The following is a 72089-nucleotide window of genomic DNA, read 5'->3' on the forward strand; positions in this document are numbered from 1 at the left end:
AACCCTACCGGAGCCGCTTCACCGACACCTTCCTCAACCCTACCGGAGCCGCTTCGCCGACACCATCGTCAACCCTACCGGAGTAGCTTCGCCTATACCATTCTCAACACTACCGGGGCCGCTTTGCCAACTCACAAGTTCACAGCCTCAGATCCGCTTCCTCGCACCCTCATCCAACCTACCGGAGCAGCTTCTGACGCCCCGTCCATGGCCGCAGATCCGCATCGTCGACACCACCCTTAACCCAACCACCAGAGCAGCTTCTGACGCCCTGTCCATGGCTGCAGATCCGCATCGTCGACACCATCCTTAACCCAACCACCGGAGCAATTTCTGACGCCCCGTCCACGGCCGCAGATCCGCGTCGTCGACACCATCCTTAACCCAACCACCGGAGCAGCTTCACCTACGCCCTCGTCCATGGCCACAGATCCGCTTCGCCCACACCATAGTCCACCCTACCGGAGCCGCTCCACAAACACCCTACTCGACGGTTCTAGATCTCCTTACCGGACCCTGATAGCCAGCGCAACATCATCACCCTCGACGTTTCTAACCTGATTCCCACCGTCTGGAGAGATGCCAAGCACCCACCACGGCCTAGGTACTTGTCACCTTTAAACCCGTCCAACATCACCTGCCCGATGTACTTCAAATATACTAACCGATCGCTGTTACCTGTTATGCAGCTGGCAAAAACTACAAGGATGATGTTTCTTCTGGATCTAACAGCTTGGCGAACCAAGATCCTGGACTGAGGCATTGCTATGATCTTGTAAGCACATCTCTCTCTCTTGTATTGTTCTGTGCCTGCCAGCGTGCTTTGCTAGGATTTTCGACCAGTAATCCCTATGTGCAGACAATGATTTCTACTACTGGTTACTAAATTAGATATGTAGATGTCATACATGATACTATCTCGTACCTCCGTTCCTAAATATAAGTCTTTCTAGAGATTCCACTATAGGCTACATACAAAGCAAAATGAGTGAATCTACACTCGAAAATGCATCTATATACATCTGTATGTGGTCCATACTGGAATCTCTACAAAGACATATATTTAGGAACAGGGGCAGTACATTACACAAAATTGTAGGTGGCATGTAGGAATTCCAGTGCACTACATTGGGCTCCCTTAGAGTGCCTGCTAGTCCAGCATACAGAGTCATGGCTAGTTTATGGTACACACACAATCGTTAATTGGTGGTTTAAATATGCGCAAGGGATATGCAATGTATTATCATGTAGAGATGTCTGAAATTAGCCGTGTCAACTTGCAGATAGGGTTACACAATGAAAAAGTACAAGATGTATGTGGCAATTTCATGGAACATCGCAAAAAAAGGAGAGGCAGCGGTGAGCCTATACAGTGTTCTATGGTACGTCACTCCTCCATTGCAGTCATCGTGACATGTTATTTATATGCCAGTTCGATTAGCCAAGTTTCTTAGTGACAGTTATTACGACTTATTCTAAGAAAATAAGCACCTGTGAATATAAGCTCCATGTAATAAGCCAACCAATTCTTTTCATTGCGTTTTTAGCTTATCTTTGGTATGATCTGTGAAAGTCTAGATTGCATTATACCTTTTCATTTTGCTGCCCATATGGAAATTAATTTGACTTGCAAACATCACAAATTGAACCCAGTGCAGTAATTAATATGGTAGGAAAACAAACCATCACTATTTGCTCAAAATGCAAATACAAAGATACCATCTACTTGGCACAATCTACTTTGGCCAATGTTTTCCATAGAGATCCCATTTCCTAATTTAAATGAAGAACGCATGACCCACATTTAAATGAAGAACAATTATTTATTGAAATTCGATGGTCCAAGTGGCTGGTTATTATCATATAGCAGCACCACCTGAAAGCATTATATAGCAGCAACAGCTCATAGAAACTCATCATACAGCCGCAGCAGTCTGCAATTCATCATATACCAGCAGCGTCTCATAGCAATTCATCATATAGCAGCAGCAAGAGCAGCTCATAGCAATTCATCATATAGCAGCAGCAGGAGCAGCTCATAGCAATTCATCATATAGCAGCAGCAGGAGTAGCTTGTAGCAACTCATCATATAGCAGCAGCAGCTCATAGCAATTCATCATATAGCAGCAGCAGCTCATAGCAACTCATCATACAACAGCAGTATCTCATAGCAATTCATCATATAGCAGCAGCAGGAGTAGCTCACAGCAATGCATCATATAGCAGCAACAGAAGAAGCTCATAGAAATTCATCGTATAGTGGATCAGAATGAAAATTTGGCAAAAAATTAGAGGAGATCCTCACCTTGTTGGATGAGCTCATCCTTCAACAGCACCTCAAGGCCATGGCCTGGGAGGAGGGGAGGGGGAATAAGGTGCCTTCTACCGTAGTGTGGCATCGGCCGTAGTTGTGCAGCGCCCGCCGGAGTACTACGTTGGATGAACCACAGTGGAGCAGCTGCTGGAGACCATGAGAATGAGGGGCGGCGCCAGAGGGAGGAGCAGCCATGGAGATTTGCCCCTACCCGCCGGCCATGTAGCCTAGCTGGACATAGCATCATCGAGGACCAGGCCAGATGGGACCAGTGGCGACGGCTCGCTGGAGGAACCCTAGTGCTGCAGGCAGGGGATCGAGGTAGAGGGAAAGGGGAGAGGAGATGCAAGCAGGCAGGGCAATGAATGCTTGCGTGTTTGTTTTTACTTGAGGGTCAGGTGTGACACGGGCATTAGCAGTTGCATTTTGAGAGTAATATAGGCAGACAATAGAGTCATTTCACTATTCCCCTTCCCTTCAATTTTTAGTGAGGTTCTACCCGAAACACCCCCCTCCGAAGCGAAATTAGTTAAGCCCAAGCCCATAACTCAAAAATGACTTCTTTACATCTTTTATGGCTTATTTTGACAATATGCCCTGAAAAGGCGGAATCGAACTGGCCCTTAACTTGCAATTCAATTGTGCGTGCAATGATGAATCACTCCTGCCTGCTATATGTACATTTAGGCATCATCATACATGGCATAACCTAATACATGTGCATTCCATTGTAGAATCTGGAATATGCAATGTTTATGTTAGTTCATACGTTGCACATGATGTTTAAATGCCCCTTAAATCTGGTCAGTCAAGTGATGGTATTTAAGCCTCCTTATTTGCTTCTTTTCTTGATATGTAAGATTTGCTCACACATCTGTTCAATTGCTTGTTTGCATCAGCCAACCATACTAGGACTGTTTGCTTTGATTACTTGTTGTTCTTGACCTAACACTCTAACAGAGCTTGTCAACGATTTAAACACTAAGGGCTGCTGTAGTGGGGCCTTGTCTAACTCATAAGTAACATAAAGGTTTGGCTGTACACTACAGTAGGCTCTCCAAGAGTACCTGGAGATCCAGTTCGAAGGTATGCCTTGTTTTTACATAGTGCAGACATAGTAAATGCTCATTTCATTGTGTGCAAGTGCAAGAGATGCGGCATGTTTCATTATGTGGTGTTGTTTTGTTATAATCTCATTATTTTGTGTTCACAGACTGGAAAGTATGCATATTTATCTTCCAAGGAGACGAGTAACTAGTTTGTGTCACCTTGCAGAGGGGGTGCAATGAAGATAAGATTGAGGATTTCCAAGTACAAGATGTTAGGAAGGAGCCTTGCAAGAGAAGTAGGAGCTGCGCTGAGCCTCTTCAACCTGCTAAGGTAAGTCACTGTATGCAACTCAACAGTTCAATTCCTTGTTTGTTTCAGGCATAGTTAATTTTCTCTTTTCAATTGCTTTATTTGTCCTTAGTTCATGAGATGCCCAAATAATCATGCCTGATGTTCGGTACTTGTATCACTATTAGTTGACATAATTAAAGGCCTTACCATTTAATTACTTCGCCGAAGTGTGCCTGAAACTTTGAAGTCTATTAACCAACTATTATTGCATGAGGCTCACAATCTAGTTTATACTACGCTAATGATTGCATAATTTTGCCTGCTGTAGTATGTTTGTATGAAACCCTCTGCTATTCATTATGCTCCCTAAGATTTTAATTGAGGCACAGAATGGCCAACTGCTTGCTTACTTATACGCAACGTGCTGTCTAAATTTGTAACTTGTCTGTGTTTTCAATTGGGCCCCAACATCATGCTCCTCTGGTGAGCTAAGAGGGATTTCTGTATGCAGGCTGCACAGACTATCTTTTTTATAATTTTTAAAATATCACCTGCTTATGCTTCATGACGTGTAACATTTTTTTTTGAAAGTGACGTGTAACATTATTGTTAGTCCCGTTTTGCCATGTAGTACAAAATAGTGTCTTGTTCGCTTCACTGTTGTAACTATATTTTTGCCCTAGTCATGTGTACTTATAGGAACATTTCAGGATGAAGTGACATCAACACAAAGATCTGCGAGTAGTGCGTCATGGCCGTTACCGAATGTTTATGGATTGGAATTGGAATGTGCTGATGTTCTCGAGCATCAACTAGATGTGGCAAGACAACGTGTACATGATTGTCAACGTATAATCAACAAGTTGAGACTGGACATGCAGGTATTAGATGCAGGAGTCAAAAAATGAAACAAGACACTGAGGTAACCATGAAGGAATTGGAGATTTTGCAGACTGAAATTTGTGCTATTTGAATCTGGCCAATCCTATTTTCTGAAGAGATTATAGTTCAAATGGAGTTAAGTTGATGCGCGTCCATGATGTATGAGCTGTATTTGCCCAGTGTATGTAATTTGCTGTTTGTGTATGCTTTATTATTACCTGTGCCGAACCATAATGCCCAGTGGATATAATCGGCTGTAATTTCTTTATTGTATAGTGTAGGATTATTCTACCTTTCTATGCCTTGATCTCTTTGTTGTATAGTGTATGCTTTTTAGAGGTGATAGTACTGAGTAGGATAATTCTTTGAATATGCTATATCATTCAAACGGGGGCCAACTCGCCCGACCATGGCCCTTCACGGGCCGTCGGATCCATGGGCATTCTACGTCTCGTAGGATCCATGGGCCTTCTACGTCTCGTAGGATCCATGGGCCGCCGACTCATTTATGGGTCTTGTACGGGCCTTTAATGGGCCGTAGATGGGCCTTTAATGGAAATCGTACGTTTTATGGGCTGACCATAACGGGTCGTTAATAGGCCGTATTTGGTGATGCTATGAAAATGGCCCAACAGACTAACGGTCCACAAATGGGCCGACTGTAACGACGGGCTGAATTTGGCCCACAAGCAGAAAATGACAGTAACGGGCCGTAAGTAACCGAATGCTGCAAATGAGCCCAAGAATAAATGGGCCCTCAGATGGCCGAAAGTTAACTTGGGCTGGAAACGGCCCAATGGAATAACGGGCCGTTAATGGGTATAAAGTGATACACTGTTCATTACAGGCCAGTTTCACCACGGGCCATTAATGGATGTAAAGTAATATACTGTTCATTACGGGCCAGTTTCAGCACGGGCCGCTAATGGGCCAAGAGTTACAAAGGACATCATATGGGCCGAAAGATGTCATGGGCTATACATGGGCCAGAAGTGAAAACGGGCTGGAATCATATTGGATGGCCCAGATGACGCTACTGGGCCTAATTCGGATAGGGCGTAATGGGCCTTGGGTTAGCGGGCTGTAAATGGGCTATATGCGAACATGCCGTTAACAGGCTTTCCATGGGCCGGCCCATTAGCTTTTGACCAAGTCGAACGGGCCGGCCTTTTCACAGGATGTGCCACTGTTGGGCCGTGCCACGTGTGGACGTATCATAGGCGCCTTTTGTCCAGTGAGTGGATGACATTTGTCCCAACGATGAGCCGACACGTGTTTCCTCTAGCCAATGATGATTTTACACGTGGAAAATCCCCATTGGTCGGGTCTGTTAACGGGTTATCGGATCCAAAACCCGACCCGATAGCTTAACGGCGTTCCATTACGGTGGATGCCACGTGTCGGTCACCCTTGACGAAAGCACTTCTGTGACGCGCGACTTATCGTCATGGAAGTGGACACTTCTGTGATGATAATTTTGGTAATGTCATGGAACACTTCTACGACAGCACAGGTATGACTATCTTGATTCTGTCATAAATTTGTCATGGATGTACATGCATGACAAAAAATGCGACCTACTATGACAAACACGTATCATCACGGAAGTGTATTTTTTTTGTAGTGGAGGGGGCCGGCCAGCCCTCATGGTGCGCCCCCAAGGGGGGATTCCTACTCCTACTAGGAGTAGGTTTCCCCCCTTTCCTAGTCCTAATAGAAGGGGAAGGAAAGGGGAGGAGGAGAAGAAGGAAAGGGGGCCCGCCCCCCTCCCAATTCGGATTGGGCTTGGGGGGGGGGGGCGCCCCCACCTCTTGGCCGCCTCCTCTCTCTTCCATTAAAGCCCATGTAGGCTCATTAAGCCCCCATGAGGTTCTGGTAACCCCCCGGTACTCCGGTATATGCCCGAACTCATCTGAAACCATTTCGGTGTCCAAACATAACCTTCCAATATATCAATCTTCATGTCTCGACCATTTTGAGACTCCTCGTCATGCCCGTGATCACATCCGGGACTCTGAACTACCTTCGGTACATCAAAACACATAAACTCATAATACCGATCGTCATTGAACGTTAAGCGTGCAGACCTACGGGTTCGAGAACTATGTAGACATGACCGAGACACATCTCCGGTCAATAACCAATAGCGGAACTTGGATGCTCATATTGGCTCCTACATATTCTACGAAGATCTTTATCGGTCAAACCGCATAACAACATATGTTGTTCCCTATGTCATCGGTATGTTACTTTCCCGAGATTCGACCGTCGGTATCATCATACCTAGTTTAATCTCGTTACCGGCAAGTCTCTTTACTCGTTCTGTAATGCATCATCCCGTAACTAACTCTTTAGTCACATTGCTTGCAAGGCTAATAGTGATGAGCATTATCGAGAGGGCCCAGAGATACCTCTCCGACAATCGGAGTGACAAATCCTAATCTCGATCTATGCCAACTCAACAAACAAAATCGGACACACCTATAGAGCATCTTTATAATCACCCAGTTACGTTGTGAAGTTTGATAGCACACTAAGTGTTCCTTCGGTATTCAGAAGTTGCGTAAACTCATAGCCATAGGAACATGTATAAGTCATGAAGAAAGCAATAGCAACAAACTAAACGATCATAGTGCTAAGCTAACGGATGGGTCTTGTCCATCACATCATTCTCTAATGATGTGATCCCGTTCACCAAATGTCAACACATGTCCATGGCTAGGAAACTTACCCATTTTTGATTAACAAGCTAGTCAAGTAGAGGCATACTAGGGACACTTTGTTTGTCTATGTATTCACACATGTATCAAGTTTCCGGTTAATACAATTCTAGCATGAATAATAAACATTTATCATGATATAAGGAAATATAAATAACAACTTTATTATTGCCTCTAGGGCATATTTCCTTCAGTCTCCCACTTGCACTGGAGTCAATAATCTAGTTCACATCGTCATGTGATTTCACACCAATAGTTCACATATTTATGTGATTAGTTCACATCTTCATGTGACTAATACCCAAAGGGTTTACTAGAGTCAATAATCTAGTTCACATCGCTATGTGATTAACACCCAAAGAGTGATCATGTTTTTCTTGTGAGAGAAGTTTAGTCTACTAGTCTGCAACATTCAGATCCGTATGTACTTTCAAATTTCTATGTCTACAATACTCTACACGGAGCTACTGTAGCTAATTGCTCCGAATTTCAGTATGTATCTAGATCGAGACTTAGAGTTATCTAGATTGGTGTCAAAAGCTTGCATCGACGTAACTCTTTACGACAAACTCTTTTATCACCTCCATAACCAATAAATATTTCCTTAGTCCTCTAAGGATAATTTTGACACCTGTCCAGTGATCTACTCCTAGATAACTATTGTACTCCCTTGCCAAAATCATGCTAAGGTATACAATAGGTCTGGTACATAGCATACTTTATAGAACCTATGACTGAGGCATAGGGAATGACTGTTCATTCTCTTTCTATTTTCTGCCATTGTCGGGTTTCGAATCTTTACTCAACTTCACACCTTGCAACACAGGCAAGAACTCCTTCTTTGACTATTCCATTTTGAACTACTTCAAAATCTTGTCAACGTCTGTACTCATTGAAAAAACCTTATCAAGCGTCTTGATCTATCTCTATAGATCTTGATGCCCAATATGTAAGTAGCTTTACAGGTAATTCCACTAGAAAAAAAGACACATCCGTGATATTTTGGGCCGAATGAATTTTTTTGTCATACATATGACACTTCTATGACGATAATTGTGACAAAAACCGGTATCATCATAGATGTGGTGGGATCCTACTTCTATGACAAAAAATCATGACAGAAAATGGGCTTTTCATCCTGGGAGGGCCAGAGACGTAGCTGCATGACATTCTTTGGGTCGTCCATCATGGAAAAAACCGTGTAGAAGCAAGGGGGAGGAAAATTTCGGGGAGTTCCTGGTTACGGTGGGAGGTTGGGGGCCGAGTGATGCGCGTTTCTCTCGTACACGTACGCGCGTGTGTGCGAGGCATTGGCTCTAATTGAACCCGAGCGAGGCGTTGGGCTCTAACTGAAGCCAAGCGATTGCACTGCAGGCTACACGTTACTGAACCCGAGCGATCGATCGATGGCTGTTAACTGAACCCGATCGAGCGATTCCTTCGCTACTGCTGCTAACTGAAGCCGATCGATTGGATGAACAGTGAGCGTTGCAGGGGGGTGGATGAACAGTGAGTGGTGGCGTTGCCTTTGGATGAACAGGACCCCGTGGTGTGGTGGAGGGCTGGATGAACAGTAGATGGTGGAGGGGTGCCCGTGGAGGGGTGGTTGAACAGGACCCCATGGTGTGGAGGGCTGGATGAATAGTAGATGGTGGAGGGGTGGTTGAACAGTAGCTGGTGGAGTAGCGCGCGGTGGAGGCTGGATGAATAGGAGCCCGTGGAGGCTGGAGGAGGTCGACGGTGGAGATGAACAGTATCCCGTGGAGTCCCGTTTTGCGGTACGCCACACCCCTCCCAATGAACAGGACCCCCGTTTCGACCGTAGGAGGTCCATTTTGTCCGTTTTGTGGTACGTCACACCCCTCCCGATCAACAGGACCCCCGTTTCGACCGTAGGAGGTCCGTTTCCTCCGTTTTGCGGTACGCAACACCCCTCCCGATCAACAGGACCCCCGTTTCGACCGTAGGAGGTCCGTTTCCTCCGTTCTGCGGTACGCCAGGCCTTGTTTCCATCGCATGTTCCGTCCAAGCCCTCCCGATGAACATGACCATGCATTCCGTTCTGACCCAGCCGGTTGGCTCCCACGTGTTCCGTTGCCTCCCGATGAACACGACGCATTCCGTTGCCTCCTGATTAACACAACGCATTCCGTTGCCTCCCCATGAACACGACGCATTCCGTTGCCTCCCCATGAACACGACTGCGACGCTGTTTCTCCGTTCCGACCCAGCCATGTACAGGAGCCCTCGCCATACGTATGCGCGAGTAGGCGTTCGAGACCCCGCCCGTATGTACACATACGTGGCCGTATTTTCTTTCTTGCACTCTGGCCGCTGTACGTATGTGTGCATGCTATGTGCGCGCTGAGGGAGTCCTGGATTAGGTGGTGTCCGGATGGCCGGACTATACCTTCAGCCGGACTCCTGGACTATGACGATACAAGATTGAAGACTTCGTCCCGTGTCCGGAAGGGACTTTCCATGGCGTAGAAGGCAAGCTTGGCGATACGGATATGTAGATCTCGTACCATTGAACCCGACTTTGTGTAACCCTAACCCTCTCCGGTGTCTATATAAACCAGAGGGTTTTAGTCCGTAGGACAACATACAGAACAACAATCATACCATAGGCTAGCTTCTAGGGTTTAGCCTCTCCGATCTCGTGGTAGATCTACTCTTGTACTACCCATATCATCAATATTAATCAAGCATGACGTAGGGTTTTACCTCCATCAAGAGGGCCCGAACCTGGGTAAAACTTCGTGTCCCTTGCCTCCTGTTACCATCCGACCTAGACGCACAGTACGGGACCCCCTACCCGAGATCCGTCGGTTTTGACACCGACATTGGTGCTTTCATTGAGAGTTCCTCTGTGTCGTCGCCGTTAGGCTTGATGGCTCCTACGATCATCAATAGCGATGCAGTCCAGGGTGAGACCTTCCTCCCCGGACAGATCTTCATCTTCGGCGGCTTCGCACCGCGGGCCAATTCACTTGGCCATCTGGAGCAGATCAAAAGCTATGCCCCTGGCCATCAGGTCAGATTTGGAAGTTTAAACTACACGACTGACATCCGCGGGGACTTGATCCTCGACGGATTTGAGCCACTGCCGAGTGCGCCGCACTGTCACAACAAGCATGATCTAGCTCTGCTGCCGAACAGTGCCCTGGAGGCCGCACCCGCATCGGCTTCGACCCTTAATTCGGAGCCAACTGCGCCGATCGAGGATGGGTGGTTGGACGCCGCCTCAGGGGCTGCGATCCCAACAGCGATCGAGCCGAACACCAGCCCCGCACTCCGCGAGACCCGTGACTCCAAGGAGCCGGACTCCTCCCCGGACTCCGAACCCTCCGCGCCCCTGCCGATCGAATCCGATTGGGCGCCGATCATGGAGTTTACTGCCGCGGACATCTTTCAGCACTCGCCTTTCGGCGATATTCTGAAGACACTAAAGTCTCTCTCTTTATCAGGAGAGCCCTGGCCGGACTACGGTCAGCAAGGTTGGGATACGGACGATGAAGAAGTTCAAAGCCCACCCACCACCCACTTTGTAGCCACTGTCGACGATTTAACCGACATGCTCGACTTCGACTCTGAAGACATCGACGGTATGGACGCCGATGAAGGAGACGATGAAGAACCAGTGCCTATTGGGCCCTGGAAAGCCTCCTCGTCATATGACGTATACATGGTGGACGCACTAAAAGATGACGATGAGGAGCGGAAGGACGCACCGAAGGCTTGTTCCCTCGAGAAGCAGTCAAAGCGGCGACGCAAGCGCCGCCCCAAATCCAGCCTCGACAGAAATAACGATCACACAGACCCAGCGCTGGAGCATGGTGAACCGCTGCCGGACAGCGGCAATCCGGATAATCAAACCGAACAAACAAATTCTATCAAGGATAATGGTCCGGACGACATAACACCGGACAGGCACCCGGAGCAGCAGAATGCCCGTAAAAGGCTTATTGCCACCACGAGGAGTCTTAAAAAGCAGAAGCAAAGGCTCAAGGCTGCGCAAGACACACTCCAAATCAGATGGAGTAAAATACTCAACACAGCAGCAAGGTACGGCGACAATCACCCCTCCAAGAGCTACCCAAAGCGGAAGCTGCTGCCTGAATTCGATGAGGAGGCCTCAGACCCCCCACAACCAAATATCAAAGCAGCCACCTGGCCGGATAAACGACCCCTCTACCAACACAGAGCGGCATACAACGCCACTCACAATACAACACGCGACCCATGCGAGGGCTCGCACCCAAAGGACGACGCAGCCAGATCCATCTATGGACCACGCAAGCGCGCCCCAGCATGCAATGCAACACAACAAACATCCGAACAATGCGGTACACCCAGCTACAGGGGTGCCGCACACCCCTTATGTTTCACCGATGAGGTGCTGGACCATGAATTTCCAGAGGGATTCAAACCCGTAAACATAGAGACATACGATGGAACAACAGACCCTGGGGTCTGGATTGGGGACTACATCCTTCATATCCATATGGCTCGAGGAGATGATCTCCATGCCATCAAGTACTTACCCCTCAAGCTCAAAGGGCCAGCTCGTCACTGGCTTAAAGGCCTCCCCGAAAGCTCCATTGGAAGTTGGGAAGAGCTCGAAGGCGCCTTTCGAGCAAATTTTCAAGGGACTTATGTCCGACCTCCGAATGCGGACGATTTGAGTCATATAACTCAACAGCCTGGAGAGTCAGCCCGAAAGCTTTGGGACATGTTTCTTACTAAAAAGAACTAGATTGTCGACTGTCCAGACACCGAAGCCTTGGCAGCTTTTAAGCATAGCGTCCGTGACGAATGGCTCGCCAGACACCTCGGCCAAAATAAGCCGAGAACGATGGCCGCATTAACAGGCCTCATGACCCGTTTTTGCGCGGGTGAGGACAGCTGGCTAGCCAGATGCGGCACCAGCGACCCCAGTACATCTGAAGTTAGAGATGGAAACGGGAAATCACGGCGCAACAACAATAACAAATGCCGGAATAAAGAAGACAGCATGAAGGGCACGACAGTAAACGCCGGATTCAAAAGCTCTCGGCCAGGTCAGCAAAAGCCGCCCTCTAAAGGCACCATGGATGAACTGTCCAGCCTCAACAAAATTCTGGACCAAGTATGTCAGATCCATAGTACCCCTGGTAAACCTGCTAATCATACCCACAGAAAATGTTGGGTCTTCAAGTAGTCCAGCAAGCTCAACGCCGTACACAAGGGGGAGGATACACCAAGTGAAGACGAGGACGAGCCTCCCAAGAAAGACACTGGGGAACAAAAGAAATTTCCACCAGAAGTCAAAACAGTAAACGTGTTACACGTGATTAAGGGAAAAAACAACGCGGCACTCCCAGGAAAAAATACCCAAGTGACTGTCACCGCGAAGTCCTGCCATTGGTCGTCTCAACCGATCACTTTCGACCATCGCGATTACTCAGCAAGTATCCGACATGCAGGATGGGCTGCCCTGGTATTAGACCCAGTAATTGGCGGATATCACTTCACACGAGTCTTAATGGACAGTGGCAGCAATCTAAACCTAATATATCAGGATACAATCCGCGGGATGGGGTTAGACCCAGCAAAAATTCGCCATAGCAATACTACCTTTAAAGGAGTAACGCCAGTCCCAGGGGCTCATTGTACGGGCTCCCTCCTACTACAAGTTATATTCGGCTCCCCCGATGACTTCCGTCGCGAGCATTTAACCTTCCACATCGCTCCGTTCCAAAGTGGCTATCAAGCACTGCTCGGACGCGAAGCTTTCGCTCGCTTTAATGCAATACCACACTACGCCTCCCTCACACTCAAGATGCCCGGTCCATGTGGCATCATTTCAGTGAACGGAAATATCAAGCGATCTCTGCGCGCCGAAGAGAGTGCGGCTGCCTTGGCAGCCGCACACTAAAGGCGTCGGGACCAGCGAAAGCATCCAATAGGTCGTCAAGACCTCAGGCACAACTAATCAAGTCCGGCGCCGCTATTTATACCGGACAAATGGTCACACCCCTATTTGTCAATACAAGGGGCTCAACGCGCGCAGACAAGTGGCAATTTTTTCTCATCTTGAATTATACATGGTTTCTTTAAAAACTATCTTTTTGCACGATAACTTTTTCACCTAAATTCCTCTCTTTTACAGACGATCATCGTGCTACATCCGTCCAGGATACGGCACAAAGGAGACACAGGCGCAGACGTGCAGCAGGGACCCGCTCCAAGGATTCTTTTTAGATTAAGACCCTGCGTAAACCTTTTTTACTGTCTCTTGTTGATACATATCCACCGTTGAGAAGGATGCTGACGTCTTGGCATGTGGCCATGCCAGAACAATGCACGTACCTGGACACAAGGGGCTTCTTACAAAGACCATTATTTAGGCCCAGTTTATACCACAAAGACCGAATACCTTAGGGAGTGTTCGGCGTCGCGAGTTTGGCCCTATATGCATCAGCTCCGAATCATTGTCTTTGGTCAAATGTTGGGTTTGCCCGGCTCCTGTGTTTTGGTACCTTACGTTCCGCTTTACCGGCTAAGGTAGCACCAGGAGAACTACTGCGATTGTGCCCTGGTTCATCTGGACAAGCACCTCAGTAGAGAAAGCCGAAAACTGACTGTCATGATATAGCGTGAGACTGGTCAACCACTCGATGACCTGTTGGAATGTTAGAATTCCTCCGCCTTAACGAAGGGCCGTTTTCCGGCCAGGCATGTACGCACCTTGGGATCGGGAGAGTGCGAAGCCACCAGGGGCTATCTAGTAGCCCCACTGTCAAACTCCTATGGCTAAGTGAAAGTGCTAAAACATTATAGTCCGGTTGCCTCGCTCGCTCCGCTATCACCTCCTTAATAGGACCAAGACGTTGGGTTAAGTGTGAACACGTGTGTTTTGCGAGCACCTCCGCATTATATGCGTGGGGGTTGAAGCCGACGGCTACAATCTTTCAGGTTATACACATGTATACATAAACGGCCCCCTAGGAGGCATCATATTACTTTCAGGCAAAAGTATAAAAATAGCCTTATAACAATTTATAAAAGCATTTCGCTTACAATGAGATTACATGTCACTCAAACATAATATTTTTTGAGCACTGGGTCTCTATCAAACGAGCACCCTCAAGAACTTCTTCAAAATAGTGCTCAGCAGCCATTCGGCCTATGGCCGAATCCCGCGCTGCAACAGTGGTAGCATCCATCTCCGCCTAGTATGCTTTAACATGGGAAAAGGCCATCCGTGAGCCCTCTACGCACGCCGACCTCTTCATCGCATTAATGCGCGGCACCGCATCAAGGAACTGCTGCACCAAGCTGAAATAGCTGTTCGGTTTTGGCCTTTCCGGCCATAGCTGATCCACAACAGACCTCATGGCGAGTCCGGACAACCTATTTAGTTCGGCCCATTTGGCTAATTGGTCAGTCAATGAAAGCGGATGCTCGGGAGAATGGAATTGTGTCCAAAACAGCTGGTCCACTTCACGGTCCGTATGACCCTGGAAGTACTTGGCCGCATCGGCAGCGCTCGCCGCCAAATCCATATACACATCCTCCGAACTACACAGCCGATCCACAGAGGCATACCGTGGATCTCCGAACTTCCTCCGCAACATAAAGGATTTCCCAGCTACAATATCCTCGGCTTCCCGCAGCTCCTCCTTCTTCGCCCTCATAGCAAAGCGGATGTCTTTTCTCGTCGCAGCAGCCTTCTCAAGGTCCGATGCCTTCGCTAGGTTTTCCTTTTCAAGAACCCGGCAACGGTCGGCGGCGGCTTTTAATTCTATGGCCATCTTGGCCATCTTATCTCGGCTCTCGCCATGCGCGGCCTTCTCGGCCTTCAACTCTTCGGCCGCCTTCAAAGCAGCCACATTACTAAACCTCGCTTGTTCCTTGGCTCAGGCAAGTTCTTCCCTCAAGGCTTCAACAGTGGCAGCTCCATCTGTAGTCACAACATATTAAAGATGCTGGCATCATGCTGCTCTTACTATGTGACATTCACCAGATAATGACACTTACCCTGTGCCTCGTCAAGCCTTTTGTTAACAAGCTCGATGTCGGCGTCTGCCGCATCCAACTACCATTTTAAATGGGCATACTCGCTAGTCCAGCTAGCCACCGGAGCTTCCATCACCTGCACATAGAGGCAATATGGTTATTACCTGGGAATATGGTCCTCTGTTCGTCGTCGTTTCCGACGACAACCAGAGTCTCAGGGGCTACTATCTACACAGGGCACACCTAGCATGTGCAGGACTATCATACATTATTTTACGTACCTCAAAGCCTGTCAGTAGCCTAATAAAAGCTTCATGCAATCCGCTTTCGGCGGACGAGATTCTCTCCATCACCGTATTCATCAACACACGGTGTTCATCTGAGATGGCCGCTCGCCCCACCAACTCCCTCAGAACATCCGATCGCACACCAGACGGTGCCGGACTCTTTTGTCCGCTCTCTTTGGGAGCCAGACACTGGGAGCTTCGGGGGTCAATGGGATTATCTTCTGTCCTCACCGGACTCGGAGAGGCCCTCCGCGACGACACTTCGGGGTCGCCCGCTTCCGGAGCGGAGGAGTCCGGAGGAGGCGTTTCGCTCTCCATCATCTCTGGAAGAAGATCCCCCGAAGACGAGCTCATTTGAGAGGGGCTAAGGCCCAAACTGCAAAGATATATGCGGTGGTTATTTTGTCAGAAGAAAAAGATGGCATACCTGTACTATTAAAGTATTTCGGGTCAGTTACGACTCGCTGGAGAATTGATCCCCCCGCGGACTTTGTGCGGCAAAAGCACCCCCCAAGGTAGGACGCTTTGTGGGAGACTTCTTCTCCCGTTTGGAAGCTTCAGCTTCCGAATCCCTGGGCACAGTCCTTTTCCTCCTCCGGTCGTCTTCCTTCATGGGGACGCCCGCTCCCTCGGTTAGAATGGGCAGCATTGGGGCCCCGCGTCCGCCCGTATTATCCTCCCCAGTATCTTCCTTCAAGGGCTCCGGGAAAGGTGCGACCTAGAGCATCTTTTCCAATACCGGATTGTCCAAACCCTCAGGGAGGGGGGCCGAACACCGAATCAACTTCGCCTTTGTTAGCTAGTCCTGGTCAAAAAGCGAACTCTTAGAAATAACTTCGTAACAAATGAGAGATAGTATGTTTGGCCGGAAGATTCCTTACCTGTTCGGCGGCGCGGTTACTGCTCAGGCCCACATCCTCAGTGATTTCCGGATCTGAGGTCCAAAGAATGACTTGTACATCTCCTCGTGCGTCAGGCCGAGGAAATTTTGAATGACACGCGGTCCCTTGGGATTGAACTCCCACAAGCGAAGGGGCTGGTGTTTGCAAGGCTGGACTTGACGAACCAACATAACTTGTATTACCGTAACCAAACTAAAATCTCCATTGAAGAGATCTCGAATGCGGCTTTGCAGTATAGGCACGTCCTTGGCTGGACCCCAGCTCAGACCTCTGCTGATCCATGACATCAGTTGTGCTGGACGGCCCGAGCGAAAAACAGGGGCGCCCGCCCACTTGGCACTTCTAGGGGCCGTGATGTAGAACCACTCCTGTTGCCACAATTCAGACACCTCTAGAATGGAACCTTTGGGCCATGGAGCTCCCATCATCTTGCATATTGAGGCACCTCCACACGCTGCATGTTGCCCCTCGATCATCTTCGGCTTTACTTCAAAGGTCTTGAGCCACAGGCCAAAGTGAGGGGTAACCCGGAGGAAGGCCTCACACACGACAATAATGTCGTAATATGAAGAAAGGAGTCCAGAGCTAGGTCATGGAAATCTAGCCCGTAAGAAAACATCAAACCCCTGACGGAAGGATCCAGAGCAAGGCCTAGACCTCGGAGCAAGTGGGAGACGAACATGATGTTCTCGTTGGGTTCGGGGGAGGGGACGGCCTGCCCTCGGGCAGGCAGCCGATGCAAAACCTCGGCGGTCAGATATCTGGCCTCCCTCAACCTTTTGATGTCTTCTTCCGTGACGGAGGAAGGCACCCATCAGCCTTGAAGGCTAGATCCGAACATGATTGAAGGTTCGGAGCACCTGACCTGAACTTTTGGTGTTTGAGCTTGAGGTGGCGGAAGGATTCGATTGAGCACGGGAGGGAAAAAAGTAAAAGCCTTGTCCCTTTATAAAGAGGGTGAATATCAAGCGTCCTCTTTGTGGCCGTTTGGACTTGCCTATAGTCTAGGAGTCCTAGAAGCGGTTGGGTTACCCACGCCCGTATTGATGAGAATCCTGGAATAAGGGGACACGATCTCTGCTTTAACAAGATGTGCCAAGGAAACCGCCTCGCGTGACACGCTGAGGTGGGACAATAAAACGATTCGAATAAAGGCTTGGCCGTGGTGCGATGTCACACTACGGAATACGTCAGTAGATTAGATTTGTGTAAATATTATTCTCTCTATGGCAATATGTGGAAACTTATTTTGTAGAGCCAGACACTGTCTTTGTGTTCAAAACCTTCTATGAAGTACTTGGAGGAGGAACCCGCCTTGCAATGCCGAAGACAATCTGCGCGCCGGACTCGTCGTCATTGAAGCCTGGTTCAGGGGCTACTGAGGGAGTCCTGGATTAGGGGGTGTTCGGATGGCCAGACTATACCTTCAGCAGGACTCCTGGACTATGAAGATACAAGATTGAAGACTTCGTCCCGTGTCCGGAAGGGACTTTCCTTGGCGTAGAAGGTAAGCTTGGCGATACGGATATGTGGATCTCGTACCATTGTAACCGACTTTGTGTAACCCTAACCCTCTCCGGTGTCTATAAACCAGAGGGTTTTAGTCCGTAGGACAACATACAGAACAACAATCATACCATAGGCTAGCTTCTAGGGTTTAGCCTCTCCGATCTCGTGGTAGATCTACTCTTGTACTACCCATATCATCAATATTAATCAAGCAGGACGTAGGGTTTTACCTCCATCAAGAGGGCTCGAACCTGGGTAAAACTTCATGTCCCTTGCCTCCTGTTACCATCCGACCTAGACGCATAGTTCGGGACCCCCTACCCGAGATCCGCCGGTTTTGACACCGACACTGTCGGGACCCCGATCCTGGGTCACACCGATCTAGCATGTAACACTTCATATCACTTTGCGGCCTCACGCACGGTATTCCCACGGGTGCCACCTTACCTAGCCCGGGACCGTTTGCGCCTTTTGGCTCACGTATATGATAGTGTCGCTAGCATCTATATGACAGAGAACCTAGGCCGACATGACTAGTCGTGAACCCAAAGTAGCACTAACTTACAGGGACAGGCATACATGAATCAACCTCGAGCATGTCGGTCAACAGCGTATGAATCCGGGCTGTAGCACTGGGCTAACAGGACTCCGGGAACCCGGGCTGTAGCAGGCTAGGCAGGACTCCGGATGTCACCGCGTGACATTTCCCAAAGGAACAGACATAGGAACGAAGTGATTCACCTGCCGGCCAGTCAAGTGTTCCAGAGCAGTAGTGCTGGGCTAGCAGGACTCCGGTGAACCGGGCTGTAGCAGACTACTATGGCTCATGGAAGCACAAGACTACATTTCCCCATAAGAGAGGCTACCAGAGGTAAACCACTAGGTTGTCGGATCCCACACATAGCAATACACGTTACACGTACGCATAACATGCAAGTATGTGCTGTACAACATGGCATCACAACATAACTCAAACTCATATAGATAAAGGCCCAGAAGAGCCACATAGTATCAATACAAACAGGGGTCTCATGACCCATCATTCAGAGCATACAAGCAACGGAAGCATTACATGTCTGAGTACAGACAACTACAAAAGGCAAAGACTAAGAAGCCTGACTAAACACGACCCTCCCAAGGGTACAAGATCGTAGATGGGATACAAGCTACTCGTCGAAGTCACTAGCGTAACCAACTGCAAAACATAAATAAGCAAACGTGAGTACAAAGGTACTCAGCAAGTCTTACACTAGAACTATCTACATATGCAACATTATCAACAAAGGGGGTGGTGGAGTTTTAACAGCAGCAAGCCAGCTTTGACTCAGTGGCTAATCTATACTATGAGTATCAGAAACTTCTTTGAGGTAAGAAGACGCACACGAGTCCACATGTTCACCATATCAATACTCCACTATGGATCCGTTCCCGTCTTCCTACGAGAAGGCCATCCATAGCACTCACGCTTATCTTGCGGATTTTAGGGTATCCACTTCAAGTTGTCTATGTACTACATAAGTCCTCCAAGTTTCCATATCCGAGGAAAACGGCTATTCGAATAGATAATATTGACCCTGCAGGGGTGTACTTCTTCACACACGCTCTCGCCACTTATAGCCCTGTACACGTCATGTACCTCGACAACCTTCAAGCGGAAGCCGGGCGAGGGTGTCGGCCATGACCTGACTAACCACACAAGTCTCTCGTCCAGGTTTATCGCCTATTCGTGTTCCATCTGCAAGGAGATCTGGCCGGGGTGTCGCTCATGGCCCCAAACGATGTGTGCAGGGTTCCCAAGCCCACCATTCGGGTGCCACTTGGTACACCGTGCCACGGTGCCTAGTCTGTCCCAAGCCTGTCCCGTCGGACACCACCTGGTAGACAAGTAGCACTACCTACAAACGCCAGAAACTAGTTGCAACTCCTGGACAGAGATCAAGCGGATTAATAAGCCGAGAGGGGCCGGATAACCGGAACCCAATGTGTGGTAGTAACTGGACTTGGATAACATACACAGAACTCAGTGCTTAGAGACGTCTCCAATGAGACAACCCACCATGTACTTCTACATGGCCTCTCATCGCTACCTTTACCAAAACGTGTTCACACACTTAGCCTTTACCGGTAGGACATGTTCACCACTCCGATTCATTCCCGATGAATCAGACCTAACACAATTCTAAGCATAGCTGGCACAAAGAAAACAAGCATGGATGAGCAGGCACATCTAGGCTCAAGCAACTCCTACTCATGCTAGTGGGTTTCAACTATTTACTGTGGCAACGACAGGTCATGCAGAGGAATGGGTTCAGCTACGCAGCAGAAAGTAGCAGTTTGAATCGTTGTTGTCCTAATGCAGTATAAGGAGCAGGAGCGATAGAGTGGGATTTATCGAGATGCTCAAGGGGGTTTGCTTGCCTAATAGATCCACGAAGAAGCACTGCTCCTCAGACAGGTACTCGGGACACCTTCTGGAGTAGAACCTATCGAGAGGGAACGGTGCCGGCAATCAATAAACAACCATATGCAACAATATGATGCATGAAGATGACATTTCAAAGATTCTATGATTTGCCCTAATGCATCTAGCATCAATTTGGTTGAAGTCCATATGAACCAAGGGTTCATATGCAAACCCCAATTTAAGTATATAACATGCCATTATTACATTTTCACTTATACAGCAAGTATAAGTTGGTTTTTCATGCATGAAACTGGCATAGATGGATTCCTTGCATTTTTCTGATAATTTTTCATATATAATTTATTTGATTTGGAGTTACGGTTGAATTACTATGAATTTTAGAAGTTTTAACTATTTTATGAAATTCCCTGAATTATTTAAAATCCAGAAAATCAATTACTGCGTCGGCGTGATGTCACAGAGCCGTCAGCAGGGCTGACCAGGTCAAACCTGACATGTGGGGGCCACACGTCAGTGACACTGGGGTTAACCCCGAGTCAAACCTGGGCTGATTAGCTTTGACTAAGCCCTGGGGCCCACTGGTCAGTCTCAGGGGGGATTAGGCTGTGGGATTAGCGCTAATGACAGCCACGTCGGCCTCACCCGAGTTCGGCCGGCGACGACCAAAGCGCGCGGCGGTGCTTCGCCGGAACGCGCTACAGGCGGCGGAAGAGCGCGCGGGGACTACCAATCGGCAGCCCGCGCTCGACCGCATCCACCTGGGCATAGGGGAGGTCGCGGGGACGGCGGAGCTCGCCGGAGCAGGGCTCGCGGCGGCGGCCGGAGCTCGGCTATGCGCGGGCGCGGGCTACGCTTGGCTAGCAAGCTCGCTGAGAGGATGGGCGGGCTCCTGGAGCTGCGTTGAGCACAGTGGTGCGCTTGGCTTCGAGCAATAATGGCTCTAGCCACGACGGTGACGAGGCGCGGCAGCGGCGAGCTTCGGCTGCGGTGGCCAGGGGGGCTAGAGGTGGGATTCGACGGCGGGAAGAGAGGGGATGGGAGCAGAAGCTCACAGGGAGGCGGCGGAGTAGGTCAGTGGTCTCGGGGATGTCCTTGACGGAGAGAATCAACGGCGAGGGGCTCGGGTGCCCGAGGTTGAAGATGAATGCGAAGACGACGAAGCAGGGCCTCCTGCGAGGCATGAGTCAGCGGAGGTGACGTGGGCGGTGTTGCGGTTCTTCCGGACGCGTCAGCGAGGCGAGTGGTGGACGGTGGCCGCGGTGGCAGCGAGCGGCGGCAACGAGCGCGCTCGGGTGTGCTGCGAGGAGAGGACAGAGGAGGTGGAGGAGCGAGAGGGAGTGAGAGGGTGGTCGGGGAGACTGCGTGGCGTCGTCCTAGGCATCGAGGCAGCGGCGGGAAGCAGGAGGTGGCCGAGCGTGCGCCGGCGTGCGTCGGCCACGCGCTCGGCGTCCTCCTGGCGAGAGGTAAGTGGTGACTGGCAGAGGCCAGTGGGCTGGGCCTCTGCTGGGCCGGCTGGGGGTGCCAGGTAAGCCAGGCCTCAGGTAAGTGTCTTCTTATCTCTTGTTTTCTTTTTCTATTTCTGACATTTGTTCTCTATCCAAAAGAAATGTTAAAACACTTCCATAAATGCTGAAAATATTTGTGACATCTAGATATAATATTCCAGAGGCCCTCACCAATTCCCAACATTTTTGGAGCCATTAAAAATATTTATATAATTTAAACAGCTCCATATCAAATATTTATGCATTGATTCAAAAATCCAAAATGTGTAGCAAAAATGTGCATCACTTCTGGTTGTTGTTCCCAACATTATCCAAAGAGCGTGAACATTTTTGAATAGCATTTTGGGTTCATTGAAAATCCATTTTAAAGTTGAACCTATTTGAATTTGCTTTGGTGCTAGGGTTTGAAACATCCCCATTTCAATTTCATTTGAAATTTAAACATGATGCACAAAGCAAGCCTAGGATCATACTAGAACTAGGGATGTGACAACTTGCCCCCACTCGAAAAAATCTCGTCCCGAGATTCAGGAGTTGGCGGAAAGAAAGCGGGGTACTCAAGTCGAACACGATCTTCTCGCTCCCAAGTAGCTTCTCTCTCGGAATGATGAGACCATTGAACCTTGAGAAACTTGATGTTATGACGTCGAGTGACACGCTCTGCTTGATCCAGAATGCGAATGGGGTACTCTCGATAAGTGAGGTTATCTTGGAGATCAAGCGTTTCGTGGTCCACTCCGCGGATGGGATTCGAGAAGCAACGCCTGAGTTGAGAGACGTCGAAGACATCATGAACTCGAGAAAGATGTGGGGGTAGTTCTAACTGGTAGGCAACCTCTCCTCGTTTAGCGAGAATGCGAAAAGGACCAATGTAACGAGGAGCCAACTTGCCCTTGATACCGAAATGATGGGTACCCTTCAAAGGAGTAACCCGAAGGTAAGCCTTGTCGCCAACTTCATAAGCCACTTCCTTATGATGACAGTCATACTGGCTCTTTTGGCGAGATTGGGCTGTTTTCAAATTCTCTCGAATGATGCGAACTTGCTCTTCTGCCTCCTGGATCATATCCGGTCCAAAGAATTGTATTTCACCGGTTTCTGACCAGTTCAAAGGTGTTCGACATCTTCATCCATACAGAATTTCGAAGGGTGCTTTCTTAAGACTGGATTGATAGCTATTGTTATAAGCAAACTCGGCGAAAGGAAGACATTTCTCCCAATCCATACCGAAGGAGATAACGCAAGCTCTAAGCATGTCTTCGAGAATTTGGTTAACCCTTTCCACCTGACCACTTGACTGAGGGTGGAAAGCGGTACTGAAAGAAAGATGGGTGCCCATGGCATTCTGGAAACTTTCCCAGAAATGAGAGGTGAAAAGACTGCCACGGTCTGAATTGATCTCTAGTGGAACACCATGGAGTGACACTATTTGTGAGATATATAAGTCAGCGAGCTGACTAGCAGTGATACTCTCTCGAACAGGTAGGAAGTGAGCCACTTTGGAGAGATGATCAATGACTACGAAAATAGCATTATTTCCTTTCTTGGTCCTGGGAAAACCGGTGATGAAGTCCATACCAACTTTGTCCCATTTCCACTCGGGAATAGCTAAAGGTTGAAGGGTGCCAGCAGGGCTTTGATGCTCTGCCTTAACGCGACGACAAAGGTCACAGTTGGCAATATACTGAGCGATTTCTCTCTTCATCCTAGTCCACCAGAACCTCTGGCGTAGGTCCTGATACATCTTTGTACTACCGGGATGAATCGTGAGAGAGGATTCATGGCCCTCCTTAAGGATCAGTTGCTACATCTGTTGACATTTGGGAACCACCAAATGGTTTCCAAAGTAAACAACACCTCGTTCATCCATAGAGAAATAGTTGGCAACCCCTTGGAAATATTCTTCTTGATCCGGGAGATTCCCGTATCATGCTTCTGAGCCTGTATGATCTGATCCGTAAGGGTAGATTTCGCTACCAAGGTAGAAAGGGAACCATGAGGAGCTATGTGAAGGTTAAGCTTACAGAATTCCTCATGGAGGGGTGGTTGACATTGTTGCAACATGAGGTTGTTGCAATAGGATTTACGACTTAAAGCATCAGCCATGACATTGGCTTTGCCTGGGGTGTAGGTGATTCCTAAGTCGTAATCCGAGATCAACTCCAACCAACGTCTTTGTCTGAGATTCAGATCCGGTTGGGCGAAGATATACTTGAGACTCTGATGGTCAGTGTAGATTTCGCAACAGTTACCAAGAAGGTAATGTCGCCAAGTCTTAAGTGCATAGACTATGGCTGCAAGCTCTAGATCATGTGTAGGATAATTTTCCTCATGTGGATGCAACTGTCGAGATGCATAGGCAATCACATGACGATCCTGCATAACAATGCAACCTAGTCCTTGACGCGAAGCGTCGCAATAGATAACAAAGTCTTTAGTGAAATCCGGTGGCATGAGTATGGGCGCAGAAGTCAGGCGTCTTTTCAGTTCCTGAAAACTGTGCTCACACTGTGGGGTCCACTCAAACCTTTTATCTTTCTTGAGAAGCTCCGTGAGGGGTTTGGCCACTTTGGAGAAGTTTTCAATGAAGCGGCGACAATAACTGGCTAGACCAAGGAAACTCCTAACTTGTTTGACCGTTTCGGGTGGAGTCCAATCGAGAACGGCTTTAACTCTCTCGGGATTGACAGCAATGCCCTTACCGGAGATCACGTGGCCTAGATAGGTCACTTCTGGCAACCAAAATTCACACTTGGAGAACTTGGCATAAAGGCGATGCACTCTGAGTTTTTCTAACACAAGCCTAAGATGTTCGGCATGCTCTTCCTCGTTCTTCGAGTAAATAAGAATATCATCGAGATAAACCATGACGAACTTATCTAAGTACTCCATAAAGATCGAGTTCATCAAGTGGGAGAAAGTAGCTGGAGCATTGGTTAGGCCGAAAGACATCACGGTGTACTCGTATTGACCATAACGAGTGACAAAGGCCGTTTTGGGGATGCCCCATTTCTGATCTTGATTTGGTGGTAGCCTAACCTCAAATCCATCTTGGAAAAGACTGAGGATCCAGCGAGCTGATCATACAGTTCGTTGATCCTGGGGAGCGGATACTTGTTCTTTATCGTGACCAAATTAACGGGACGATAATCTACAACCATCCGATCAGTACCATCCTTCTTCTTGACGAAGAGGACAGGACAAGCCCAAGGAGAAGAACTAGGACGGATGAAACCCTTTTGCAAGGATTCATCAAGTTGTTTCTTAAGCTCGGCTAACTCCAAAGGTGCCATCTTGTATGGTCTCCTAGAGATTGGAACAGTTCCTGGGATAAGTTCTATGACAAACTCTACATCTCTGTCAGGTGGGACACCTGGCAGTTCTTCTGGAAAAACATCCGGGAAGTCACAGACTACCGGAATATCTTCAAGGTCTAGAAGAGGGCTGGCATTAAGAGAATAGAGTTGACGCCTTGCAACTCTAGTGGAGACAGTGACTATTTTGCCAGATGGATGTGTAAGTTGAACAGATCTGGTGTAACAATCGATCTTGGCATGATGAGCTGTCATCCAGTCCATACCCAAGATGATGTTAATATCTACGGAGTTGAGAGATATCAAAGAAGCAAGGAATACCAGTCTGTCAACAAGGATTTCATTACCATGGCTTACCTTGGAGGTTTGCCATTTGGAACCAGGAGTCTGGATTATTAGTGGAGTTGGCATATCACAAAATGACATGTCATGCAACCGAGTGTAACCTTCGGATATGAAGGAGTGGGATGCTCCAGTATCGAACAGAACTGAAGCTGGGTGACAATTGACAAGAAGCATACCCAGTACGATATCGGGATCATCTTGAGCTTCTGTAGCTGAGACATGGTGCACACATGCTCGGTCAATGGAGGCTGGCTTGGTACTGATCATCTTGACTGATGGCTTTTCATGGCCAATGGAACCTCTCAGACTAGGATGGAGTATAACTGGACTGAGGGCAGTCACGTGCGTAGTGCCCTGGTTCTCTGCGGGTGAAGCAAGTTCCTGAGGTAGGAAGTGGAGCTACATTGGCAAGTGGTCCACTAATAGGCCTGGGTGGAGCACGTTGCTGATTTGGGTGAGGCGCCACATCGGATGGCCTCGGTGCATATCCAGGTGGAAGAGCTGAGTTCGGAATCCAAATCCGTCGCTTCTGAGAGCCAGAGCGGGAGGAAGAACCCAGATCACGGTTGTGCTTTCGAGACTCCTCGTAAGTGACTTGAGCTGTCTCTGCATTAATGGCCTTGTTCACAAGAGCCTGGAAAGTATCACAATGATGCAGGTGGAGATCATGACGCAACTTAGGGTTGAGACCCTTCCGGAACCTAGCCTGCTTCTTAGCGTCCATGGACACTTCTTCTATAGCATAGCGGGCGAGGCTTCCAAACTCTCTACTGTAAGCATCAACAGGCAGCTTACCCTGGGTAAAACTACAGAACTCTTCCCTCTTGCGGTCAATGAGAGCCTGAGGAATGTGGTGCTCATGAAAAGCCTCGGTGAAATCCCTCCAGGTAGGAATCTGACCAGCTGGGAGCATAGCCTCATAGCTCTGCCACCAAATACTAGCAGGACCTTCCAGGTGATAGGTAGCATAGGTGACCTTGTCACCTTCAGCCACGTTCGTAGAAAGCAACTTGTGAGTGATGCTCCAGAGCCAGTCATCCGCATCGAGTGGCTCAAAGGAATGATGGAAGGTGGGTGGTTTCAGACCAATGAAGTCGGTGATGGAAACCAACTTCTTACGCTGATGTGCGGTGTTCTGCTCAATCTGTGCCAGCAAGCGGTTAGTCTCATGCTTGTTCCTCTCGGATGCTAACAAGAACTCTGCCATCAAAGGCTGGTCAGGAGGATCCTCATCCCTACCATCTCCGTGGTTCTTGCTATGAGCAACTAAACCTCGGTTAGCAGATGACATCCTGACACAGAAACCAAGGAAACAAGGATGGAATTAGCATCAACATAGGGATGCGGAATGTAATGCAAAAGCATTGGAAATTTGTGAAATCCTAGGACAATTTCGGCAGCATAACGACTGTAAATGCTCAAAAGGATTTTGAGACATTCATCAAAGGAATAGCATAATCAATAAGCATCATAATATCAAGGTTCTGGGTCAAACTGAGGACACACGGAAGTAGCAGAACTGTAAGGAGACACAACCCAACAAACCTACGACTTTACGGTTTAGTAACACGTCATCCTAAGAGATAGAGGAGAAGCCTAGGCCTTAACCCTTGTAGAAAAGAAGAGGCTAACACAGAAAGAATGACATGAGGTAAAGGAGTAAAAAGAGCCTTACGTTCCCTTCCACAATCAATTCCCTTATATAACTAAAGCATTTCTAGACTCAACTTCGACCAGTTTGGCTTGGTAATCCTACAGTCAGTCAGGCTCTGATACCAACGCTGTCGGGATCCTGATCCTAGGTCACACCGATCTAGCATGTAACACTTCATATCACTTTGCGGCCTCACGCACGGTATTCCCACGGGTGCCACCTTACCTGGCCCGGGACCGTTTGCGCCTTTTGGCTCACGTATATGATAGTGTCGCCAGCATCTATATGACAGAGAACCTGGGCCGACATGACTAGTCGTGAACCAAAAGTAGCACTAACTTACAGGGACAAGCATACATGAATCAACCTCGAGCATGTCGGTCAACAGCGTATGAATCCGGGCTGTAGCACTGGGCTAACAGGACTCCGGGAACCCGGGCTGTAGCAGGCTAGGCAGGACTCCGGATGTCACCGCGTGACATTTCCCAAAGGAACAGACATAGGAACGAAGTGATTCACATGCCGGCCAGTCAAGTGTTCCGGAGCAATAGTGCTGGGCTAGCAGGACTCCGGTGAACCGGGCTGTAGCGGACTACTATGGCTCATGGAAGCACAAGACTACATTTCCCCATAAGAGAGGCTACCAGAGGTAAACCACTAGGTTGTCGGATCCCACACATAGCAATACACGTTACACGTACGCATAACATGCAAGTATGTGTTGTACAACATGGCATCACAACATAACTCAAACTCATATAGATAAAGGCCCAGAAGAGCCACATAGTATCAATACAAACAGGGGTCTCATGACCCATCATTCAGAGCATACAAGCAATGGAAGCATTACATGTCTGAGTACAGACAACTACAAAAGGCAAAGACTAAGAAGCCTGACTAAGCACGACCCTCCCAAGGGTACAAGATCGTAGCTGGGATACAAGCTACTCGTCGAAGTCACTAGCGTAACCAACTGCAAAACATAAATAAGCAAACGTGAGTACAAAGGTACTCAGCAAGTCTTACACTAGAACTATCTACATATGCAACATTATCAAGAAAGGGGGTGGTGGAGTTTTAACAGCAGCAAGCCAGCTTTGACTCAGTGGCTAATCTATACTATGAGTATTAGAAACTTCTTTGAGGTAAGAAGACGCACACGAGTCCACATGTTCACCATATCAATACTCCACTATGGATCCGTTCCCGTCTTCCTACGAGAAGGCCATCCATAGCACTCACGCTTATCTTGCGGATTTTAGGGTATCCACTTCAAGTTGTCTATGTACTACATAAGTCCTCCAAGTTTCCATATCCGAGGAAAACGGCTATTCGAATAGATAATATTGACCCTGCAGGGGTGTACTTCTTCACACACGCTCTCGCCACTTATAGCCCTGTACACGTCATGTACCTCGACAACCTTCAAGCGGAAGCCGGGCGAGGGTGTCGGCCACGACCTGACTAACCACACAAGTCTCTCGTCCAGGTTTATCGCCTATTCGGGTTCCATCCGCAAGGAGATCCGGCCGGGGTGTCGCTCACGGCCCCAAACGATGTGTGCAGGGTTCCCAAGCCCACCATCCGGGTGCCACTTGGTACACCGTGCCACGGTGCCTAGTCTGTCCCAAGCCCGTCCCATCGGACACCACCTGGTAGACAAGTAGCACTACCTACAAACGCCAGAAACTAGTTGCAACTCCTGGACAGAGATCAAGCGGATTAATAAGCTGAGAGGGGCCGGATAACCGGAACCCAATGTGTGGTAGTAACTGGACTTGGATAACATACACAGAACTTAGTGCTTAGAGACGGCTCCAATGAGACAACCCACCATGTACTCCTACATGGCCTCTCATCGCTACCTTTACCAAAACGTGTTCACACACTTAGCCTTTACCGGTAGGACATGTTCACCACTCCGATTCATTCCCGATGAATCAGACCTGACACAACTCTAAGCATAGCTGGCATAAAGAAAACAAGCATGGATGAGCAGGCACATCAAGGCTCAAGCAACCCCTACTCATGCTAGTGGGTTTCAACTATTTACTATGGCAACGACAGGTCATGCAGAGGAATGGGTTCAGCTACCGCACCAGAAAGTAGCAGTTTGAATCATTGTTGTCATAATGCAGTATAAGGAGCAGGAGCGAGAGAGTGGGATTTATCGAGATGCTCAAGGGGGTTTGCTTGCCTGATAGATCCACGAAGAAGCACTTCTCCTCAGACAGGTACTTGGGACACCTTCCGGAGTAGAACCTATCGAGAGGGGACGGTGCCGGCAATCAATAAACAACCATATGCAACAATATGATGCATGAAGATGACATTTCAAAGATGCTATGATTTGCCCTAATGCATCTAGCATCAATTTGGTTGAAGTCCATATGAACCAAGGGTTCATATGCAAACCCCAATTTAAGTATATAACATGCCATTATTACATTTTCACTTATACAGCAAGTATAAGTTGGTTTTTCATGCATGAAACAGGCATAAATGGATTCCTTGCATTTTTCTGATAATTTTTCATATATAATTTATTTGATTTGGAGTTAGGGTTGAATTACTATGAATTTTAGAAGTTTTAACTATTTTCTGAAATTCCCTGAATTATTTAAAATCCAGAAGATCAATTACTGCGTCAGTGTGACGTCACAGAGGCGTCAGCAGGGCTGACCAGGTCAAACCTGACGTGTGGGGGCCACACGTCAGTGACACTGGGGTTAACCCCGAGTCAAACCTGGGCTGATTAGCTTTGACTAAGCCCTGGGGCCCACTGGTCAGTCTCAGGGGGGGGGGGATTAGGCTGTGGGATTAGCGCTAATGACAGCCACGTCGGCCTCACTGGAGTTCGGCCGGCGATGACCAAAGCACGCGGCGGTGCTTCGCCGGAACGCGCTATAGGCGGCGGAAGAGCGCACGGGGACTACCAATCGGCAGCCCGCGCTCGACCGCATCCACCTGGGCATAGGGGAGGTCGCGGGGACGGCGGAGCTCGCCGGAGCAGGGCTCGCAGTGGCGGCCGGAGCTCGGTTATGCGCGGGCGCGGGCTACGCTTGGCTAGCAAGCTCGCTGAGAGGATGGGCGGGCTCCTGGAGCTGCGTGGAGCACGGTGGTGCGCTTGGCTTCGAGCAATAATGGCTCTAGCCACGACGGCGACGAGGCACGGCGGCGGCGAGCTTCCGCTGCGGTGGCCAGGGGGCTAGAGGAGGGATTCGACAGCGGGGAGAGAGGGGTTGGGAGCCGAAGCTCACAGGGAGGCGCCGGAGTAGGTCAGTGGGCTCGGGGATGTCCTTGACGACGCGAATCGACGGCGAGTGGCTCAGGTGCCCGGGGTTGAAGATGACCACGAAGACGACGAAGCAGGGCCTCCTGCAAAGCATGAGTCAGTGGAGGGGACGTGGGCGGTGTTGCGGTTCTTCCGGACGCGTCAGCGAGGTGAGTGGTGGACGGTGGCCGCGGTGGCAGCGAGCGGCGGCGACGAGCGTGCTCGGGTGTGCTGCGGGGAGAGGACAAAGGAGGGGGAGGAGCGAGAGGGAGTGAGAGGGGGGTCGGGGAGACTGCATGGCGTTGTCCTGGGCATCGAGGCAGCGGCGGGAAGCAGGAGGTGGCCGGGCGTGCGCCGGCGTGCGTCGGCCACCCGCTCGGCGTCCTCCTGGTGGGAGGTAAGTGGTGACTGGCAGAGGCCAGTGGGCTGGGTCTCTGCTGGGCCGGCTGGGGGTGCCAGGTAAGCCAGGCCTCAGGTAAGTGTCTTCTTATCTCTTGTTTTCTTTTTCTATTTCTGACATTTGTTCTCTATCCAAAAGAAATGTTAAAACACTTCCATAAATGCTGAAAATATTTGTGACATCTAGATATAATATTCCAGAGGCCCTCACCAATTCCCAACATTTTTGGAGCCATTAAATATTTATATAATTTAAACAGCTCCAAATCAAATATTTATGCATTGATTCAAAAATCCAAAATGTGTAGGAAAAATGTGCATCACTTCTGGTTGTTGTTCCCAACATTATCCAAAGAGCATGAACATTTTTGAATAGCATTTTGGGTTCATTGAAAATCCATTTTAAAGTTGAACCTATTTGAATTTGCTTTGGTGCTAGGGTTTGAAACATCCCCATTTCAATTTCATTTGAAATTTAAACATGATGCACAAAGCAAGCCTAGGATCATACCAGAACTAGGGATGTGACAGACACGCGCCTCTTCTACGACACGTGCGCGCCTCTACATCCACCAGTATATATGTACGTACACGTTCGCGACCAGAATGATAATGCTACGTACGCTTCGACCAGGTGGGTCCCGACTGTCAGGCACTTCCTTGCGTGCGAAGATGTAGCCGATGGGTCCCAGCAGTCAGGGGGGGCGAATCATTTTTTTTGCCTGGACGCACTTCCTTGCGTGCGAAGATGTAGCTGGTGGGTCCCAGCAGTCAGGGGGGCGAATCGTTTTTTTGCCCGGACGCACTTCCTTGCATGCAAAGATGTAGCTGGTGGGTCCCAGCAGTCAGGGGGAGACATTTTTTCATGAAATACAGTGGCCTGTCCGGTGGGTCCCAGCTGTTAGGTGGAGGAATCATTATTTTCTGCGTAATAAGGAGGCACTTCCTTGCTGCGACCGTGGACCCAGCTGTCAGCCTCTCCACGTATAGTCCACGTCCGATGGAAGTCGTTCCTTGACCACGTTGACCACGCCGCGCCGAGAGCACCAGGGCGGTGGACGACGGTGAGGCCTAGGAAGGGGACGACATGGAGCCGGGGAAGACGCGGCAGTGGAAGCCCGCGCGGAGAGGAGTACGAGGATTCACTGGTTCGGCTGCGGTGTGAGGCTGCCGTCACCACAGGGCCTGGCCAGCGGTGGGAATAGTAGGGGGCGATGAGGCCTCCGCGGCAGCACATCCTGCCACGGGAGGTAGGAGCACGCGGCACGACTGGCGCTGCTTTGGGCGGCTGGAGCAAGAAGACCAGAGGTTGAAGAAGCACTACGGCCGTTGGATGGACATCGTACGGTCACTAGAGCTAGAATCGTTTATATTGACTAAGTTGACAATGCCCTCCGTCCCCGTCAACTTAGTAGGCCCACAAGTGAGCCTCCCACCAAGGTGGGTCCCAGCTAGCAGGGGGTATTCATTTTTTGTGCGTAATAAGGAGGCACTTCCAGTGGGTCCGAGCTGACAACAGGGGGAACATTTTTTTTGTGAAATACGGGGCCCGTTGGGTGGGTCCCAGCAGTCAGGGGCAAACGTTTTTTTCGCGAAATACTGGTGGGCATCCAGTGGGTCCCTGCTATCAGGTGGAGGCATAATTATTTTCCGCGTAATAAGGAGGCCCTTCCTTCCGGCTACCGTGGACCCATCTGTCAGACTCTCCACGTACAGTGTTCTTCCGATGGAATTCGGTCGTTGACCACATTGACCACGCCGCGCCGAGAGCACCACGGCGGTGGATGACGGCGAGGCCTGGGAAGGGGACGACGCGGAGCCGGGGAAGACGCGACAGTGGATGCCCACACAGAGAGGAGTACGAGGGTTCACTGGTTCGGCTGCGCTGCCGTCGCCGCAGAATAACAGAGAGTGTGGGTGAGTGGAGCGGAGGGATGGCCTGGCCAGCGGTGGGAGTAGTATGGGAGCGGTGAGGCCTCTGCGGCAGCACAGCCAGCCACGGGAGGCAGGAGCAGGCGACACGACCGGCGCTGCTTTGGGCGGCTGGAGCAAGAAGACCAGAGGTTGAAGAAGCACTACGGCCATTGGATGGACATCGTACGGTCAGTCGAGCTAGAATCGTGCATATTGACTAAGTTGACAAAGCTCTTCGTCCCCATCAACTTAGTAGGTCCACTATACTGGGTCCCAGCTAGAAGGGGGAGTATTCATTTTTTTGTGCGTAATAAGGAGGCACTTCCTTGCGTGCGAAGATATAGCTGGTGGGTCCGAGCTGTCAGCGGCGGTAACGTTTTTTCGCGAAATACAGAGGCCCTTTCGGTGGGTCCTAGATGTCAGGTGGAGGAATCATTATTTTGCACGTAATAAGGAGGCATTTCCTTGCGTGCGGCCATGGACCCAGCTGTCAGCCTCTCCATGTACAGTCCACTTCAGATGCATGTCGATCATTGACCACGTTGACCACGCCACGCCGAGAGCACCGGGGCGGTGGACGACGGTGAGGCCTAGGAAGGGAACGACACAGAGGCAGGGAAGACTCGACAATTGTTTTTGTTTCCCACGCGGAGGGGAGTACGACTGTACGAGGGTTTACTGGTTCATCTGCCGTCGCCGGAGAATAACATCAGGTGTGGGTGAGTAGAGGGATGGCTAGGCCAGTGATGGGAGTACGGTAGGGCGGCGAGGCCTAGGCGGCAGCACAGCCAGCCGTGAGGAGGAGGGAGCAGGCAGTCCCGCCGGTGCTTGTTTGAGTAGCTGGAGCAGGAAGATCAGAGATTGAAGAAGCACGACGGCCATTGGATGGACATCCAACAGTATACAAGCTATCTGTGGAAAGCCTCAAATCTGTGGAAAATAGCATACAACCCATTTTCCATTATTTCAAATAATTTACAGCCCATTTGCTAATTCTTACGGGTTTTTTGGAGCCCATATTCCTTTTGTTAGCATTACAACCCATATTGTGGCCACGGTTAAAAAATTATACGAAATTTTGCATATGTCAGTGCGGTCTGAACTGTTTTAATCCCGAAATTTCGAGTCACATTCAGACTGATTTTAAAAATAAATGTATATCAATATAAAATCCAATAAATTGTCCATGCATAAAAATCAATGCAATTTAAAATCTCGAAATGAAAAAAAGATATTTGAAACTATTTGCCGGTTTGATGTGTTTTAAGAATGTACAACCCATTTCTCATTACTGATAGGCCATTTTCTCGGCCAGCCGAATGAAGCTCTCCTCATCTTGAAAGATTTGCAGCCCAACAGGCCTGATAAAGCGACTTACTCGACAAATCACAAAAAACAAGGCTAGCCATTTTCAGAAAGAAAAAAAAACTACTGGGCTGGTCTGTGGTAAACATAAAAGAAAAGGCTGTCTAGACAGGCCAGAGTGTCCCGCACAGCCCAGTTGACACCCTACTTCCATCTCAAAAATAAATTAGATAAATGCCACTCCAATTATGGCGATTCATAAAAATGCCACTGCAATTTCCAAACTTTGAAAAATGCCAGTGCAAATTTTGCAAACTTTGAAAAATGCCATTGCAGTTTGCAAACTTTGAAAAACGCCAGTCCAGACTTCGAAAAATGCCACTAGAAATGGCATGAAATGGCATTTTTCAAAGTTTGGAAATTGCAGTGGCATTTCTCGGATACACTAGATTTGGAGTGGCATTTATCAAATTAACCCAAAACAAAAATAACTGGGCAAGCTGCTGGGTCCCTGGTGTCAGCCGCTCATTGTGCAATTCTCTCGTTTATTGACTATGTGGACAATGGCATGGGACCCAGATGTCAGAAATCTACTAGGAGGAGCCATTTTTATTGGCTTGAAATAAGGAGGCACTTGCTTGCGTACTGCCATGACCTTGGCGGGTCCCTGCTGTCATCCTCTCCACGTACAATCATCTCCTGATTGTGTACGCGTCAGCTTGCTAGGCCCACAAGTCAGCCTCTAAACCCGTGGAGGACAAATACAACCCATTTAAAAAATAACAGCCCATTCCATACGTTCAAACGGAAAGTTCAACATTCAGAGCAAAGTAACAGGTCTGATCCACATATAGAGTACTGAACTTCCACGCTGACAACCATCATAGCCAAGTTAACTATCTACTCCCACTAATACTCTAGTAGCGTACAAGTACTAACTTACTCTTAGCTAACTAGATGATGCCGACCGCCATCTGTGGTACATGCTAAACGCCGGCACCGGCGTCGTGCGCCTCGCCTCGGACTTGCAAGAGGTGCGATAGGGCGCGTTGCTCGCGCGCGTTGGCCCTTTCCATGCCGGCGTGGTCCATCGAAGCTTCAGCTTCCAAGCGGGAAACCCACTTGACGAGCCGGTAGTAAAAATCGGCGTCGCGAACGCGTGCGTGCCCGACAGCCTCCAGGGCTATTTGCCGGGCGCCGACCTCCACGTAGTCCGCCCAGTTGCGGGCGGTCTGCTCGCGACTCAGAGCGTTGGTGCGCTGCTGCTCCATGTCCCGCTGGCGGCGCAAATCAGCGATACGCTGCTCCTCCGCCAGGCGGTCGCGCTCCAACAACTCCCGCTCCTCCGCCATGCGGTCGCGCTCCAACAACTCATCATCTCCGCATTGCCATCTAAAGACAGATAGAATGCCTCCTCCCTCCATCTGCCTTCCGGTGAAAACCCGAACACTAGTTCCGGCGGTGACCGCCTCCGGCGTCGCCTACCGCAGACGGGCGGGGGCATGGCGGACATGGCGAGCGACATCGGGCCAGTGGGGCGTATGAGGATATGGCGAGTTGGGTCACAGTGGCACCGGAGAAGGCTGAGAAATAGTACTTATAGGTGGAAGGTAGCGCGACGGTCATCGGAATTCAATGCATAATGGCTTAGCACGGCACCTTGCCGTGGAAAACTAGAGAAACTGAAATTATGACTGTGCTGTACCGTCCTGTGTGGGTCGCACGCCGGCATGGCGGTCAAACGAGTGCACTGGAATCATCTCCCTCCTTGCCAATAACGATTCCATGGATTTAAAAAGCCCGCAACAATTAAAATGTTTCTTTTTTCACATCAGTTAGCTGCCTTAATTATGACCGGCTAACTGCAGGCACTCAGAATCGTTCGCACGCAGTACGCGAAGCAGCATGCAACGAGTCGCAGCTGAGGGCACGCATGCAGCCACTTAAATCGCTGGAATTAATTAGGCTTAAACTTCTACATGCCGTTAATTATTTCCATGCCTTGGTCTTGCTGCTTTTCTCATGGGACTAATAAACCTGGACGGAGGGAGTACCTTGGTTGGTGAGAGGTTTGAATTAAGCCCTGCAAACCGGAAAGGAGGTACTAGTACGTGCGTGATCCGCTATTTATTCGTGTAGGATCGAGTAGGTCGTTTCTTGAATTGAGCCCTGCAAACCGGAAAGAAGGTAGTACGTGCATGATCCGCTATTTATCCGTGTAGGATCGATAGTGTAGCTTGTCAGTTTCTTCTGAGGTAGGAATTTTTATCCGTGTAGGATAGATAGTGTAGTTTGTCATTTTCTTCAGAGGTAGGCATTTTTATTCAAAAAACTGCCACTTCGCATCTTGCTTCGCAAATAAAACTGCCAGGAGCACATTTGTATGCTAGCTAGTGATCGATCGGTAACTTTTAAACACTGAGCGAACAGAAATAAGTAACTGTTAATGCATCTCAATGATTCACAGATCATATACAAATATGTAGCTCCAAAAGTAGAGATCAGCCACTTCGGATCTTGCGTCTCAACTAAAACTAACTAGTATGATTCCCATACATAAGATCAACATGTTAATGCATCTGAATGATTCACAGATCATATACAAATATGTAGCTCCAAAAGCAAAGATCTAGAAAAAACATCTGTTCTTCCTACTAACATGGATGCTTCTCTTGGCCAACATTCAGTATAGACTGAAAGACAAATTTGTTTGTGAAGTCTACAATTCCTCTTGCAAACGTAAGTGGTTTCACCAACAGCTGGAACCATGAGAATGAACCACACATGATGGAGGAACATCCACTGCAATATGATTTGGTTTTCTCTCGATCACATCGCGAGACTATTTTCGGAATACAAACTTTAACTTAGGCAAAATGATGCCCATTGTATAATCAGACCAAAGCAATGAAGCACCTAGTGTTGGCCAATAAATAGTAAGTACTACTTTTCTGCAGTCCATGAAGTGACTATCCAATCTTTCTGTGTCTATTTTCAAATGGCACTACATGCAGTGACTATACTATTCTCTTGTGCAGTTCAACAAAAATTGCGGACACTTTGTTTGTTTGCCAAATAGCAACGGGCAGACATATCTGTCTGCACAAATATCAACCAGCTAGTAAACATATACCACACCTTGTATTTTTGGTTTAAACATGTCTCTTCCACTTAGCATCTTTCATGTTCTGCACTGGACAATCTGATACAGTTATGTTTTTCCCTGGACAATTTCATACTGAATTGATTTGCTGGTTCAGAGCAGAAATATAGCGCCTATTCTTCATCAGACCAAGGATATCCATGTTCGCAGTGATGGAAGAGGTGAAATCGATACAACCAAAATTGAGCATCCAATCATTGAATCCTGTCCTGCACCTCCAATGTGCGTCCACCCTGCCAATAAATTCACATGCAAACCACTAGTATTACTATCTAATGACAGTACAAAAAGAGTAGCAAGATAGTAGCAAACCATGTACCTTCGTAATGAATAGCTCATAGTGCCACCAATTGGATATAAAGGTTTTGAAAAAAACATGCTCCTAATGTTGAACCAGTTGGACTTTTTGTGCAGTTCCACTAAAATCGAGCATCCCTGTTTGCATAGATATTGAAAGTGTGATTACTCTAAAAGTGGCACTAGTTGAAGCATAGACTCACAAATATAAGCATTCCAATTTCTTAATGGGAAAATGTAGTAAGACTATTTCTAACCACCTGTTTGAAGGAACAAATAAAGCAACAGCGGCTGATGTCAGGAAGGCATACATAGTTTTTTCTGAAAAACTGAGCCATTCCTGACCTTTCCTCTTCTTTTAAGCAAATTTTGTGCAGTTCTGAAAATGCCATCACTGCCTTGACAATTCAGTGACACTGTACAAAAGGAAATGACTTAACATTACATCATGATGTCAGGTATGTAGTCGACAGGCATTAGAGACAAACATACAGACCTCCTCCGATAACATAATGAACATTAATTTTAACAAAGGTGTGACTAGCTTTACCAGGATAATTTGAGTGAACTCTACACCCTTTGTTCCTTAATATAAGACGTTTTCGCGGTTCAGTTTAATGTACCCAAACGTCTAGTATTTAGAAAAATAGGTAGTAGTTTTCTTGAGCACATATCTGGGAAAGCTTGCCACACTTTATTTATGTCCATACACTAATGCAACACCATTCGAATACTACAAATATACACTAATCCAGTGGCTAGTGCAACAGTAGAGTAGTTAGTTTATTACATGGTACAATACAATGGTTTTACTGAAAATATTTCAATAAACTCTGGCACTGGAAGGTTTCTATAAGAATTAACAATACAAAATGTAAAGGTAACAAGTTTCAGCATTGGTATACTAGCTGTGCATGAGCATTAAACCAAATACAAAAGTCTGAAGGTGACTAGCATTATTAACTAATGACAGTATAAAAAATGCAAACCATGTACCTCCAAGGTAAATATCATTTCGAACCCGGGGGGACCTTAAAAATTGCTATCCCAATCTTGATAATCGATCAAACATAAAAACTTGATCGAACGAATCAAGAGAACAGCCGGAGGAGGAGGTGCCCACTCTTGACCTTTCCTCTTGTCTTCATAATTGTTTGTGCAATTTAACCAAAATAAAATGACATCAGCGTGTTGGCATTTGGTTGACACTATACAAAAAATTAACTTATGTCATGAAAGTGAGGTATGTAATCTATAAGCATTAACAGTGCAAAAATCTGAAGGTAGTAACAAGTTTCATCGTTGGTATACTGGCTGTGCAACACATTAGAATGCCTTAGCTGAAAAATCTTTAATACATCCACAATCAACAGCTAACCCTGAAATAGTCCAGTGACATTAAATGGCATTGCTTAAATGTATCGGTGGCATTAGACTGAGAGCTGCATTAGTTAAATGTGGCATCACTTTAGCAGTAGCATTGCTTGACTTGACTGCTGGCGTTATACTAACAACAAAAAAGTGGCAATAAGAGCATGGGAGGCCCATTCGGACAGTGGGCGCACCAGTAGATGTACCTCCACGGACGCAGAGTGGTGAGGGAGGTATGGTTGCCCAGAGCAACAAATATCCTGGCAGCATATGTGGCTTACGTCCCATTTTTGTTCTCTTTAGCCACCTTTTTCCTATGCGAGGACAACAAACCGATCAACCTAGTCATTCTCTATTGCATTGTCATGCCTTTCTACCCTTCTTCAATCAAGAGACATGAGACTCGTTCCTTAGCTGCTGATTTTCCCCTTTTCAACCTAGATGCAGGTTCGATGCCTACTCTCTTGGAAAGTACAACCCAGACATGGATTAGTCTGCATGAAGTAGGGTTTCCTTTAATAGTGCAAATTATGGTTTTCGTCTGCGTGGCCAGCAGCGCAGAGGATAGCAAATTGGGAAGATGGTGGAGTGGAAAAAGATCCACATGCAACGACGTGGCAGATGGGGCAATAGAACAAGGTTATGGTTTGAAAAGCGGTAGCATACCTGAGGGTCAGTGGGAAGTGGCTTCGCTCATGGTCGTCGTCCTCCGCACACACTATGGCAGCGAGCTTGGGGATGGAGGCCATCCCGCGCGGGCGCTAGGTCTGAGAGGACGGCCTTGTCGTCAGTGCGTGACCTCGCTCACCAACGATGAGTGCGTCAACGCTGCACGTCCTTTTCTTCCCCAGCGGATCTGTGACCACCAGTGAGGAGGGAGAGAGGGGCCGTCTTTTTTAGATCTGGAGAGAGGGTGGTAGTGTGAGAAGCAAGTGGGCAGCCCTTAGCAAGAAAGCGCTCAAGCTCCAGCCTATATATCTTTTTTATACTACTAGTACTAGAGGTGGAGTAGTGGTAGAGTAGTTTAAATTTTCACTGCGTACAGTACCAGTTAGTCGTGCTTCAAAACTGATCGGCACGCCATTAAAAAAATAAAGGTCAATCACTAATGCGGCACCTCGGGCCAACGCGACCAGATCGCATTTTGCACGAGAAATTACACACCATGTTTCATTGACATGTGGTCCCATTCCAACATATCAGTGAGACGACGGCGAGTAGTAGGAGTATTTCCGAACGGACGTGTAGGCCGGGGCGCCTCTTCGTGAACCGTGGGAAACTCGCAACCGTCCACCGACTCTTCGCCTTTCCCTCTCGATTTGGAACTGCTGTCGCACGCTCTTCCTCTCCCTCCTCCATTTTCCTTCAGCCCTTCACCCTTTCTTCTGCCATTGTTCGATCGTATTCTCCATGGAGGGAACAGGCTGGAAACGACCCCGTTATTCTTGCCCCAATCTGAAAGATGACGTGGTGGAGGAACTCATTGATCGGTGCGACATCATCACCTCGGCTAGCATGGCAGGTTCGTTCAAGCCCATTCTCGACTCAACTAATAACATCATTACAAAGAACCCCAAGAGTCAAGGAGCGGTTTGATCTCCCCTATCTTCTTCGCCGTGACCCTGATGACTGGCGCCGGCACGACGGAGGCCTCGCCCTGTGCAAGTTGATGCCGCTTGATAATGATACGTATGATGTTAAGATGCCATCGCTTGAGGGCAAGGCTTGGGCGGGTGCAAATGGAGATTGGGTTGTTTACATTGGGTCCAACTGCGAGTGGGAACTTGTGAATGTGTACACTCGTGACCGGGTTCCACTTCCAAAAATCTCAGCAGACTGCCCAGAGGTTGAGCACACCGGTATTGTACGCACGTTCAAATACGATCATGATGACTGTCTTGTACGGAAGATAGCAATTTGTCGAGTTCCCAACCGCTCTTGGAATTATAACAACTATCAAGTTGTTGCTATCTTCGACAAGCTTGTTGCCGTCCTTGGTGGTTTGACTCGATGGATATTGCTCAAAAATCAATTTCTGTACACGGATGAGTACTGTGATGCAATTCAATACGAGGGCCTTGTGTTTGCTGCCACAACTCGTGGCACTGTTTTTGCATGGGATCCTCATAGTTTCGGTACGTTTGTCTTCCACCGTAATTATAATTGTTTCATCCACATGCATGAGGGTTAGCAAGTTTCCCTTTACTAATTAACCTTCTTCTTGTGTTTCCAAGGTCCTGTGAACATCCCACCACCTATACTTGAAAATTTTTATAACCAAGGGGGAGATGACGATGGTGATGGTCACGAGCATGAGGACGAGCAGCGCCCATATACTCTGTGGCGCCTGGCAACTAATTCTAATGGATCACCCCTTCTTGTGTGTATACAGCCCACTGATGATGTTACTGCTAAGGAAGCAGGTGTAGTCTCCCATGGTCGCACTCTCCGGAGCTATTCCAACACCCGTTGCATGGTATTCAGGATGGATACTAGTGTGCTAGCACCAACTCCTTCTCCCTGGAACAGAATTGATAGTCTCGGAGAAAACTCGCTCTTCCTTGGACAAAACTATCCGATGATGGTGAAAGGCGATCCAACTGCTGTTGGCACAACGTTACTAGTACCATTTATGAGAAGCAACTGTGTCTATACCTCGGACATTTGGGTGGTTCCCTACCCTGGTAATGATATAGTAGGCCGCTTCAGCCTGGATGATCAGTCCTGCGTTGGTTTCCAGGTCGACAATCGATGGCCCATCTCAGAGAATCACTTGCGGTTCAAAGCAAGCATTTCCAACGCAGAGGAATGGTTGAGTTGAAGTTCATTTCATTGCTTGTTATTTGTCGTGTGGTGAAAACTTTAGTATTTATAATGTATCCTCGTTGTCGATGTGGGTTGATGACATGTTGTATGTAATAAAATGATATGCCTGTGATAAACTTACTAAATTTATGAATGGCTTTCGAGTCGCTTCTCTGAGTGAGTGGTGCGACGAGGCAAAAAAATATTTTCCGAATACATAATTGTACGTGCATTGCAATAGGTTATCGGATGAGGCCAATCAACAATAGTAGTACACTATTTGTACTAGCTTCACATGCTTCGCGCGTCGGGCGGGTTTTTTTACTATAGCCATATGTTAATGTGTTCGCTGTACGTAACCAGCACCTCGAATCCTCGATACTAGTACTATATAGTAGGAGTAAGTAGTATGAGTAGTAGGGTGGCATGGGCCAGAACAAGCATTCACGTCCAGGAGTAGGGCACACGCCACCACCACGACATCCATTTGACACCATATTATTTCTTGGGGTCCGTGCTAGAGCAATCTCTTCAACCTCGTCGTTTCTCTAAGTCCAGCCATCGCGTGGCGGGCGAGGTGGGGGTTTGCCGATAGTCGGTTTCCTTAACTGCGGTCCCACTTGTAAGGCCAACTCCAACGCACGACCCCAAACAGACCTCCGTTTTGCATGAACTCCAACGATAATTTTGACTAGAAAAGCAAGACCAAAGAAAACAAGAACCATAATAATACATTTTACTACTCCTGTAAGTTGGATTAGTGCCTTCTCGATGCATTCATTGTTGATCTGCGGAGGCTGGATCTTGCGTGCTTCTTTCTTCTTCGAGTGTAAAGAAGTAGACGTTGCTTCCTCGCATCTAGTCTCATGTCTAGCCTCTATTCTAGTAGGAGTATCAACAAGTGCACTAATCTCATCTCTAGCCTCTGTGCTAGCTAAAAGTGATAGAACATCTACTAAATTGCACTCTATCAATATATGGATGTACTCTTCTTCCCAATACAAAAACTTGCATCCATTCTACTCCCTCCGTTGCACAATACATGCCTTCTGTTTGTCAAAATATATATGTATCTAGACATGTTTTAGTATATAGGCACATCCATTTTTGGACAAATGGAAGTCAAGTATTTTGGAACGGAGGGAGTACACAATAAAATTTTTAAGTTAGCACAACTAGTCTAATCCGAGAGCACAACCGGATATTTGGTCGGGTTCTTCCTCCTTTTGCCGACACGTGGGACATCCAGCATCCAGGTCATGTCTTGAAAGAAAATAGAGTGGTAGTTGAAGCCACGAGATGTGCATCTTGGGTTAAACTGTAAATAGAATCTTACTACCCTTGAGTAACTCCAAAAGCGTCGACCGAAAATCTTTATTGGATTTGTTTTTCATCACCAGCACGTCGAGGTGAAAGATGTGCAGGTTCAGTGGGTCCTCTTGTGTTTTCACTGACATATGGGGCCGCATGTGAGCAAACAGACGATGGGCTCCGCGCGTCCGCTGGCTGGCTGAGAAGAGATATGGAGGAGGGCTGAGCATGAACTGCAGGAAATTTGTTCTACGTACCTCGATATAGGCTCGATATAGTGGGGTGGCATGGGCCATAACTAGCATTCACGTCTAGTAGTACGGCACACGCCACCCACACGAGTCCCATCCGACACCAATTTTCTTGGAGTCCGTGCTACATCCATCTCTTCTCCCTCCTATTTTCTCAGCCATAGCGCGGTGGGCGGGGTGGGGGTTTGCCGATAGTTGGTTTGCTCAACTGCGGTCCCACTTGTAAGTGAAAATGCAACACCGCACGCATTCCCGCTTGAGCGGCGTGCCGGACCAACCATGTGGGGGTGCGACGCGAACACCGCAGGCTTTTCCTTTTGAACTCGTAACTTGTAAAATTTGGTTCTGCTCCATGGCGCGACCGATAGATAGAAAATAATGGTTTTGCCTAGAGTAATGAGAATTTTGGTTCTGGCGCCGTTCACGCATGGAGTACGTATGAAAATTATGAAATTGATGCGAAAGGTAAGATAATTACTGTAGTATCATATACTACTACATGGATTTGACGGAAAGATAAAAATACATACGGATCCATCAACGACATCCTCACGCCCTAGTGCGCTGGGTCACCAACCGACATGTGAGGAGCAGCGGCGTTGGAGGCGAGCTCAACGTGCTTCTGAATAGTGCCGTCCAAGGTTGCCCTGCGGTCCAAGAAGGCCAGCGTCCTATCGTCCTCCTCTTGCACGTAGTAGTCCTTGTGGACGATTTGCGCGTAGACGTGGGTGATTATGTCGATGGTGTCTTGCTGCGCCATGCGTTGCGCGGTGAGCGCGACCTTGAGGTGGACATTCTCCGGCGCGACGGCGGGCAGTCGCAGGGCCACCAATGCGTCGAAGAGGTTGTCACCATAGTGTCCGTTGAGGGTGGCGGGCATCGCAGAGCCTGGGCGCGTCGGCTGGAGGCTTACGTCAAAGTCATCCGCAAGCTTCTTGATGACGGTGAACTTGTCGAGGAAACCGACGAGGACCTCGTCGAACAAGGAGACGAAGCTGTCATCCAAGCGGCCCCTCACCCTGGCGGCCTCAAGCAATACTACCTGGAGACGTTCCTCGGTGCCGGGCTGCAGGCCGGCGTCGTGGACCATCTGGCACAGCCGGCTGATGCTCGTGCTCATCGCCTCCATGGGTCTAGCTTAGCTTCTAGTCAATTGATCTTGCGATTCGAGTGATCACTCTTGCCCTTGGTTAGCGTGCATAGGATTTCATACTACTCCTCGGCCCTCTACTGCACCTGCCTTTGGTTGTATGATAGGTGGGCCAGCCACCTCCTGGGCCCACGTGTCATTCACCCAAAGGCAGTTGACGTAAGTCAATGAAGCTGCGTCCCCTTCCGTGCCGGTGCAGTATAGTCATCTCACCGGACCTCTAGTTGGGGCCAAACGAGAGAAGTTTGATGTTTACTGGTTTATTGGTCCTCTTTGCATTTTGCGCCAAGTTTTGACCTTTGATTTAACTAATAAAATGTTAATGCATGTAAACAAAAATGTTGTGTAAGTCACCTTACGAAAACCAAATAATCCCAAAATACTTAGGAACGGTGCATTAACTCCCTCCTTGTTTCTTATTTTGTGACATATCAACCAATGAGAGATGTGGGCCGTGCATGCTTTCAATGACTTGAGACTACCAAACATGACATGCAGTGTTTAGTTCATTGCATGTATTCCTATTAGTACTCTAGTTAGCAAAAAAACATTAAGTTCTCTCGCCGATAGGAATAAAACACCATGTATTTATTTACAGAGGGAGTAGTACATTTTTGTGACATGCATTACTAGATATTGCTAGTCAAATACTAAAATCCAGATGGACGTGGTAGTACTCCTAAATCCAGACGGTGGTGCTACTAGTACTAGTAGTAGTACTACCAATGTAGTGGTAGGAGTACTAGCATTGTACTACCCCTTGGTCAAATTATTACGTGCTGCTCCTCACAGTGAAGTGACAAGACCCTGCGCCGGAGATGACACCTGAGTATAAGCGCCACGTTCGGCATATTATAGTTAGCCTCACCGTCTGCAGTCACTATCATCATGGCTGTAGAGCTAGCCTTCTTACAATTAGCCCTGTTCGACATAATTTCCCGTGCGTAGATGCCCGTGCATTGCACGGAACACCAAGATTGGGGGTGGACGACTCCGGCAGCGACCATCGCACTAGATTTTTCCACGGCCTTCTAGATGTGGTGGGGAGGAGATAAGGCTGATTGTGAGAGACAAGGAGTTGTTTGTAAATAGGGAACACGTGCGGGCATCTTTTTGCAAAAATGGATAAGCTTGGTTTGTATGCGTCAGATCTAGATCCGATGGCTATTGGTGAAAGATGGGAGGCACAACATCATCACCAACTCAGGACCTGTTTGATTCGCAGGATTTTGAAAACGCAGGAATAGGACACGACAATATTACAAGTTTCAAACTGATATTACAAATGTTAGGAGTAATGTTGCACCTACGAAGAGGGAATTACTAGGAAATTTACGTAAGAACTTTCATTACTTTAGGTGGATGCAGCATTATCGTACAAACTAAAATCCACCGCCCTGACAAGTCACTAATGGGCAAATAAGTTTTCGAGTCTCTGGCCACTTGATGTTTCAAAAACAAATTCAGCTTCTGCGGAGACTTTTTCATTTAGTCTTAGACTCTAGCGGTGATCAGCACGCCATTCATTGTTGCGCCAGAGAACGCCAAACCTCATTACCTTGAGCACACTTGCCTCTAGAACAAAGAACCTGGCCAATTTAATCTCAGATGTGCTGCCTCGGTAGTCGATCAAATCAATTTCTGTAAGATGGAGATCAAGGCATTCGATGAGATTGTTATAGTGCAGCACATTTTTCACTTTCGGGTCTTTTTTTATCTGCAAAAGAAGAGAACATATTAGAGCAGCTGGCTGCATAAGATTGCCGTGTCATCAAGAGGTACCAATATCATTCGCTCATACGATAGGGTTGGCTGGCTAGTGATATTTTTTCACTCTCTCTCTCTCTCTCTCTCTCTCTCTCTTTCTGTTTCCTCTCATTTAACTAGGAGCACGTGAAGAGCTTGGGCATTTGTTTCCTTCCACTATTTGGCCCATGCCATATTTCGCAAGAGTACGCCACATAATACGCATCGATGTCAAATCAAAAGATTTTGGCACTGCTCTCGCGATGTGAGAGAGTTGGCACCGCTGTGCACACAGACCCACAAGTATGAACAAATCAATAAAACCAACTACACCAGCCTCTCACTCTCCCAAACAAGTGTTTTTTTATTGCCTCAGTCCTCTCTCTCTCCCATGCAGTGTTTTTTCATTGCGTGAGTTAATTTGGCACCGGAGCAAAGTAGGTGATCCAGATTGGGGCACCAGGTGAGCAATGGAGGGGCATCGATGCCAAATGCATCACAAGTGAATTTGGCACATGTTTTGGCCTTCATAGCCCACTTTTGTACTCCCTCCGTCCCAAAATTCTTGTCTTAAATTTGTCTAAATACGGATGTATCTAGTTACATTTTAGTGTTAGATACATCCATATCTAAACAAATGTAAGACAAGAATTTTGGGACGGAGGGAATACTACCTCGTATTTAGTATAAAATTTTGACCATAGATTTACCTAAGAAAATGCCAATGCATGTCACTAAAAATTACACCATTTGAAATTATGTTCAAATACGAATCCAATAATATAGTTCTTAGTGACATGCATTAACATTTTGTTAGTTAAATCTATGGTCAAATTTTGATACTACAGAATTGGAAGAGTAAACCAGGACAGAGGGAGTACTTGCTCTTAGGGTAACCATAGAGTTACTGGAGTAGTCTAAGTTACTTTCCACTATGACTAGCCTAGGCTACTATAGTAGTACAACATAAAAATGATGCAGGTGATCACGTGAGAAAAAATACTAAAAACATTTCTTTCGGTGCAGTGCGTAGATGCAGTTTTGAACACTACACTTGTCATCGTAATTTGGGAAAATTACGAAAAAATTGAGCTATGTTGTGATTACCGTTTACTTATAGGAAAGAAGTTTCACCTCGATGAGTAGCTTCTCCGTGCACGGAAAGCATGTAAGGAATCCAACAACTTGATCCAGATTGGGGCCGATAGATTTTAGTGCTAAGATCTTCACTGTGCGCATGGACTGGGTCAAGCTTGTGGGAATCATTTTCTGGAAGACGGTCGTAAATACATCAAGAAGAAATTTAAAAATGTGAATTTCAAGAAGACGGAGAAGAAGATGAGTGATGTACCTGAACGATTACGGATCCAATAAAGAGTTCGGAGAATTTGGCAAACGAGTACACCAACGCTGTCAATTTCGGCGCGTCAATGACCCTGATTTTTGTTGGACCTTCTAGATCCGATACAAGCAATCTCTCAAGGAAAGGCGCATTCTCAATGACCATAATGTGGAACAGCTGGAGTGATCTCTTCCCAATTGATGTCTTGTTGCAGGGCCAGCAAGACACATAAATCCATCAGAGATTCGTCGAGGCGATGTGGAGGCTAATGAACCCGTGGATCTGCTCAAGATGAAGGTACTCGAGCGCAGTACAGCTGTGGATCAGGTGCTCCATAGCCTTCTTCGAGATGACAACATCGAAGAGGTCGAGCTGCTTGAGTTGAGGGAGAAGAAGGGCGGGCGTGGCATTAATCTGGGGAAGATAGCAGGAGCTGAAGCTGGCGCGGCGCAGGGTTGGCGTGAGGCGGAGCGCGGACGGCGGCAGAGAGCGACATCGTCCAGCCTCAAAGTTGAGCTCCTCGAGCTGATCTAGGGCGGGGGATAAGAACCATTCGTCGAACTTGGGTTGGACCTTGCAGTTGGTACTGAACATGCGGATGTCAAGGCGTTTGGCTGGCCCAGGGTGCGATGAAAGGATCTTCGAGACTACGGCCATGCGTTTGCAATCCCTGTCGTAGAGGCAGTTGTCGACGGTGAGGTTGAGGGGGATGTAGCGCCAGAGGGGGCGCCACCGCCGGGAGAGCAGGGCGGTCCGCACGGCAGATTTTGTGGGGAGGAGGCTGATGATGACGAGCAGCATGTCGTCGGGGAGGCTGCTGATGAAGTCCAGGCTCGCCGGATGCGGTTTTGGCTCGAGCCGGCTCCGCTTGTTGGCTGCCTCGCCGTCCATCTCAACTGGCGGCGACGCCGGTGTACACGTGTGCTGGTGTGTGTTGTGTGCTGGGTGTGCGCGAGTGCGTCCTTCTGTGCATGCCGCCGCGCAATGGTGAATTGTGCGTGAGTGCGTCCTTCATGCGCAATAAGTTTGTCCTCAATGCGCTCTCAATTTACTAGCGTGCGAGGTGCTACCCCGAGTGGTTTCAACTTTGTTTACTTCACAGCGTGTCAGATGGGCCTCTAGTTTACTTATTTTCATCCACTGCCACATGGGCCAGCACACGAAGATACAGAACACGAGCTGACAAGGCAGCATGTGGATTGGTTGACCGGTCAACTAAACAATATATGGAGCTATACACTAACACAGTGAGCATATAATCCGTCGGTATAGAGAGTTCGAGTGAGAGGGGAGGCCCGTGAGGGATAGCAGAGAGAGAGAAAGAGCTACTCCCTCCGTTCGATAATGTAGTTCCAACATTTTTTAAGTCAAACTTTTGAAACTTTGACCAAGTTTATAAAGAAATTACTTATATCTACAATACCAAAGATAAATGATAGTATGAAGTAAGTACATGTTGTGATGAATCTAATGATCGTTCTAGATGTAAATGTTTTTCTCCACATATACCTGGTCAAACTTTTCTGAGGTTTGACTTTTCAAAACATCCATATGCTTATGGACGTGACAGAGTCCCTAACTAGAGAGAGAGAGAGAGTGAAAAAAGTGTGTGTGCGTGTGTGAAAGAGACATGGACAACACACGATAAAAGTAGAGAAAAAGCGTGTGTGTCTTATGCAAACATATCACACATGCATCTTCGACAACGGAGGCAAGGTGAGGAGATAGTGTGTGGTTGTTTGGAACCGAGAGAGCAAGACCCCTAGCACGTGGCCAAGAGGGGTCTGACAAACAAGGGAGAGAGGTCGAGAGAGACGTACGGAGAAAATGCAGACATGGGGAGGAGAGAGTGTATGGTTGTCATAGAGAGATCCCCTGGAGATCGTGATGGGACTACATGGGTGGGAGATCGAGTGACAAGGTGTGTGCGCGATATAAGATGCCCCGAGAGATATCGAGATAGACGTATGGATGGAAGGAGACAATACGTGTGTTTCTGATGGATAGTAAGAGATAATCATACTTAGGAGGGGGGGAGTGCTTCCACCTATGATGGAGTGAGGGATTATGCTACTTAGGGGGGTGCGTGTCACATGGAGAGAGAATAAGGGCGGAGAGTGTTGGATGGGTCTATATGTATAGCGCGAGCGAGACATGTGTATGTGTGAACCAGGGAGATATAAGGCCAGTTTGGCTTGCGTCCTGAGCATCTTTTGCCTGGCCTGGGGTTGTGGCTGGATTTCATGCACGCTTGTTTGGTTCCTACCCTGTGAAAAAGAAAGCCCGCCTGGCCTGGGTTCCCTTGCACTTTATTTAGCCTGGCTAAACTCCAGACACTGCAAGTAGCCTGGCCCAGGCGACCGATTTCGAACGCCTGGCCGTGCATGGTCGTGTGGCCACGAGGCTAACAGCAACATGGATGGATATTAGCATTAAATAATTGATGCATGGATTGATTGATGGGACGTTGATGCTTTGCCTGGCCCAGGCATGAACCAAACGCTTCAGCACCACACAAGCCTGGCCAGGCAGAAATATTTTACATCTCACGTCCACACCAGGCAGTACCGACCATCAAGGCATGAGGGTCAGGTCACGAACCAAACTGACCAATAAATTTTGAGAGAGATTGAGGAGCCCCGATAAGGCTGAGTGGTGTGTCAGATAGCTGAGAGGGGGAAAGAGATATTCCATCCGCTCGATAATGCAGTGCATGTAAATTTTTTAGAAGTCAAACTTTGGAAACTTTGATCAGGTTTACGCAAATGTTATTTATATCTACAATACCAAAGATAAATCATACAAAACTACATCTCATGGTGAATCTAATGGTATATGTTTGCCGTACTAGATGTAATTCTTTTTCTCCACGTACATGGTCAAACTTTGTGATGTTTGACTTTTCAATAAACCTTTATGCTATGGACCGAGGAGAGTGCCTCAGTCGAGACAGATCAAGTGTGTGTGAAGGAGAATGAGTAAGTGTGCAAAAAGAGTATGTGTGTGAAAGAGAAAGTGACAACAAACGATAAATTAGAGAGAGAGTGTGTTTTTTCGTTTCTTATGCGAACATATCACGCATGCATCTCCGAGATGGAAAATCAAGGTGAGGAGATACACGAAGATAGCTAGTGTGTGATTGTTTGCAACGGAGAGAGACACCCCTGTAGCACATGTCCAATAGAGGTCTGGCCAACAAGGAACAAAGGTCGAGAGGGACACATGGATGGCATGGACGCATGGGGAGGGAGAGAGGGTGTGTTTGTGACAGAGAGATCCCGTCGAGATCATGAGGGGACTATATGGGTGGGAGATCGAGGGAGTGCATGCGCGATAGAAAGATGCCCCGAGAGAAATCGAGATAGACCGTGCACATGTGTGTGATGGATACTAAGATTAGCTATTCATATACATATAGGGGGGACTGCGTGTGCCTACAATTGAGTGAGAGACCATCATACTTGGCTAGCTGGGCATGAGATTGTGTGTGTGCGCGTGTGAGATGGAGAGAGAACGAGGGAGAGAGATAGATTTTAGATGGGCCTATCGAGTGCGAGTGAGATATGCATGTGTATGTGTGACCCAGGTGGATGGAGAGTTTGAGATAGGGGGGAGCTCCGAGATGACATAGTGGTGCGTGAGAGAGTTACGGGCAAAGAGCCAAGGAATTATGTGCGTACGATGAGTGCACCCAAGATATCTAGCTTGGACTAGCTAGAGTATCATACATAGTGTGCGAGAGAGACCTATAGATGGTGTATATATGCATGCGAACTAGAAAGACCCCCCCACACACACACAAAGAGAGAGAGAGATGGAGAGGGACCAACAAGGTTTTTGTGTCGGATGCGTGCGACAGAATTGAAGATTGTCGGAGAGAGAGAGAGAGAGAGAGAGAGAGAGAGAGAACAGGAGTCCGGGAGAGGGGGAGGTCGCGTTTTATGCATCAAAGACTGATATAAACCATGTTTCGATATAAACTTGCATTCAAATATTTAAATTGGAGAACATGTTGTCTGCAATCCACACATCAACGGATATATGCGTATTCAAACAAGTTCATTAATTTGACTTTCAACATGTTCATGGAGTACTATAATACTATACAACATGCTACTCGATTGAGGTGTTCAATTTTGGATTTAGTTCACTATTTTGACCTACTGTACGAGCTATTTCATTGAATCGAGATATTTCATTTTTGGTTTGGTTCGCGTTTTTGAGTGGGTCAACTATTTGTCATATAGTAAATTGCTAGCAACGAGCATGTAAAAATACATTACTCCCGAGCATCATCTCTCCATCTAAAAAAGAAGTGGCAAGCTAATATTTCAAAATTTGATCCGAATTGACTTGGTGAGGTAGACGTGGATGCTCGTTCTCCCAAAATTTGAACGAACCATTAAACATCCTCTATGCTCGGTGGAATTCGCCCGAGAAAATAAATGGGAGACGCGAAATTACCGTCCTATGTGGGACACGCATCAATTGGCCCATTGTACATCGAGGGTAGGTTCATAACTTCATCCAAGCGCGCCTTCTCCTCGGCCGAAATGACATGTGCCGAATAATTCATAAACCATGGTCGGCAAAACACGCTCTCCTCGCCCGAAATAGCTCACGCCCACTATTTCAAAACACGCTCTCCTCGCCTGAAATTGCTCACGCCCACTATAGTTCAAAACACGCTCTCCTCGCCCAAAATCGCTCACGCCCACTATAGTTCAAAACACACCCTCCTCGCCCGAAATCGCTCCCGCCCACTATTTGGGGAGAAGCAAAGTTACTCTACTATCCCCGACCCTCAGTACACAAACCCAAGCCGAGAAGCCTATAGGCAAGGGTAGAACTGTAACCCCCCCTCACATTTCAGACAAATGCGTCCGTAAGACATGGTTCCACTCCCCTCCCAATTCCCCCCCCCCCGCCCCCCCCCCCCCATTCATACCTCGTGGGCGCAAAATCACCTTCTCCCCGAGAAGCTCCCTTCTCCCGAGCCGCGAAACCTCAGCCCCACCTCCATGGCGCCCCCACCGCACCAATTTCATAGCTGCCCTCCTTCCTAATGCCGGAGATGCTGTCCATTTATCGTCATGCACTAGGCCGTGTGCCTCTTACTCCGTGCTGCTGGTGCTTCCTCGACGACGGCCGCGTGAACCGTTGTCGGTGTCAAAACCGGCGGATCTCAGGTAGGGGGACCCAAACTATGCGTCTAGGCCGGATGGTAACAGGAGGCAGGGAACACGATGTTTTACCCAGGTTCGGGCCCTCTTGATGGAGGTAAAACCCTACGTCCTGCTTGATTAATATTGATGATATGGGTAGTACAAGAGTAGATCTACCACGAGATCAAGGAGGCTAAACCCTATAAGCTAGCCTATGGTATGATTGTTGTATATGGAGTTGTATATGATCTATCGACTAGCCTGGCCTCGGTTTATATAATGCACCAGAGGCCTAGGATAACAAGAGTCCTAGCCGAATAAGCCGGTGGGGAGAAGTCCTTGTCTTGATCGCCAAGTCTTGTGGAATCTTCCTTGTATGCGGCAGCTGTCCAAACTGGCCCATGAGTATACGGCCACGGGGGTCCTCGGCCCAATCTATCAGATCGGGAGATGACGTGTTGAGTACCCCCTAGTCCAGGACACCGTCAGTAGCCCCCTGAACCGGTCTTCAAGTTAGGGACGCTCCTCGATTCTTCCGAACTGTTCTTCATCTTCGGTTGACGGTCTTGAAAACTGGTTCAACAAATCTTCTCATCTTCGATCTTGAGGATCGCCGAAATGCATTCGGCGAGTTTACACGTCGGGTATCCGAGGAGCCCCTTTAAGTTTCCGGCCTTTATGAATGCCTTGTTGTTTTTATGCCACACCTCGGGTTTGAAGTTGTTCCTGGGAGGCAGTGTCCTCTTGCGTCCGAGCTCTAACGCCGGACTGCATTCGAGGTATCTTTTGCGGCCGAGCACCAATGCCGGACCGCTTCCCAGCTCTAGTGCCGGAATGTATCCGAGCTCCAACGCCGGACTATGTATCCGAGCTCCAACGCCGGACTGTATATCCGAGCTCCAACGCCGAAATATATCCGAGCTCCAATGCCGGACTGTGTCCAGGCTCCAATGCCGGACTATATTCGAGGTGTCATATCACCTTGGTTCAAAAAAGTTGAAGGAGTTTAGCCGAGCTTAATGCCGGAAATGCCCTCTATGGAGCCAGCCACTAGCGCCCGAGCTTTATGCCGGACTGCTTCCGAGGTGGTGCACCACCCCGACTATGGGCTGATTTTTTGTCAATATTTTTTATTGGTGCAATTTATTCTCTGCCGAGATATATAGCCAGTAGCCCTCAAGGTGTGTATCGGTCTAAAACCCGAGATGCACATGAAGGATGACATAAGACCGCTGATCCCAGTAGCCGCTGAGACTCAGGTTGATTTGCAAAATCGGCCTGAGGATCAAGTCCTAGCTCGGCAGAATACTTCGGGACACAAAAGCGGCGTGCTCAGTCCTCAAGACTCAGGTTGGGTGCGGCCGACCAACCTGAGGATAAAAATCTCCTCGGAAACTATATTGCACATAAAATTTTCTGCATTGGACAAGCAATGCAGTAGCCCCCGAGACACTGGTCGGGTGGCAACACCAGATCAAGGGATCGATGTTCCCCTTTAATATTTGTAAATAATAAGCCCGAAGCCCAGTAGGCCCCGAGCCTTAATGCGGGCACGGGTGGCCGAATTAAGGATCAATATCCATAGTAAAATCACAAATTATGTGTAATGACTCTATGTATCCAAGTACTTTACGTCATTAATGCTCGGATCCGCATTGTAAAAAACTTTGTTGACCGACCATCGGCTTCCACCTCCTTGGCCAGTAGCCGAGGAGTGTTTGTCCTACTTTATAAATCCTTTATGAGGGCAAAGATTTACGACAAACAAGGCAATCTGGCCACACGGTTTTATAAACAAAGGTACGCAGAGAGATATGTTATATTACTGTTTAACAGAAGAGATGTATTCCAAAGAAAATAGTCCCGCTATCGGTTCCTTTCTTTGGGTTGTCATGCTAAGCATGATCATGAAACCTCAGCTCGAATGTAAGAGCAAAATATCGAGGATTTAGTTTGGGAGGCCAGTTAATAGCCCCCGGTAGTGTTCGGCGACAGTCGAGGTCAAGCCGGAAACACTTCAGCCAATGTTATGAATGGCCTGTCATAGTCATCGGATCACTGACCAGTTTACGCTTATTGTGACAGTCAGTTTTCGGCTTTCTCCACTAAGGTGCTTAACCATGTGAGCTGGAAGCACAATCGCAGTGGTTCTCCCTTTGCACGCCTAGCCGAACAAAACGGAACGTAGGAAGCAAGTGCAGGAGCCGGGCAACCCAACTATTGACCGAAGACACAATTCGAAACCGATGCATATATAGCAATATCTGAGAATGTTTTTGCCGAATCCCTAAAGGTGTCTGGCATTGCACTGCGAGACTAATGCTGGAAAAGCACAAATAGTTAAAAAGTGCCAAAAAGCTTGGAAAACCAAGAAACGTCAGTAAAAACATGACATCCGAACAAGATCAAGTGTTCGGTGCCAATCCAAAATTGGTCTTAGAAAAAGGAAGTGCTTCTGTCGTCCTTTAACATGACACATCCTATCTCAAGACTTCGAGCGGGTCAGCCTACGGCTTCAACCTCCTATCCCGAGGGCGGAGTACTTCTCATTAGGCTAGTTTAGCAAACTAAACTCTAGCGGCTTTGAGAGAGAAATTAGGCTCCCCGGCTAGTGACCGCACACTCGCGTCGAAAAAGGAGGGATAAATAATAATAAAACTTTGCAACGACTAAGAAGAAGAACACTTATTATAAAACGGCTCAAATAAACTTAAGAGCCCCCAAGTGTCTTGGGTAGAAGAATGATTGCATGTACCGAAGTACTTATATCATATCTATGTTCAACCGAACTTTAAACACGTCTTAACCGACCGTCAGCTTCTCCCTCTTCGGTCAAGGACCGAAAAGTGTTATGTACTCCATCGGTCGAGAATATCGACAGTGTTTCCAATAACCAGGCAATCAGGCCATAAGGCTGTAACAGACAAAGTGCGCTTAGGGAACTTATGCTATATTACCGTGAAGTGTAAGAAGCATCTTCGAAGAAAATAGTACCCCCACCGATACCTTTCTTCGGTGCTCATTGTTATTATGAGACTTGTGCAATAGATTTTTTGTACTCATGAGTTCCGTTGTGTGCCGACCATCATTGAAAACTATAAGAGCGCTAGCTTTCGGCTTCACCCAGTCTGAGGTCCGGCTCGGTTGACCCGATCGTGACAATCGCAGAGGTGCTCCCTTTACTCCCTAGCCGAACAATCGGGAACGTAGGGGTAAACACAGGAGCGAGGCAACCCAGCTTGCAAATCACTTAAGTCAATATGGTGCATATTGTGGCATAATACACGAACAAGGAACGAAGCCGTACAAGTATAATCATATGCAAGAGGAAAAGCTTCATAAATGAAGCCCCCAAGTGAATTGGGTCCTTGAATTTGTGTGTCACAAACAAAGTTTGGACAAGGAAATTTTTTACAAGCAATTTTTTTCCAAAAAAGTATAATGCTTGGTCGAACCGAACACAAGTTAGAAATTAAAGCTTTGAGCATGAAAGCGACTTAGCTGGTTAATGTGTTCGGTATTGATGACGCGGTCCGAGCTTGATGCGGGGCAAGGTTCCATCCCCCAAGCTGGTCCTGAGGTGGCGGAGCGGAGAGCTCGACACGCCGAAGTGGTGACATAGCACGGTCAATGCAGACCGGCAGAGTGACGCCGAAGTCCCCGGATCATTTTCCTGTGCGCAAAAAATAGTGCAAACCGGAGATAATAGTAATAATGATAATTAAAAAAATGTGTTGCATAATAAATAATTTATGCAAAGTGAGGAATAGAAGAAATATGGCCTGGCGCCGAAGTCAATGTTGATGCAGGGCGTCGGCGTGATGTAGTAAAGGCGTGGCAAAGCCTGAATTCACAGGTCGGTCCGAGCTTCAAATGCGGCGTTCGCCGGACTATGTACGGAAACTGATCGAACCACCACGCGACCGTCATTAATGCGGTCACCATTTGATAGACCTGTGTACATATCATTGACAAACCAGAGTAATAATTCCTTGGGAAAAATGAACCCAAACAAGCAAAAAATACTGGGATTTATAGCACCTGGTTTATTTGTTGTAGCAATCCGAAGGAAGGTGATTCCCAAAATTGGGACTCGCTCTGCACACCCATTGCCTGATGGGCGATAAAACGACGGCATGGCAATGCTGGTAAAGGTTGACTCGCCGAGGCAAAGCCCTCGGCCCAGCTAACGTGACGGAGCTGGTCGGCTAGTGACGCCAAAGTGTCCGGAGTAGGTTGATGAAGAGATGGCGAAGCCCCCGATCCAGCCGAGATGTCGAAGCCTCGACGTCAGGCGATGAGTCGAAGCAGGTCGGCGTGACGGACACCAGCTTGAAGAAGTAATAGTGCGGCCCTGTCGACACAGGTCGTGACGTGGTTGATGCCGGCTTGATGAAGCGACCGTGCGGCGATGCCGGTATGCCCGCTCCGTTTAATCCGTGGGGCGGCGATGTTGATGATGATTTATCCTTCACGATGCTGGACTCTTGTTCGGCTTGCCGAGATGATGATCCGAAGAATTTGAGCTCGGCTAAAGTGACGACGTGTCTAGCGCAGGTCGGCAGCCGTGGAGTAATATTGCCGGACTGATTTGACACCAGCATGATGTTGAAGATCATGTTCAAAAGATCTTAAAGTTAGTGGGATGTGTTCGGGAATGAAACACAATACCCCATACAAAACTTCCTTCAAAAGGGATGTCCGAAATCCTGTTGATAAAAAAGATGAACTCGGGTCGGATTCGTTTTCGCGCAGAAAACAGATCCGAAAAGTGATGCACTAATTGGAAGGTTCCCGGAGTTTGGACGGTCGGATCGAGCCGAAATTTTGAGAGGTGTTAGATATAGGAATTCCGCAGCCGATCAACGGTTGGATCTTCCAAAGGACGTCCGAGCTAGAAGCTGGACACCACGCCCTAAACTCATCCGAATTCCCGTCCAGATTTGACAGGGCTCCGGTATATCATGGATTGCCAGAGATTCCTCCATCGGAACTCGACGAAATTTTCCAGGGTTGTTGTAGACTCCATTACGCACAATTCCACCAAAGCAATCGTCAAAGCGATACTCGAGGAGGTGGTGGTGGCAGATACGAGTTCGCTGTCCAAAAAAACAGCACGGTCGCTTGAGTGTAATGTTGACGTTGAGCCCCCGAGCTCCATATATGATTCCTCCGTGATCTTGATAGAGATCGGAGTTGATGTTTGATGAAGGCCCTCGTCCGGACATGGTGATCCGAACACGGGGCGCAATTTTTGATCGAACCAAGGTGACCAGTTGAGCTAGTGACGAAGATGTCGAAGTCGCAGTTGATCTGCAGGCGAGCCATCGATCCTTTTGTCGATCACACAGCGGAACTCTTAATGAAAACACCAATGTCGGTGTCAAAACCGGCAGATCTCGGGTAGGGGGTTCCGAACTGTGCGTCTAGGCCGGATGGTAACAGGAGGCAGGGAACACGATGTTTTACCCATGTTCGGGCCCTCTTGATGGAGGTAAAACCTTACGTCCTGCTTGATTAATATTGATGATATGGGTAGTACAAGAGTAGATCTACCACGAGATCAAGGAGGCTAAACCCTATAAGCTAGCCTATGGTATGATTGTTGTATATGGAGTTGTATATGATCTATCGACTAGCCTGGCCTCGGTTTATATAATGCACCAGAGGCCTAGGATAACAAGAGTCCTAGCCGAATACGCCGGTGGGGAGAAGTCCTTGTCTTGATCGCCAAGTCTTGTGGAATCTTCCTTGTATGCGGCAGCTGTCCGAACTGGCCCATGAGTATACGGCCACGGGGGTCCTCGGCCCAATCTATCAGATCAGGAGATGACGTGTTGAGTACCCCCTAGTCCAGGACACCGTCAACCGTACCGGAGCCAATTCACCCCCGCCGTTGTTCACGGCGCCGGAGCGGCTCCAACTTCGGATCCGTCCAGAGTCCTGGCGCTGCTTCCGCGTAGCCGTCGACCGTTGCGACATTGATCTTTCCCTGCCGCTCGTCGCCACCGCAACCGCGTCGGCCTCACCGACTCGGCAGCTGGACCTTCCTACTTCACCATGCCGCCAGATAGGTCACACCCTCATCTCAAATCACTTTATTTAGGCATCAGTTGTCTGAATTTTTATTTTGGGCCAATCGATTCCCAATGGGAAGCAGCACCCCTCGAGACGGCGGAGCTCCTAGGCTGCCTGTTGGCTGGTGTCTAACGTAAGGGTGCGGGGCCGCAAGTTCGCCGCGGAAGCAACGCTTAGATGGCTATCTTTTAGAGTTGCGTGGGTTGAAGGTACTGCCGCCGCCGGATCTGGATGACGGGTAGTCTTTGTGGATTGGCCCAGGGGCGGCGCAACCACGGCAGTGCGGTGGGGCGGGGAGCGAGGTTTTGGCCGGGGCCACGGACGGCGGAGGCAGGCTGCTCTGCCGTTGGTCGCTGGCTCTTCGGGGAAGATTCCGAACAGTGTCAGCCGGGAGGCACAAGACGGCCAGCCATCCGGCGTAGATCGGACAGTACCAAAATAAAATAAAATCATGTGACCCCAATTTAGTCTTCAGTCAGCAGACATGTGACCACCCTCGTACCTTGCTGTTGATCTCTTAGTGTATTTCTTCAGATCAAAGAGATATGTCGTTCTTAACATTATGTGTTATCTGCATCTTCAGACACACCGTCTTCCGACTCACTGCAGCTGCTCCAACAAGGGAAGCATACACCAGAAGGGATCTATAGTCCCCACTCAACAGTTCCCTGCATCGAATGCGCGTGCCCGACATGGACAGCCACAACAACTACAGGGCCATCAACAAGTCAGCACATGATGCTCACTCGTATGGATGGCAGCGAGATAGGTTGTACCCTCATCTTACTTGTGTGCAACATTTATGGCTTTGTTATTCATCTAAGCATGGAAAATAGATCATCACATTTCACTGTATATTCATGCTGATCTCTTACGGGTCTTGTTCAGGAGTTAACGTTGTTCCATTGTTCAGCTAAGATACTTGTTCTTTAGGTAACGCTGTTCCATAGTTATCATCCATCAGCCAATGCTATCCCACAGGTTGGTGATTATAGTATTATACCACTTCTAGTATTACCTATGTTGTTCTTTAATACTTTTGTGTGCCATCTAGTTAATCTCGAGTACAAACGATACATATTCTGTAGCTTTCATCTGTGTTCTCCCTTTAGTTTATGAGACCTATTGCTGCTAGTTAATCCCAGTCCTACTATTTATGTCGTCTCCTACAGGCACTCATTACATAAATCTAACTACTAGTTGTCTTCCATGCATGTTAGATATAATTGCACACACTGATATATCCACAAGAACCTCACGGAGCAATGTAAAGGCCAATAAACTTGATGTCAATGATACCTAATATGATGGAACATGTAAAGGTAGTTCTTCAGAAGACTTGCAGAAAGATGATGAATCCTCTTCACCCCACAAGGTCCTTGCTCTAACTTGGCCTGTGATATGGGTACAACATGCATATAATGTCCTGGAGTGTATATACTATGTTGCAATGCCATGTGCTTAGCATGCTGATCATGCATGTAAATATGTCATGCCTTCCTGTTTTTTAGTACCTATTCCATTCATGATAACATGTTTTCAAATTCAAGTACTGTCATTCTACTCTATCGCAATGCCATCTGCTTAATTTGGACATCATGCTTCTGAATATCTTATGCATTGTTATTCATCAGTATGTACTTCATCTGTCTACCATACCATGTTTTTTTACATTGAAGTGTTGTTCTAGTGCTCTGTTGCAATGCCATCTTATTTTCCCAATCATACACATGTATGTTGCCTTAGTTATTTCTGTACGTATTCCGCTAGCATATAGTTTTACATTCAACTAGTGTTTTTTTGCTGTGTTGTCCTGTCGTATCCCTAGCTCTTACACCATACTCCCTCCGTCCAGATTACATGTTGCCGAAATGGATAAAAAAGGATGTATCTAGAACTGAAATACGCCTAGACCCATCCATTTTTTCCGGATGGAGGGAATACATGTCAATATGTCATGCCTTTCTATTCTCTAATACCTATTCCATCTCTCTACTGTCGCATGTTTTATAATTAAAGCACCATTCTTCTATACAAGGCATGCAAGGGGAAGACAACTATGTTAGAATTTGAAGGGTTACAAACAAGGCCTTTGCAAAAGATCCAAACACCAGGAGATAACAAACCATCTCCAGTTTTTATAGATACTGCTCCAGCACAAAGAAACCCAACTCCTACTGATAATAAGCAGATTCCAGTGGCCAAAGAACTAGTCCGCTCCAGTCCAGCAAAAACATGTCAACTCAATTCTAAGAAGCGTGTGCGTATCCTTGCATCATGAAATTTTATAGCATGCTGATCATATTTTCTACATGTTTCTTACCCATCTCTCTTTTAGAAAATAAGCTTAACAGATAGAAGAATTTCTGCAATGGTATCGTTTATGAGGAAAGATTCCTGCAGGAATTCTCTGTGCTCCAATGTAGATGTAAGTACCTGTTGTATATCACTATACTTTTACATCAACATGTATTTTGTTAATCGGCATGAATCCAATGTTTATCTGATCTAAATTTAGTTGTAGAAAAATGTATGATTAAAGGCCATAATGTTGATTTTTGCAAGGAAAACTGCGTGGTAGTTTTGCATCCTGAGCTGCATGAGTGTACTATCTCATATCAGTGGGTTTGAATACTTTGGTTCTGCAGTGGGTATTTCAGTGTTTTTTTACTGTGTTGTCCTGTCGTATCCCTAGCTCTTACATCATACTCCCTCCGTCCAGATTAAATGTCGCAGAAATGGATAAAACTGGATGTATCTAGAACTGAAATACGCCTAGACCCATCCATTTATTTACAGATGGAGGGAATACATGTCAATATGCCATGCCTTTCTATTCTTCAGTACCTATTCCATCTCTGCTGTAGCATGTTTATAACTGAATCACCATTCTTATATATAAGGCATGCAAGGGGAAGACGGCTATGTTAGAATCTGAAGGGTTACAAACCAGGTCTTTGCAAAAGATCCAAATGCCAGGAGATAATAAACCAACTCCATTTTTCATAGATACTGCTCTAGCACAGAGAAACCCAACTCCCACTGATAATAAGCAGATTCCAGTGGCCAAAGAACTAGTCCGCTCCAGTCCAGCAAAAGAATGTCAACTCCATTCTAAGAAGCGTGTGCGTATCCTCGCATCATGAAATTTATAGCATTCTGATCATATTTTCAACATGTTTCTTACCCATCTCTCTTTTAGAAAATAAGGTTAAATGATACAAGACTTCCTCCATTGGGATTGTATTCGAGGAAAATATCTTGCGGGAATTCTCTATGCTCCAATGCTGATGTAAGTACCCGTTGTATATCACTATATTTTTACATCAGCATGTATTTTGTTAATCGGCATGAATCTAACCTTTATCTGATCTAAAATTAGTTGTAGCAAAATTTTAAAGGCGCCAATGTTGATTTTTGTAAGGAAAACTGCCTGGTAGTTTTGCATACTAAGCTGCATGAATGTGCTATCTCATATCACGCACATTACTGAATTGTAGTGCTTCTCTTGTTGCCCATTCATTCATTGTGTCAATGTTGCTTTCGTATTACCTTACCTGGCTAATGATAGCTGTGCCATATTGTGTTAATTTGGTGTAGGCTAGTTACCCAAACGTTCGTTGTGTCAATGTTGCTTTCCTATTATCTGACTTGGCCAATGATAGCAATGCTAGTGTGTTAATTTTGTGTAGGCTGCTGAAGATAAGAAGACAAACTTTGAAAACAACAAGGCAACCCCATTGTTTCTTTCTAGTAAATCTAGGCCAGGTAATATGGCAATAACTCATGACTAATCTGTTTGGTTCCCGTCCTAATTTATGTCATGATGCAGTGGTCTAGACACTCTCCACTATCAATAATACAAGACTGCCAAAATCGCCATCTAAATCTGTTCAGTATCCTCTATCTCGAATGCAACAGAATAAATGTATGTTTGTGAACCAATTAATGGCTGAAGCAATGATGGAAATGGTGGATGAATCAAAGGTGCAGAGTCGTGCGACACAACAACTGATCAATGTTTTCAGAGATAGTGTAGCAAAGCAGCAAGAACTTTCCCACATGCTTATGGGCGTCATCTGTGCTGAGGTTGCAGATTGTGACGTTGTAGATGGTTAGGTTCTTCTCATTTATTTGCACTGGCATCAATCTTTGATTGCCCAGTGGATGTAATTTCCTGTAATATATGCTGGATGTGCAACATTATTCCCTGTATGCCGTACCTTTGCTTGATCGGTTTTGGTCCTGTGCATAATTGCTCGTCGTAATGGGCTCAAATTATCTAATTTGGCCTAAAGACATGAACAAACTTTAGTGGGCCCATTAAGTTAATGGGCCGTTACTCGGCCGAAAGTTAATGGTCGGCCCTCTTACCTCCCGGGTCGTTAACATGATGACATCGAAGCGGGCAACAGGTGGCTCCAATTTATTTCACGGGCCGTTAATAGTCCGTTACTAAGTTTGGGCTACATATGGCCCAACTATACTGTAGGCCTTTAGCAGGACGAAAGAGACAGCGGGCTTGTACTGGACCATGAAGAGCATGGGCTGCTAAGAGGCCGAAATTCAGGTCGTATTGTAAACGGCCCAACTGTGTTGTGGGCCTTTAGCAGGCCGAAAGAGAAACCGGCTGGTATTGGACCATGAAGGGCATGGGCCGTTAAAAGGCCAAAACTAAGGTCCAACTACAAATGGCCCAACTCATTTATGGTCCGTTAACAGGACGAAAGGCACACATGGCCGGGATTTGGCCCAACACTTAAATGGGTCACTAAAAGGCCAAAACTCAGGTCCGACTACAAATGGCCCAACTAATTTATGGGCCGTCAACAGGCTGAAAGTGACACCGGACCAGAAATTGGCCCAACACTTAAATGGGCCGCTAAAAGGCCGAAACTCAGGTCCGACTACAAATGGCCCATCAGATTTATGGGCCGTCAACAGGCTGCAAGACACACCGGGCCGGAAATTATCCCAACATTTAAATGGGTTGCTAAAAGGCCGAAAGATGTACATCCTGAAAATTGGCTCATCCATTAAATGGGCCGTTAACAGGCTGAAATCTCATCGGGCCAATATCGAGCCCAAATATATAGCGGGCTGTTAACGGGCTCGAACTGACGATGGGCTGCAATGGTGTCAAATCTTTAACGGGCCGTTAATGGGCCGAATTAGCACATCTCGTATGGGCCGCGGGCTTAAATGGACCTGACACAAGTAGGCCTTATATGGGCCGACCTGCTAATTTTTACTGGGCCGGCCTTTTCCCCCAGAATGGGCCACTGTTGGGCCGTGCCACGTGTCAACCTATCATAGGCGCCTCCTGTCCAATGAGTGGATGACATCTGTCCCAACGGTGAGGAAACACGTGTTTCCTTCGGCCAATCATAATTTTACATGTGGAAATTTCCCATTGTTCAGGGCTATTAACGGGTTAACGGATCCAAAATCCGACCCGATAGCTTAACGGCGTTCCGTTACGGTGGATGCCACGCATCGGTCACCCTTGACGAAAGCACTTCTGTGACGCACGATTTATCGTCATGGAAGTGGGCACTTTCGTGATGATAATTTTGGTAATGTCATGGAACACTTCTACGACAACACAGGTATGATTATCTTGATTCTGTCATAAAATCGTCATGGATGTACATGCATGACAAAAAACGCGACCTACTGTGACAAACACGTATCATCACGGAAGTGTATTTTTTTGTAGTGTTCTTTCTTTGAAACACCCCTTTCAAATTCTCCTTTATGCTTTCCAGAAAATTCTACATCATTTCCGATCAACAATATGTCATTCACATATACTTATCAGAAAGGCTGTAGTGCTCCCACTCACTTTCTTGTAAATACAGGCTTCACCTCAAGTCTATATAAAACTATATGCTTTGATCAACTCATCAAAGCGTATATTCCAACTCCGAGATGCTTGCACCCGTCCATAAATGGATCGTTGGAGCTTACACACTTTGTTAACACCTTTTGGATCGACAAAACCTTCTGGTTGCATCATATACAACTCTTCTTTAAGATATCCATTAAGGAATGCAGTTTTGACATCCATTTGCCAAATTTCATAATCATAAAATGCGGCAATTGCTAACATGATTCGGACAGACTTAAGCATCGCTACGGGTGAGAAGGTCTCGTCGTAGTTAACTCCTTGAACTTGTCTAAAAAATTTCACAACAAGTCGACCTTTGTAGACAGTAATATTATTGTCAGCGTCAGTCTTCTTCTTGAAGATTCATTTGTTCTCTATGGCTTGCCGATCATCGGGTAAGTCAACCAAAGTCCACACTTTGTTCTCATACATGGATCCCATCTCAGATTTCATGGCCTCAAGCCATTTCACGGAATCTAGGCTCATCATCGCTTCTTCATAGTTCGTAGGTTCGTCATGGTCTAGTAACATGACTTCCAAAACAGGATTACCGTACCACTCTGGTGCAGAATGTACTCTGGTTGACCTACGAGGTTCGGTAGTAACTTGATCTGAAGTTTCATGATCATCATCATTAACTTCCTCACTAATTGGTGCAGGCATCACTGGAACTGATTTCTATGATGAACTACTTTACAATTCGGGAGAAGGTACAATTACCTCATCAAGTTCTACTTTCCTCCCACTCACTTATTTCGATAGAACCTCCTTCTCTAGAAAGGATCCACTCTTAGCAACAAAGATCTTGCCTTCAGATCTATGATAGAAGGTGTACCCAACAATTTCTTTTGGGTATCCTATGAAGACACACTTCTCCGATTTGGGTTTGAGCTTATCAGCCCGAAACTTTTTCACATAAGCATCGCAACCCCAAACTTTAAGAAACGACAACTTAGGTTTCTTGCTAAACCACAGTTCATACGGTGTCATCTCAACGGATTGTACACGGTGCCCTATTTAACGTGAATGCAGTTGTCTCTAATGCATAACCCCAAAACAATAGTGGTAAATCGGTAAGAGACATCATAAATCGCACCATATCTAATAAAGTTCGGTTACGATGTTCGGACACACCATTATGCTATGGTGTTCCAGGTGGCATGGGTTTGTGAAACTATTCCACATTGTTTTAGTTGAAGGGCAAACTCGTAACTCAAATATTCGCCTCCACGATCAGATTGTAGAAACTTTATTTTATTGTTACGATGATTCTCTACTTCACTCTGAAATTCTTTGAACTTTTCAAATGTTTCAGACTTGTGTTTCATTAAGTATATATACCCATATCTTCTCAAATCATCTATGAATATCAGAAAATAACGATACACGCCGCGAGCCTCAAAACTCATCGGATCGCATACATCAGTATGTATTATTTCCAATAAGTCAGTTGCTCGCTCCATTGTTCCGGAGAATGGAGTCTTAGTCATCTTGCCCACGAGGCATAGTTCGCAAGAATCAAGTGATTCCAAAAGCCCATCAACATGGAGTTTCTTCATGCGCTTACACCAATATGACCTAAATGGCAGTGCCACAAATATGTTGCACTATCATTATCTACTTTGCATCTTTTGGCATCAATATTATGAATATGTGTATCACTACGATCGAGATTCACTAAACCATTCACCTTGGGTGTATGACCTCAGAAGGTATTATTCATGTAAACAGAATAACAATTATTCTTTGACTTAAATGAATAACCGTATTTGCAATAAACATGATCCAATCATATTATGCTCAACGCAAACACCAAATAACATTTATTTTAGATTCAACACTAATCCCGAAAGTAAAGGGAATGAGCGATGGTGATCTTATCAACCTTGGAATCACTTCTAACACACATCGTCACCTTTCCCTCAACTAGTCTTTGTTCATTTTGTAACTCCTGTTTCGAGTTACTAATCATAGCAACTGAACTAGTATCAAACACCCTAGGGTTACTATGAACACCAGTAAAGTACACATCAATAACATGTATATCAAATATACCTTTCACTTTGCCATCCTTCTTATCCGCCAAATATTTGGGGTAGTTCCGCTTCTAGTGACCATTCCCTTTGTAGTAGAAGCACTCAGTTTCAGGCTTACATCTAGCTTTGGGCTTCTTCACGGGAGTGGCAACTTGCTTGCCATTCTTCTTGAAGTTCCCTTTCTTTCCCTTGCCCTTTTTCTTGAAACTAGTGGTCTTTTCAACCATCAACACTTGATGCTTTTCTTGATTTCTACCTTCGCCGATTTCAGCATCGCGAAGAGCTCGGGAATCATTTTACGTCATCCCTTGCATATTATAGTTCATCACTAAGTTCCATTAACTTGGTGATAGTGACTAGAGAACTCTATCAATCACTATCTTATCTGGAAGATTAACTCCCACTTGATTCAAGCAATTGTAGTACCCAGACAATCTGAGCACATGCTCACTGGTTGAGCTATTCTCCTCCATCTTGTAGGCAAAGTACTGTCAGAGGTCTCATACCTCTCGACGCGGGCATGAGTCTGAAATACTAATTTCAACTCTTGGAACATCTTATATGCTCCATGGTGTTCAAAACGTTTTTGAGTCCTAGTTCTAAGCCGTAAAGCATGGCGCACTAAACTATCAAGTAGTCATCATACCGAGCTTGCCAAACGTTCATAACGTCTGCATTTGCTCCTGCAATTGTTCTGTCACCCAGCGGTGCATCAAGGATATAATTCTTCTGTGCAGCAATGAGGATGATCCTCATACCATGGACCTAGTCCGTATCATTGCTACTCTCAACTTTCAACTTAGCTTTCTCTAGGAACGCATTAAAATTCAATGGAACAGTAGCACGGGCCATTTATCTACAACAACATAGACATGCAAAATACTATCAGGTACTAAGTTCATGATAAATTAAAGTTTAATTAATCATATTACTTAAGAACTCCCACTTAGATAGACATCCCTCTAATCATCTAAGTGATCACGTGATCCACATCAACTAAACCATGTCCAATCATCACATGAGATGGAGTAGTTTTCAATGGTGAACATCACTATGTTGATCATATCTACTATATGATTCACGCTCGACCTTTCGGTCTCAGTGTTCCGAGGCCATATCTGCATATGCTAGGCTCATCAAGTTTAACCCGAGTATTCTGCTAGTGCAAAACTGGCTTGCACCCATTGTATGTGAACGTAGAGCTTATCACACCCGATCATCACGTGGTGTCTCGGCACGACGAACTGTAGCAACGGTGCATACTCAGGGAGAACACTTATACCTTGAAATTTAGTGAGAGATCATCTTATAATGCTACCGCCGAACTAGAAAATAAGATGCATAAAGGATAAACATCACATGCAATCAATATAAGTGATATGATATGGTCATCATCATCTTGTGCCTTTGATCTCCATCTCCAAAGCACCGTCATGATCACCATCATCACCGGCTTGACACCTTGATCTCCATCGAAGCATCATTGTCGTCTCGCCAACTATTTCTTTTGCGACTATCGCTACCGCTTAGTGATAAAGTAAAGCAATTACATGGTGATTGCATTTCATACAATAAAGTGACAACCATAAGGCTCGTGCCAATTGCCGATAACAGTGTTACAAAACATGATCATCTCATACAACAATTTATATAATCATGTCTTGACCATATCACATCACAACACGCCCTGCAAAAACAAGTTAGACGTCCTCTACTTTGTTGTTGGAAGTTTTACGTGGCTGCTACGGGCTTATAGCAAGAACCATTCTTACCTACGCATCAAAACCACAACATAGTATAGTGATTGCTTTTTGATCTTCAGAAAGAACCCTGTTCATTGAAACCGGTTCAACCAAAGTTGGAGAAACAGACATCCGCCAGCCACCTGTGTGCAAAGCACGTCGGTAGAACCAGTCTCATGAACGCGGTCATGTAATGTCAGTCCAGGCCGCTTCATCCAACAAGACCGCCGAATCAAGAATCAACTAGTAACAGAAAGCACTATGTATATACCCACGCCCACAACTCCTTTGTGTACTACTCATGCATATAACATCTACGCATAGACCTGGCTCAGATGCCATTGTTGAGGAACTCAGTATTTAAAAAAAATCCTACGATCATGCAAGATCTATCTAGGGATGCATAGCAACGAGAGGGGAGAGTATGTCTACATTCTCTCGTAGACCGAAAGCGAAGCGTTAAGAAACGCGGTTGATGTAAACGAAAGTCTTCGCGATCCAACCAATCAAGTACCGAACACATGGCACCCCCGCGATCTGCACACGTTCAGCTTGGTGACGTCCCTCGTACTCTTGATCCAGTTGAGGCCAAGGGAGAGTTTCATCAGCACGACGACGTGTTGATGGTGATTATGAAGTTACCTGCGTAGGGCTTCGCCTAAGCACTACGACGATATGACTGAGGTGTGTATCTGTGGAGGGGGCACCGCACACGGCTAAAACAATTATCAACTTGTGTGTCTATGGGGTGCCCCTCTCCCCCGTATATAAAGGAGGGGAGGAGGGGACCGGCCGGCCCTCATTGTGCGCCCCCAAGGGGGGATTCCTCACTGGTGCACGTTGGTCCTAAACAAACGGTTTTTTTACCCCTTTCCGCAACAGCATTTGGAACCGTCGCCAAGTGAGTGTGTGCGATAGGGTGTCCTTTCCACCCGACCCAGAAATCGTCGGGGATAGGCCCTCCTGGGACCCAAGCTGGGGCCGTGTGCGATTGGGTGAGGCATCGAAACCCAATCATTTCCGTAGGTATGTACATCCCACACGGTGAATCCTAGAAATCATTTCTGTAGGTATGTACATCCCACACGGTAAATCCCAGAAATCATTTCTGTAGGTATGTACATCCCACATGGTGAATCTCAGAAAATCATTTCCGTTCGTATGTATATCACACACAGTCAATCCAAGGAATACATTTCCGTTCTTATGTACATCCCACATAGTCAATCCAGGGAAAACGTTTCCGTTCGGATGTACATCCCACACGGTTTTATGTATACACTCGTGTGTGAAAGGTGTAACTATCACACACGCTCTGCCTTGGTTAACTGTTTGCTTTCATTAACTACATCACACATGATTTGATGTAGAAAACTGTGTGGCAATTGGGCTATCCATCGCAAGCGCTTTTACTGCTAGAACCGTTTGCAAAGGTCCTTGACCATCTGTTCTATTTTTATTTTTGCCTGTAATTTATTATTCTAATTGGAAATTTTGAAATATGAAATGTGCAATTCAAATTCTCAGCACAATGGTTCAACAATGAATCCATAAATAAAATTGCTAGTATAATATGTTCAGTAATTACAGGATTAGGCAGCAATTAACTATGACGAACCGCAATATTTAAAGGCGGTAAAGGTGAAGAGACAAGTGTAAATCATTTTGACTGCCGACGGTGTTGAAGAAGCGGAATGCCCATAATGTGCCTTCCTGCATGCCATAGGCACAAACCACTTTTGTCCAACCCCTTGTGACGATCGCCCGCCCATCCTTCACTGCCTCCAGGAAGACTTCTAGAGCATTATCATGGTAGCATGAATTATATACTTTAACCTTAGTTGCCTCCACTCCGGTCATGTAGTTTGCAAGGTAATCATCAGTAAATAGCTTCAGAAACCACTGAAAAGAGAAAAATATCAGATACTGAGGTCCAATAGAGTAACTTGTTGTGGGCAGGGGGAAAAGGCAACACATTACTTACCATCCTAAAGTTCACCGTTGTCTTCGACAAAGTGTAAATAAAGAGCTTAATTCCAATCACCCATTTCTTTCGCCTAACAATCTTTCTTAGTTTCCTCACTTGACGCTTTTTCATGAATATCACATTGCCCCATACGCAAAAGGGATCGAAGCATGGATCAGCACCCCTCATAAATGTACCTACAAGCAACTAGTAAATGTTAGAAGCTAAACTGAGATTGCACAAATGATGTAAAATACAACTACCTATGTTCCTAAGTACAAGTATTTTTTTTGAGATTTCAATATGAACTACATACGGATGTATATAGAATTATAGATATAGTTTAGATTAGAATCTAGATTCACTCATTTTGCTCCTTATGTAGTCTATATTGGAATCTCTAAAAATACTTATATTTAGGAATAGATGGTGTATAAGACATGGGATGCAGCTAACCTCAACGGCAAACAACAACATCGCCCATTGTAGCCCTGTGTAAGTACATGGAAAGCCAATGTTAACCACAACAGGGTTAACATCCACCAAAAATAGCAAATGGTAATAAAACAGCAGCATCTGTACTGATATATTCATTTTGAAAGAGTAGCACGGTAGCAAAGGGACGGATTAAAAAAATGGATACAACTGTTAATTGCAACATGCTTAACAACATCCTAATTCATGTTTTGTATGTTTGTAGCCAGTGAAATACAACTCTTTAAAATGGATACAACTGTTAATTGCAACAGGCTTAATGGCCACTGAAACCGATACTGATAAAAATGCAATTGACAGAGTTAAATATCACAGGGCAGGTGCTGCTAGAGCAGATAATGGCCCAATTGTCTATAAAAAGGTAGGGAAAATAGCTCAAACGTGTTAGGCATGTTTACTACAACATGCTTAATACATCGACAGTACAAAACATAGCCATTAATTGCAATTGGTATTGGTAAGATTGAACTGGTGGGTACATACTTGGTAAGTCCTGAGAGGTAGTTGTTGGGGCACTTCATCTTGGCTAGAGCCTGCCCAAAGTCAGCGACAGCGGAGGCAAGCTGTTCCTCCGGGTCGAAGCGTGGATTAGTGCCACTGACTTGTGTACCTACAGGCAACCAGTAAATGGTAGAAGTTAAACTGCAATTGCACAAATGATGTGAAATACTGTAAGACATGGGATGCAGCTAACCTTAACGGCAAACAACATCATCGGCCTATGACCCTGTGTAAGTACATGGACAAGCATGTTAAGTACAACAGGGTTAGAATCCACCAAAAATAGCAAATGGGGCAGCATCTCTAGTATATCTTCATTGCGGAGAGTCGTATGGTAGCAAATGGACAGATTAAAAAAATGGATACAACTGTTAATTGCGACAGGCTTAACAACATCCTAAGTCATGTTTTGTAAGTTTGTAGCAATTAAAATGCAACTGTTTAAAAATGGATTCAACTGTTAATTGCAATAGGCTTAATAGATATTGAAACCGATACTGACAAAAATGCAATTGGCATAGTTAAACATCACAAGGCAGGTGCTGCCAGAGCAGAGAATGTCCCATATGTCTATAAAAAGGTAGGGATAGTAGCAGAAACGTGTTAGGCATGTTTACTAGAACATGCTTAATACATCGACCGTACAGAACATAGCCATTAATTGCAACTGGTATTGGTAAGATTG

The sequence above is a fragment of the Triticum urartu genome, chromosome 6A (genome assembly GCF_056163025.1).
Source record: "Triticum urartu cultivar PI428250 chromosome 6A, HENAU_Tu73, whole genome shotgun sequence".
NCBI classification, from domain to species: domain Eukaryota; kingdom Viridiplantae; phylum Streptophyta; class Magnoliopsida; order Poales; family Poaceae; genus Triticum; species Triticum urartu.